Genomic DNA, 72,089 nt, shown 5'->3' with positions numbered 1-72,089 from the left:
TTCTCTTTCGTCCTTTATAATCGAAAGCTCGATAATAGGCATTGACAAATCTTTTATTATCTATGTACAAAGTAAATCTTCCAATATTATTCAAATTCTTTTCGGTTTGTTGGTTTCTTTCCCACTCTGTTTCTCGTGTATTAAAGGAAGCGATAATGCTGTCAACGAGTCTGCTAGTTCTGGTCTCACCTACCGTATCAATCGTTTTACATACTACAACGTTCGTAGCGAGCTGACGTTCACTCCGATCGCAGCTGACAATGGGGGCGTACTTCAGTGTCATCTCATCGGCAGCGAACGGTCCCAAACCTTGGAAGTTCAGCGTAAGTAGTTTACCAGGTACTTCAATATCTGCAGGGCCGGTGGAGCGTTTTGAAAAGTGTGTGTGTGTGGGGGGGGGGGGGGGGGGGGGGCACTTCCGGGTTTCATGAGCTAACAAGCAAAAAAAAAGCAAAAAAAAAAAATGTCTTCAGCGCAAAAACATGAACTACCTTTACCGCGCTCACACTTCAAAATCTCTATTTTTTTTTTTTTTTTTTAGTTCCACTTACGTACTTCCGGGTTAAAAATGTGTGTGTGTGTGTGTGTGTGTGTGTGTGTATCGGGGGGGGGGGGGGGCAAAGTGATGACAGCTCATGTATTCCTTTGTATGGGTACAGAAAGTGGGGGGGGGGGGGGCGAGCCCACCCCCCCCCCCCCCCCCGTTCCGCTGGCTACGATCTGATCTAATAGGATCTGCGTGCAAGTAATGATGTCATGCTCGTATGTACGGTCCTCTCCGAGTATTGTTGAAAGCTATGCTGGTTGTCAGGCATACGATGATTATGACACGACGTAACTTCCCCGAGATGATAATGCAATTACTAAGAATGTCCTTGATCCCACAGAAATGTTAAATAACAATGCAGCCCCCCCCCCAAAAAAAAAAAAAAAAATAATAATAATAATAAAAATAAATAAATAATAGTAACAAATAGAAAATAAATAAAAAGAAGAAAAAGAAATATCCATGGTTATCTTTAAATGAATAAACGAAAGAATTTTGATGTTAGAAATGAGCTTGCTGCAAATTAGTGCAGGACACACAAGACGCCAAAATAATAAGATATTGGTTGTTCGTTAGGTGATATTCATGGACGCTTTATCGTTTTTTGTCCCCGCCGAACGAGTTCGAGCAGGGGACTATGAAACGGGCTCCGTACGTGTGTGTGTCCGTCCGTCCGTCCGTCCGTGTGTCCGTCCGTCCGTCCGTGTGTCCGTCCGTGTGTGCGTCCGTGTGTGATCAAAATGTTCAATATGCTACTCCGCCATTTCTAACCCGATTTTGATTCTTTTGCTTTATATGATAGCACTACATGGGAGCTTTGAAACTTCTATACAGAATTTCAGTTGTGACCTTTGACCTTGACCTTTGACCTATATTGTACATTTTGCTTCAAAATGCTACTCCTTCGCCATTTCTAACCCGATTTTGATTCCGTTTGCTTTATATGGTGGCACTAGATGAGGGCTTCAAAACTTCTACACAGAATTTTGACCTTTGACTTCTTTGACCTTTGACCTTGATTTTTGACCTATATTGTACATTGCCTACAAAATGCTACTCCTTCGCCATTTCTAACCCGATTTTGATTCCGTTTGCTTAATGTGATGGCACTAGGTGAGGGCTTCAAAACTTCTACACAGAATTTTGACCTTTGACTTCTTTGACCTTTGACCTTAATTTTTGACCTATATTGTACATTTTGCTACAAAATGCTACTCCTTCGCCATTTCTAACCCGATTTCAATTCCGTTTGCTTTAAGTGATGGCACTAGGTGAGGGCTTCAAAATTGCTACACAGAATTTTGACCTTTGACTTCTTTGACCTTTGACCTTGATTTTTTACCTGTATTGTACATTTTGCTACCAAATGCTACTCCTTCGCCATTTCTAACCCGATTTCGATTCCGTTTGCTTTATGTGATGGCACTAGGTGAGGGCTTCAAAACTTCTACACAGAATTTTGACCTTTGACTTCTTTGACCTTTGACCTTGATTTTTTTACCTATGTTGTACATTGGCTACCAAATGCTACTCCTTCGCCATTTCTAACCCGATTTCGATTCCGTTTGCTTTATGTGATGGCACTAGGTGAGGGCTTCAAAACTTCTACACAGAATTTTGACCTTTGACTTCTTTGACCTTTGACCTTGATTTTTTACCTGTATTGTACATTTTGCTACCAAATGCTACTCCTTCGCCATTTCTAACCCAATTTCGATTCCGTTTGCTTTATGTGATGGCACTAGGTGAGGGCTTCAAAACTTCTACACAGAATTTTGACCTTTGACTTCTTTGACCTTTGACCTTGATTTTTTTACCTATATTGTACATTGGCTACCAAATGCTACTCCTTCGCCATTTCTAACCCGATTTCGATTCCGTTTGCTTTATGTGATGGCACTAGGTGAGGGCTTCAAAACTTCAACATAGAATTTTGACCTTTGACTTCTTTGACCTTTGACCTTCATCTTTTTACCTATATTGTACATTTTGCTACTAAATGCTACTTCCGGCGGGGACATATATTACGCACCGCGTAATTTCTACTTTTCCTTGTTTTTTTTTTTGGGGGGGGGGGAATGATTTTTCGTTTCTATGATGAACAGATTTTATATACGTGCTTTAGAAGCTATATCAATACTTGCCAGTGACAATAAAAAGATAACTTAAGGATTAACTTAAAAAATATCATTGATTCCTACTTTTTGATTGTGCAATGTATTGTATTCTTTCAACATCGTTGAATGAAAAATGTATATAATTATGAGGATGAATTCTATCATCCGTCTACCTTTAACTCTCGTCGTCTCGACAGACCCTCCAGCAGACAATATCATCTTGATCAAGATCGCTGACAATGATGACGGACAAGAAACTAATGGCCTCAGGATCACATGTCACGTCGACCCATGTGACCAACCATTTCCACCAGTGGGAATATACGAGATTGCAGTGAATGACGTCATCGAGTCAGCTTCAAGCTCCCCTTCCTTGATCCTTGAGTCCATTCCGAGTGAATGCGTTGAAATATCCTGCACCGGTATCAACGACATCGGAAGGACGAACGCTACAAAGGTTTACTGTCCCAGAAGCAACGGTAAGACAATAAAACGTTCCATAATATCATAATTTTTAAATCCCAAAGCTTTTGTGATCAGTACAAGGAAAAATCAATTCACTTTATATACGTTTTTCTCTCCAAATACAATTGACATGAAGCCATTTTTTGTTTTAATGTAAGGATTGACAATATACCAAACTCGTTAGTACTATACATTTATTGCTGGTAATTGCACGTTGATCCACTAGTATTATATACTGTAGTCTATACATTACTTGTGTCCATTCATGCAATTGCTATGATTAAAGAAATCCAGGCAAGTATCGGTCTTATCACTATAAGATTTTTATATTAATATCTTTTTTAATATCCCGAACTAGTCTGTTTTCAATTGGCAGTAGCAAATTTGTTCACGTGAACACAAGGGCTATGGTTGTAGAGTAGGTTGTTGTACTTGCTTTTGTTTTTTTATTAAAGGAAGGTTTAAGTTTTAAGATTCAAATGTTTCCCGGGAGTGCAATGTTAAGGTGTTAATTACATGTTTTTGGATAAACAATGAAAATTTTGTAAACATAATGATTCTATGTGCATCGTCAACCAAACTCGTCAGTGTCTGGCCCGTTAATAGAATACAATGAGGATAATTCTCCTTCAACCGTTCAATGGACTTCGTTCACCTTTGACCCCTCAAATTCTTGATGGGGGATCTTCATTTTGTTCATCAAGGATGTTCATGAGTTGGGGAGAATGCGAAGTACCTGAAAATTAAAGACACAGTCAAAAAAAAAAAAAAACAAGAACAAAACAAACAGATTATGTACAACTATACAGTATGTGTTGTGTTTTTTTTCTTTTAATTCTTAGGTCACGCGCCTCCAGCGAGTGACATACTCTCCATCGAGACCCAGGAGATCAATGGGGAAGGAAGCCAGGTCATTCTCGTTATCACGTGTCACGTTAGTCCCGAGGACCAGCCCTCCCCACACCTTCACACATACACCATCGCAGTCGACAACACCACACTCTCCTCGTCCAGCATCACCTCGGCTCTCTTCAGACCACACCCACACAACAGGTGCATCAATATCACGTGCTCGGGGACGAACGGGATTGGTTGGACCTTCACCAGTCTCGAGTACTGTTCGACTTTCGGCTCGGAGAGAGGTTAATCTACTTTTGTTGTTATATGATTTCATTCGCCTCTGGACTTTTATAGAGCACGCGTAAAAAAAAAAAAAAAAAAATAAATAAATAAATAAATAAAAAATGTTTTAAAAAATGTGGATGATAGCTCCAATTTTGTCTTATGTTTGACTCTAACCTTCATCCATACATGCTAGATGATATATTTTTTTTTCAATATTCCTATCATATTCAAATTTATAGCTAAAGAATTTAATCAAACTAATTCAATTTACTTTCGCGACTTTGTGTCATTTTTTCACTCTTGTTTTGAATATCGTTATGATAATTATGTTCTTGAAATGACAATGTACGACGTAGATAAAGTATATGAAAAGACGTGTGTACAGAATGGTCTGGGTCTTGTCCGTTTATCCTCGATTATCCCGTTAATTGTGCTCTGTCAAAACATTACGGTCATTATTTTGGTTTGGCCATACAGGTCCCATTGCTTGTCTACATCGCGGAGCTCTTCAGAAGTCGTCGACCACGTACACCTTGCTCTTCACAGCGTTGTTCATGTCGATGATGACCTATGCGATCGTGGTGATGAAAAGAAGAAAAATTATCGTCCTCTGAAGAGGTACTAGACTTCATTTTCTTCCTTTTCTACTTCATTTTCTTCCTCTCATTTTTTCCTTACCGGTACTTTTTCTTTCTCTTTTTCTATCCTGCCTCCTACACCCCCTTGAAGTGCTCAAAAATCTTTTTACCCTTTTACCTCTTTGTCTCTATAATCCTTTTCCCGCTCTTTTTATGCCTATTCAATTCATTCTTATTCATCGTTGGCATCTTCGTCTACTTCTCCTTTGGATTGTTGGTATTTATCTGTGTTTAAGTTCCCTTATTGCCAGTCTTAAGATGCATGGAAGTAATTGCAAAGGAGAGCTAAGGGTGACAGGTTTTATAATTTGAAAGCTTTATTTAATACTGACTGGACGCGTGAATGACAGAAATACGTCTCCATCTTGTACTCATCCTCCGTGATCGGTTTCTATCAAAGTGTGGAGTAGCAACACTATTTTGAGACAATGGTCTTGGAACAGATTCTCTCGTAACAATAACCAAGAATAACTGAGCTTTCTATTTCAATGCGATTTTTCAAAGCGTTTTGTGCGGTTTGCTGATGTAGTAATGATCACATGCGAACACAAAAACCTAATTTTTATAATCTCTTGAGGCTTTACCTGTATATCTGAACACTTTAAATGATAGAGGCATTTTCCTATATTCAGATGTGTCTGTTTAATGTCCTAACCTTCAAATTGTTTCTGTCCTTGTGTACTTTTCTTATAGAGGAGAGCATAAACTGGAATCGTGGTCTCATATTCATGTTTGCCATTTCGTTCGACAAAGAAAATCCCCCTATTGACGGATATGACAGTAGAGGAGTGTAGTTCGTAGAGTCTTAAAGTCATGTTTCAGTCGAGATCCTAAGCTATTTAAACACTTAAAAACGGACGGAATACGTATAGCCATAATGTACAAAGAGGTGGAACTCATGCAGCGAATTTGACTATCGTGTCCTACAGTTACATAATGGTATACTTTGTTTAAAATGGACGTGATCTGTAATCAAAATAAATTCACTGATCTCTCTTTTTTTTTTTCAAATTAATCGCAACTCAAGTTTGGGTTACCGCACGGAGAAGAAAAAAATTCATATCAACTTGCGAGATTTAAAAGCAGTAAGGTTAAAGGGGAAGGCTAGTAACTGATCAGTGGGAATCAGTGGAAATGCTGGGAGATGATTGTTCCAATCCTTATAGGATTCATTCAAGAGTTCATTGTATATCTATTGTTGGGTGAAAATGATTTGCTTCAGAACGGTCTCATATTCAAGTAACGTGCAGCTTAATGCCCCGTCACTGACCAGGGACGCTAACCTGGAAGCATTAAACTGCACATTACTTGAATATGAGACCATTCTGAAGCAAATCATTTTCACACAATAGATATACAATGAACTCTTGAATGAATCCCATAAGGATTGGAACAATCATCTCCAAGCATTTCCACTGATTCCCACTGATCAGTTACTAGCCTTCCCCTTTAATGATGATAAACAGATGATGAACAGCAAATCAAAATAATTATCTCGCATGTTTGTAATTACGTAAGTAATGTCGATTGCATAGAGACTGATATAGGTAAGAAAAAAAAAGTTTGGTTTGTGAGTGAGGATCTGGCATCTTCTTATTTTTATGTTTTGTTTTGTTTTGTTTTGTTGTTTTTTCTTTTCTTTTCTGAAAGACAGTTAAAGGAAGAGACGTTTAATCGCCGAGAACAATTTCTTGAAACCCTCACAAGTATGGTTTACTGGTTTTAAAATAGGACATTACTTTGCTTCTGTATCCAAAGAATTGGATTAAAGGATGATCAGTTTAGACTTGAGTGCTGAAAGGATTGCATGATTACAATTAAGCCTTAATGCGATAGTATACATAGGATTGTCATTGTAAACGCATTTTACGCAGTAAACACTTCTTTTGAAGATTGAACAATCACATTTCTGTAACACTTGTCTCGTTTCATGATTTGAAGTGTGTATCAAAGTTGTTTAAATTCTCAATTTGTCGAACAAAGAGAAGAAAAGTGTAGAATAGAAATCGCGGTGTCGAATTTTATACAATTTATGAACAGTTGATTTGTATATAGAATGATATTGATAAAGGCGCCTTTAAGTTGACTTTTAAACTAAAAGAATAGAGCAATGGTTTGAAGGAGAAAAACGAAGGTGGGCGAGTGACGGACGTGACATCGAGACGCTTGTGTGTTTGTATGTATGCGTGTATAATGTTAGCATGTATGATTGTGTGCTCATGTGTAGATGAAAACCGTGTAATTTCGTGTATAATAAAACGAATGCTTACACCATGGAGCTACAGTGGTAGCTCCATGCTTACACTATTCATGTGTAAGGCAAACCTTTGCAGATTCTACGATGTGAGTGTTCTGATGGTGTTCAGGACTTTGTTTGATTTGACGTCAGAAATTTAATGAATGGTTTGAGAGAGGAATAGAGAGATCAAGCTAGATGTATGGATGAATGGATGTATGATTATAACTCCTTTCTCATGAATCACATGTAAGACTTTACGTGTGTGTGTGTACCATTTATAAGTGTGCGTAGCTATGTATGGATGTATGTTTGTATGTATTGTATATCCTTACCAATGAAATTCATGTAAATCTGTACGTACATGACGAACCAATGCACGCATAGGCCCCTATAGCTATGTATGGATGTATGCTTTTATCAAATTCATGTTAGAGTGTACGTACTGTACAACGTTGTATGTATGTATCATCTATCATCAGTGTGCGTAGCTGTGTAGGTATCATTGATGCATACATTATTATGAGAGTGTGAAGAAGGATTCATTCACGTATCCAAGACGTATTCACAAACGGATTATGAAGTTGATATATCATTTATACACATGCGTATACAGTACTATAATAAAACATGGGTTAGATATTGCGCGGATAGTCTCACATAGAGTAGTTTGTGTTCACAAAGATCTACGTGAAATGGATGACCCTGACCTTAATACAAGAATGTCCATCTTCTCCACATTGCTCTATCGAGGACTCTTTGAATTCTTTTCTCTTATTACCTCTTGTCTGAAATCAAAAGTTAAACCTTACCATTCAAGAAAGTCTTTGTTTGCATAATCATTATACACTATACATTAACCATTATCATTACATCCCGTTAAATACTTGACTTTTCATTCCCAGACAAGAATATCTACTTCAGCCAGTGTGTTTATAATCAAAAGCAGATGATCTATTATAACGTTCCAAATTTACGAATTTATAAACCATGCGCCGTAACGTCCTAGCCAATTTTCCGAAAACAAATCTAATCTAGGGCCCCGTTATTAAACCAACCTTGATTTGTGGTACTTTGTTTTGTGGGTGGGGGGGGGGGGGGGTGCCCATCTTTTTTCATGTTTTACACTGACCTATGTGAAATAACATGCAATACTGAGAGCGAGTAGTAGTACCACCTTATCTGCCATAGCATAGCTTTGTTATCAGCCATAATGGACTATGTTTGAGTAGGCGGCTTTTACACAATACGTAGATTGTTGCTGTCAACGATTACAATGTTTAAATCTCTTGATGCTTTATTAATCACTATAGTATCGACGAGATGTTGATTTTAAGCAAAAGATAGAAAGAATACAGAAGGATGCAGACATAAAAAGAACAAGTCGAAATACCGAAGCATGACTGGCTGTCGTGAAGACAGTTTAGTTTATCGAATTCTTCAGTCATCACAAATTCTAATGTAACAGTAGGTTAGTGATGAAAGTACCAATGAATAACTATAGTAAATGACAATTGACGTTTCTGCATTAGACTTCATAGTGCACTGTTATTTTTCTTTCTTTTTTTTCTGTGCCCAACTGAAAACAAACAAACAAACAAATAAAACAAACAAACATAGAGACAAACGATTCTGATCTGGGAGATAGAAATCCTGCAGTATTTGCTCAACATTTTTGGCGACGACAGGATGGGGGCGCCCTTTAATGCGCTGGCACAGTGCCGTATATTAAGAGAGTCTGGCCAACTCATAAATTGGACGCCATGTCGTTACCCAGCGTACAGTGCGCTTATGGTTTTAGCGTGTGCGCTTGGAGGGTTAAGTGTGTACGCGCAGGCGACCCAAAGGCACGGTGTTGCTTGACTTTTCTTTCTCTTGCCCAGAGAGGGAGAGAGAGAGAGAGAGAGGGGGGGGGGGAGGGGGGGGGGGAGAGAAAGGGGGTAGGTTGAGGGAGGGACATTCTTTCATTCCATCCATGTTGAACAAAGCCAACAATCAATCATTTTACACATTCAAATAGACACAAGCACACAGGTATACCGTATAAATAATAGGGAAGCTGTCTAAAGGACATGATTCCTGAATATAAAAAATGATGAATTATTGCTGTGAAAATAAAAGAAGAATTCACAGTAAGTCGTATCGTAAACTTTCACTAGACTGTATGCTATGTATATTGTATTTAGCAAGTTGTCCAGGGAACAAGAATATATTAAGAAACATGATGTATTATATAAATTTACAATTCTAGCTGTGCAGAGGATAGACGAATTCCACAGTTATTACTGTTTCCCACGTAAATACATTGTAATCATCAATTACCATAGTCCCATATCCTTTGTATGAAACTGACATGAAGGCCGATTAGTATGTAATTCAAAAGGAATACACCTATGTACAATGTACAACATGAAAAAGTGACGTCACCGATATTAAGGTATATGTAAAATGATCTAAAATTGTTTAAAAATAATATCTAAAAAAGACATGTTGAACGAAAGCACAAGTACTTTACCTGGATAACATAATATGAGGGATATCCTCAGTGACATCTGTACCAAATAATAAAAAAAAAAAACCACACAAATAAAGATGTCCTAATGGCGACCGGTATTCCTCCGCCATATTACATTGTTCTCTTAGCAGGTGTAGAGTACGTCTTGACAATGTTACACGACAGTTTCACATAATTGGCAGAAAAAATGGCAAATTTGTCACAAAATTTAATGCGTCGAATGTTTACTTTCCTTGAAATAGGTATGAATGGATGTCTTTTATTGTTTAAGAGAGCAAGTATTAAGGAATTTGAGCATTTTTACTTTTGCTTACTTCTTCTCACTACTTTTTACTTACTACTATTTTCATGGCAATACTTTCAACGGTTATTTTAAAAGTATATAGAAAATTCTGTCATTTTAGTATTTTCACCTACCTTTGACCATCATGGCCAAAATCTTTCCCTATCACGCGTCATTGTGTAGTAATGATGGCATGCAAATACGTGTACCATATTTGGTTTTAAGTTTGTGAATTGGGTAATTTCCAAGGTATTTAGGAACTGCATGGGTAATAATATTTCAACAATAGAGAGTAGAATTTTAACATTACATTTTACCTGACATTGATCCTTGACCCTTACCCCCCTCCCATACCCCCCCCCCCCCCCCAAAGAAAAATAAATAAAATAAAATCACGAGAAAATCACGGTCCTATAAGCCCTATAAGCTAAAAACAAAACTTCGTCCACTCACACAAGCATACATGTCAAGTTTCATTACCTCAAACGGTGTCCACAATATTGATTGCGATATGAAGGACAGACGGAAGGACGGACGGACGACCAAAACAAATGCCTCAGGCGACACTTTCGTATGTTATGGCGGAGACATACAAATGTGAATCAAAACTTGGATAGTCTGAAAGACACCGCGAGGAATCCAAAGAAAACAAATCAGATATATTTTTCCCGTCGCACTCTGATTTCCCGCTTTTTCCTTTATTTTGGATCTGTCGGAAAGCGGTGCATCATTACACTAAGAGCCAGGTCGGTTCGCGCAACGCCATGCTGCGCAGGAAGGCATGACTAATCTTCAGTTTATGGCAATAAGATATCAAAATATCTTCGTGTTGTACCTTCTATATACTTAAATAAAGTTGACAACATTACGGCAATGACATATCCCCACTGCACCATGACTGATATTCAGGGGAAGTCCCCAAGGCAAGCAATATTAGCGCGTAGCTGCGCGTAATGAACAATGGGCACTGCGTATGAGCTCTGCTCACGCCCGCGTGATTGACTTTGGTAACAACATGGCGCCTGTAGGTCACGGGACCAGCTTTTGACCAATCACAGGCTTCAAAACACCTAAGCCGAAAACCGAGTTGGCCAGACTCTCTTAATATACGGCACTGCGCTGGCAGACACCTTCGCCACTTTGATGATTGCATAAAACTCCTTGTTTAGTTTTATATTGTATTGTTTTTGTTTTTGCTTTTAGTTTTTTTCTTCAGATTCGTCATAGAGTCTTGGGGCAGTGCAAAAGAAGATCCCATCTCTTGAATTACAGGCTCAGGTTAAATTTTGAGTAATATTGATCAAGAGGAAATGATTACGGGGAAGTATTTCCAGCCATACCAACAATCGCTCGTCATAAACAACGTGACAGAGAGCCGAGTTGTCTCTGTCATATAAAGCTTTTTTTTTTTCCTTTTTTTTTTTCTGACAAGAGCCAACGAGTTATAGCACCCTCTTGAGAGGCTGTCCTTTGTGAACAATCTTATAGGCGTAGGTCAAAACCAGCCAAATCGTCGGATCCCCTGTGTAGGCCCTGTACAGCGGGCAGCACCGAACCGATAGGCTGATAAACCTCTGATATCTGATATTGAGGTCTGTTGAAAGCTTGTCAAATGTGGTGCATCGTGTACAGTGTGAACGCACCAGACTCACTATTGAATACATCCATAAATGTTAAATTTCCTTTCCATGCAAGTTATAATTTTCATCAAAATGTGTGTTTGTGTGTGTGTGTGTGTGTGTGGGTGTGTGTGTGTTGTTGTTGTTTTTGTTGTTGTTGTTGTTGTTGTTGTTGTTAATTTATTACCCCTAATGTATCCAATTTTGTATTATGAGCTGATACTTTGATGATTCCGGAAACAATCAAATTACGACTGAAGATTTAGTTTCAAAAGTAAAATACTTTATACACTGTATATGATTAAGCGCGTACACACTTGGTATCTTCTTTCTCTCTCTCTCTCTCTCTCTCTCCCTCTCTTTCTTGCTTTCTTTCTCTCTAAGGAATCATTTCAATGACGCCGGTGAGTTTTTTTTTCTGAAGTCTTGTGGAAGAATTCTTTATAAATTTCCCAAATCATTTGCAGACTTCGAAGTCTTCATTTTCTCTCTCTCTCTTCTTCTTTTTTTTTTTTGATAATTGAAGAGCTCATTTGCAAAAGGGGTTAGATCCATTTTTGATGAAAATTGAGTTATTAGCATCACTGCACAGAATTCCAGTTGAGTTAGCTACAGTGAAAATTTCAACTGCAGACAACCATTTGAATAGAAATTATTGCAAAATTAGATGTAGATTTTCCATATACTTTTGTACAAATTCTCACAAAGAAACCTTTCTTTTTTCTAAGTACTAAGTACTAAAAGTGGATCTAACCCCTTTTGCATATACACTCTTCAATTATTGCTACTTTTCGTGATATCAGGCTCCTATCATCAGCAAGGGGTCAAAAATAAATGTCGATATTCATTTTGCTGTTCAACTTAAAGAGCAATTAAACAGGAATTGTCCAAACAAACTTGTTTGGCTACTCAACAAGAACCACGTACCCACAACGAGTGAGATGAGCTCCAGTGACAAACGCCCTCAACGACTTGTTCTTCAGCCAAATCATGTCTGAGGAGGCAGACGGAAGTCACCCTACAATGCATGCAGTCTAATAGGTTTAAGGTCTTACAGAACTTTCACTGGTGGTATTGGTAAATTAATACCATTAGTGGTAGTATAAAGATTTGGTAAAATAATCTGAGGGACACATAAGACGAAATATTTATATTGACAGGTCGTGCTATTTGAATAGGTACATTGTGTTTCCATGCTTGTTATAGTTGAGACAATGGTAGATAATATTATTTTTACATTGATAGCGTTGATCATGTTGATAACAGCATAAACATCGTGTAGCAAAAGCGTTACTTGCGATTGAGTTGTCATTAGTAGTGTGGTGTATGTGTAGTACAGTGGTCGAAGGAATGAAAGGACAATAACGTGTGTGAAAATTCTTTAATGTCATAAACGAATGAAAAATGAAGAAATATAATTATTGTGTATGAATAAAGCTGAGACGTATTAAGGTTTATTCCCCCTCAAAAAAAAAAAAAAAAAAAGGGAGCTTTAGTTTTTCGCGACGGGGATGTTCGGGGGGAAACCAGTCTGAGGATGCGAAGAATCGCGTATCAAAGTCGATCTATTTATAGCTCGCGCGCCTGAGTTTTCACTATACGGGGGGGGGGGGGGGGTGGGGGGGTGGGGGGGGGGAGGTGCTGTTGTCCTACCGTGATAGCAATAATACCATTTTCTCTCAATGTCACTGACATAAGGTGTGTAGTTATAAGTTTGATTACTGTTGGTTAATGCACGTACGCACTTGGTACCCCCCCCCCCTCTCTCTCTCTCTCTCTTTCTCTTTCTTTGTAAGGATTTATTTCAACGACGCCGGTCATTTTTTTTTTCTAAATAAGAAGAATTCTGTGTAAATTTCCAAAATCACTTGCAGACTTCGAAATCTAAATCATTTTATTTTGATAATTGCTACCTTTCATGATATCAGGCTCCTATCATCAGCAAGGGGTCAAAAATGATTGTCGATATTCATCTTGCTGTTTAACTCAAAGAGCAATTAAACAGTGAATTGTCTAAACTTGTTTGGCTACTCTTTAAGAACCACGTACCCACAACGAGTGAGATGAGCGCCAGTGACAAACGCCCTCAACGACTTGTTCTTCAGCAAAATGGTTTCTGAGGAGGCAGACGGAAGTCAACCTACAATGCATGCAGTCTATAGGTTCAAGGTCTTACAGAACTTTCACTGGTGGTATTCACCGCCGGAGGAGCGTTTCCAATAGTGGGAGTGGGGGGGGGGGGGGGGGACACTTCCTGGTTTCATGAGCCAACAAGTAAAAGTAGTGACACCTTATGTATTCCTTGGTATGTTGTCCGGTTCCGCCGGCCCTGTATTAGTAATAATTCATTAGTGGTAGTAGTACATTGTATAATGGATTTGGTAAAAGAATCCAAGGTACTCGTTAAAGAAGAAATGTATTCATACGACGTGCTAATGTATGTATGTATCTAATATAATGCATGCAGATATCCATGTTTGCATTAAAAAAATGCCAACAGAAAGTATTTCCTATAGTTGACCATTAACTGAAAACTAACTCTGAATCTGAATAATAAATAACATAGTGTTTCCGTGTAAGTTGAGACAGTGGTAGATAATACATTGTATATCATTACATCAATAGCGTTTATAACAGCATAAACATCTTCTAGCGTTTATAGTCTTAAGTGGTAGAGTTATCAATAGTCATGTGGTGCAAGTGTAGTGGTCGAAGGAGTCTAAGTACAATAACGTGTGTGAAAATTCTTGAATGTCACACAATAGCGAAGGAAAGGTGAAGAAAATATGTCATATTGTAGACTTATATAGAGATAAGACATAATAAGGGTTATTCCCGACAATGTTCTCTAAAATAGCAACAAATATGATAAGAGGAAAAATGCTTAGCTTGACCTTGATGTAGAAGGAAAGAAAACAATTATCTCTGAAGTTGAGGGTTATTGTTTAATTCAGTCGATCGTCTTGGAGAAGGTGATACATAATAATTATGATCGACTGTGTTTAAAGCCGGGATGGTTGTTGTCTTACCGAGGCAGCGATAATAATATCATCTCGTTTTTAGTCTTACTGACACGAAGTGTGCAATTAAAAATATAAATAGAATTCCAACGTTAACGTCTGTCTTGAACAAAGGACAGGCACATAAATTAATTGCGTGAAGATATTAACTTTGTCGAATTAAAACCTCATGGAATCTAATGCAGGTTTTCAAATATTCCATCTTAAGGTGTTAAGATAATTCTGTAAACACAAACACTGATGCCATATACACCTACCTTCAAGTTTAAAAAAAAAAACCGAAAATTTTTTGTTTACTAAAGTTTTAATTTGCAAGATTTGTAGCATCCTGTTGACAGTTTTGGAGGAGGGTGAGTCAAAAGTTTGATACACACCTCACTATGACGTTGAATAACATTCTAATGGATTTTTTGAAGGGTCATTAAGGCTGCGCAGTTTTTATTTCTCTCTCTCTCTCTCTCTCTCTCTCTCTCTCTCTTGATATATATATATATATATATATATATATATATATTTAACGTGTTATTGAACATTTTACAAAGGACGATGATTATCATGAGTATTTTAAACATGCATGGAGTCATTGTGAAGATGTAATAAATTGGTTTAGTGGTCGATGCTGTTTAAGGACAAAGTAAACGTAACTTCAAAGAATAAACGTAACTTCAAAGAAACATGTTTTCGTTGAGAGAGTTAAGACTGCTGTCATCTTCGGCAACGTTAATCTCTTTGTTTGTTTGCTTGCTTGTTTCACATAATGATAGTACATCACACCGCTTGGAAACCTGGTTAAAGTTCACTTCATGACTAAATGGGCCTATTATCTCGACCGATGTCAAAGGAAGCAATTTTATTCAAAATGACAAAATGACATATCATTATCTTCGAAACCTCTTCATTCTTTTTTTTAACATTAAAATATCGTTTCTTAGTGTTAAAATGTGCCTTCAGAGGGCATGACACGTAAATCAATGTGAAGAAATCTACCTTGTTGCCTTACAATGCTTTGAGATTATATAGGATGTAATGTTTCATACGATTTCATTTTCAGGTGTCAATTCGGATATATTGATTACCTTAAACTTCACCAGTAAAATTAAACAAATACTGTTATCAAGTCACTACACAAAGTAGAAATTTTGTTTGCCTATTTTTTTATCAGCAAAATTTTCTAGAGTCTTATTGGCCGGTTTCAATGAGAGTGACTTAACACACTGATTAACATGGCATTGTAACAGTGATTTAGATTGTAACGACGAATTGAAAGTTCTTAATAAAAATTGTTTTGTTTCTACATGTTCTACTCGCAATTATTACAGGCTTCTAACTGCGCAGTGCGTGTGTGTGTGTGTGTGTGAGTGTATTGACAAACGCACCATACAAAGTATTGTATATGAGTGTATGATTGCTATGACTCACTGTGAAATTCAAAACACATAATGTACGCACATATTCCTTGGGTGTGCCATTCTATTCATAAAGTACCTCGAGATGTTGATAGAGGAAGTACAGCGAGACTATTTTCATTGAGGACATGTAGGATTACAAAAATCAACAAAGTTGCGATAGTCTGCCAGGCAGTGAAAACAAGAACAACGGGAAGTGAGAATCTGAATATAGCGATATGACCTGATGATGATTATCGAATGACAGAGGCTTACGTTCAGTATACTGATGCCAGACAAACCAGTACTGATAGGTCCCCTAATCAGCGTCATATTTCAAATCTTCTTCGATGTAGTGTAGTCTTAATGATGTCTGAATTGTGATATTAATCGTCCATTCTCGTAATGATTTAATCTCAATTCTCGTATAACGACCAACAAAATAATATTCCTTTTTTTTTTTCTTCTGGACATCACTGATCTTTTTTCCATTTGTTTGTAATATCTTATTTTGCTACATAAAGAATGTATGCTGCTTCTGATTAAAAATCTCATATCAACTTTCTTTATACGTTTATATGTGAAAGCGGTCTATGCAAACACCTGTTGCACTTCCCTCGAATAGAATAAGTCACATTTGTTGAATTTATCTCGGGATGATTTTATTATAGTACCTCTATCAAATAGAATTCATGTCAAATTCATTAAATGGTCGTATCAAGCTTACATTTTTGCTTGTCTTATACAAGTTATCAACACTGAACACCTTCAAATTATTTTGATAAAAAATTATGAGAACTACATTAGTCGATATGACAGATTATGTCACATATACATTATACTAAAAATAGTTACGGTGATTATGCCACCATTGCCAAATTACTTGAAACTATTTATTACTCTTCGAACGACAAAGGAGATAATTATAAAGCTAGCAGAATACGCATTAAATGTTAGTAATCTCTGTGAGCAGCAAGATTGATGAACGGAATTAAAAAAGAGGTAGTTATTTTGTTCCCATATTTTATGAACGCAAAGCATATGGTTCATACTTGACATTTGTGTGGTCAAAACACAAAATGAGAAAAAAACATATATCTCATCAGGAGAGGTATAAGGTGAAGAAGCATTAAACACAGAACTCTATAGTAAAATCAAAGGGATCAAGCATAGTGTGTATTATGGACATCGTGTGAGATTGAATAGCGACAGAACATGCAGATAACTCATTTTGTTGCGCGGAAGAATTTCCCTTTGAAATCATGTGAGTTGTCAAGTTAACATACACATATACCTATACCCGTGACTCAATAAAAACAAGGAAGTTTGGAGGCCAAATGGTAAATTAGTATTGAAACCAGCTTTCAATCAAAGGACATAGACAAGCATCTCCGGAAGTGTGAATACAAATTTCTTCTGATGATTTTCATATAGTGACATTGTGAGTAGCAACACGTTTACAAGACTTAGAATGTTGAATTTCATTTTCTCTGGTTTCTTAACTTATGCTATAAACGTTGAGTACAGTGAGGTTGTGTGTCCTGAAAACATTTTGTTATGCTATTTATGAGATTATTCACAATTTTACTAATATTCTATGTAAGTATGCTTTTCTCAATACGGTGTATCGTGGTATGGTGGAAGCTCACAGGTCTATTAAATTTTGTCTTCTTCTACTTTATCCAGCAGGATTCTCATGTTATCCAGGAATCTCATCAAAATGATTGACAGCCGAGTGTTCGTTCAGGTCGGGATTCTTCTCTTGAATATTCGCCACAGTGGTAAGGAGTACCACCGTTTTAATCGTGTCATTATTTTATATGATGACATCATTCATTTTCGGTACATTGATATAAATCTTTATAAACAACGAAGAGACAGGTGGGGGCTTTCGATGCAAAGTGGATGTAATGATTCAAGACTGAGCGTGAAAATATTTTCACAACTTTTGTTGTGTACTTAAGCTACTCTGGAGCCATCATCTGTCATTTCCTGCATATGCATTTGCGTGTGTGTAAGTGTGTCCATTTCGCTATAATCAGATCTCAGAATCGAATCCCCTAATTGTTTCTGTTGTTGTTTCCTTCTTCTTCTTTTTTCCAGTTGCAATGACAATGAACCTCGAGGTACCCTCGCCTCTCCGGGGTGGCCGTGAAGTCACGGCAGTGTGCTCCGGATGTAGCATCCACGGCTCGGCTGCTCTGACCTGGTTTTTGAACGGCATCCAAATCACAGAAGGCTTCACCACCACCAGCGAAGTCAGCCGAATTGATGATTTGTGCACCTTTTCTTAATAGAAAGGTCACATAAACTTATACCCTCAGTCATTTAGCTTTTCTGCAAGAAAGTGCGTGAGAAACGGTCATCGAATCGTTTTGGGCCATTATAAAGATGATAGTTATACTCGGTGCCAAGAAATAGCTCCAAAACCATGTTGAAATGAGCAGACGTTTTCGTCTTTTCTTAGAAACAGATAACAAAAGATATTCTGCCGAGTCAAAAACCAAGCAATAAATTGCCGACTGAAATGGCCCAGTGAGCTTGGTTTGCCAAATTGTAAAGTTTCTTATATCATAGTAGAGTGTTGATAAACAATTTGCAGCTTTAAAACTCACCGGAGACTTTTCTCGTTCTCTCTTCATTCTTGAATAAACACTTACAACGTGTCTCTTAAGGAATAGCTCATTCTTTAAAAGTTGTCGGTAGTTAATTGCTAATCAATATATAAAATGCTTCTAAAAGTATATGAAAATATAAATGACGCTGTAGATCTATGAACATATTGTTTATGTCCACTTCTCATCAATCTGTCCACACATAACACTAAAAAAGGGTTCGCTACCTTATGAGCAGCTTGATCGGATGTGACCTTTCACCGACAATCAAGTCAGGACACCAAAACCAGCCGTTTTTTCATCGTTACGAACACTATTTTGTTGACTTAACTCAGCAGCCTGTCCCTCAACGTATCACAATGCAGAACTGCAGTCCACTTTTTCGAACTTCAACAGAGTATCATCATAAGTTTGATTCTTTGGAGGCACGGTGGTAAATATTTCCAAGAGAGACAAATGGCAGACTTGGAGGCTTTCATAACGGACCCTCTAACTTCACTAGACTGACCGCTAAAAATAGTCAAATCAAATTAACATACAAAAGAACCTATGACAGGTATGTCCTTAATGCAAATAACTATCGAAAACTGACTGTGCCTTAAAAGACACACCAAATCGAATATAAAATGAAAATTACTCTTGAAAAAAGACATAAGGTTTCTGCCCTGTCGTTGTAAGGGTTATAATTAAAATTCTTGTCCCTGTGCAAACGCATCGTCTCTATACGTCAAAATTGATTTGTACACCGACACACACAGACACACACTCGCATAATCCTAGACTAGAAGGAAAAATGTGTGTAATATCTATATCATGGATTTTCTATGGAAACTATTTAGAAGGCAATAACAGTTTGAACACGTAGAAACATGCTTATGAAAAGACATTCAACACAGATGACAAAACGTAATAAAGTAATGCAGTTTGAGATCAGATGTCAACTTTTACCAACTGTGATGCAAGTCGGGAAGGGTAGAATTTTAACACAGGTTAAAGTAAGCACTCTGTGAAAGCTATAGAGCACCGTGTTTGATTCTTTATCGATCTTATCCGGGTTGTAAGAATTCCTGAGGGTGTGAAATTGTCTGTCAATTACTAACTTTGTATAGCCAAAGGCAGTACGTGCTGTGAGACGAATGAACTCTAGAGCATAACGACCACTCTGTGCTAGAAACTGCGGTGACAAATGTGGAAATACGTGTCCCGGATATGCGGGTGAGTACATGCGGCTTAAGTACTATATTAATTGGATGTGTTCCAAAATACAAACGAGGCCAGTACACTTGCGAACATAGTCTATTAGACGACGCATATAGAATATATACATGACCTGGAAAAGTTGTTAAAGGTTATTAATTCGTGTTCTAGAAGGGTATTTTATTTTGGTTGCCACCTTCACAATCTTTGCCATTTTTTTTTCTTAGCCTATAATTAGCATAATCACTGTCATCAGCATTATGTGCAATATAATTGCTAATTTTGATACAGGAAGCGTGAAAACAGAGATAACACGACTTTTCAAGATTTTTTTCCAGCCTTAGGAATCTATCTATAACACCTGTTTACAATTCCAAATGTTGCAAGTGTCTAGAATAGCATAATTAGCATAATGAGCTAATTTGCATAAATATGTACAATAGTAGATTGCACTAGATTCACATTTTAGTATATATATTTTTTTCTTCTTCCTTTTTTTTTTTTTCTTCTTCTTCTTCTTCTTCTTCTTTGTCACATAGGCATACTCCGCTTTTCTTATTTGGCACCATTACATCATCTGGTCTTATCTTTTATCCGTTCTCCGTTTCTTTTTCACAAACACTGATTACTCGGGGCTTACAGCCAAACAAGCTAGCTTTCATGTAGGTCCCGTCATACTTCTCTTTGATCAACCCCATTTCGATTTCGATTTTGACCAGTTATCATTACATGTAATTACTGTGTTATCACCATGTATATTGTTTGTTTTCTGCACATTGTTTACAAGGTAAAAGAACTTGTTTGATTTCTGTTGTAATGCTTATAAATGAGAAGTATGAAAATAAATGAATTGAATTGAATGAATAGATGACACACACACACACACAAAATGTATTTGACCCGGAAAGTTGTAAATTACAGTGTGTGTGGTCTTTTTTTTTTTTTTTTTTTTTTTTTGCTTCATGTCTCACATTGTAGATGGGCATTAAATCATATCAAACTTTGTTGTCACCTTGGCAACCTATAGGGCAATTACAGTAAAACGCTTAAATATAGCATATTCACCTAATTAGCGCAATAATATTATGTAGGCATATATCCTGGCAATCTCAATGCAGGAAGCCTGAAAACAAAAAGAAAGTACTTTTTTTTCATTAGGTTTCTACGACAAGGTGTCCATTCAATAACATCTTATCGGGAAAATAATTGTTAGGGATCGGAAAAGATCCTTATTTTTCAAGCAAAATGTTTACGAAGCTTGGTACACACTTCGGTGTTGTCAGGGGCGTAGGCGGGGGGGGGGGGGATGGGTGTGTGTGCATCCCCCATGCAGCTCACAAGGTTGGGGATGACATGTATAATCATTCCCCCTCCCCCTTCCCCACACCTTTCGGGTATTTTTTTTTTTTTTTTATCATTGGTAACTGGCATTCTTTTTTCGTTTATTATGATTACCACTCTTCTTCTACTTCTTCTCATTACTATTATTATTATTATTATTATTATTATTATCTCTATCTTCACAAGATATCTCTTGGAGATTAATATCACGTCAAGTTCCATCCTGGAACCTTAGACTTCCAGTACTTTTCTCAGGATTCGTGCCGTCCCCAGCAATGCTGCTTTTTGGATCGTTTGCACTCGATCTGGCACACCAACATCGTCCAAGTGCCGTCGCAGCTGCTTTGGCGTTGTTCCGAGTGCTCCAACGACAATAGGGATCACCTTCGTTCTCATATTCCACAGGCGGCGAAGCTCTCTGGCAAGGTCTTGGTACTTCTCTATCTTTTCCTTCTCCTTCTCGGCTACTCTGCTGTCTCCCGGTACCGCGACATCGACGATTGTGCACATCTGTCGAGCCCTTTCTACGACGATGATATCCGGACGCCTGTGCTGGATGACATTGTCAGTTTGAACATCGAAATCCCACAGGATTTTAACTTGATCATTTTCAGAAACTTTCTGTGGTTCGTGCATATACCATTTGCTCTCACATGGTATTTCATGTTTTCTGCAAAGCTCCCAGTGAAGGACTTGTGCCAGTTTGTCATGTCGTCTTTTGTACTCCTTTTGCGCCAATTTACTACAGCCACATACGATATGTTGCACTGTCTCGTCTCTTTCTCGGCATATCCTGCATGTGGCATCCACATCTCTCTTCTGTATCTTGGCTTTCAGAGCATTTGTTGACAGTGCTTGCTCTTGGGCAGCGATGATCAGTCCTTCTGTCTCCTTCTTCAGTTCTCCTTTCTTCAGCCATAACCATGTGTCATTACTGCTGATGTTCTCCGTCTCTCTGCAAAACTGCCCGTGCAGCTGCTTTTCTCTCCACTTTATTATTATTATTATTATTATTATTATTATTATTATTATTATTATTATTATCATTATTTTATTATTATTATCATAATCTTCGTCATTGTCACCTTATTTCCATATTTTTGATCACTAAAAAAGATTTTCTTCTGCCTCTGATGGGACGGTGTGACTAAATGTTTATCAAGAGACGTATTATTATTATACAACTTGGTAAATGGGGTAAATACGTAATTCTTTACTGCTATTGTTATCATTATAATTTGTATCATAATTTGTAGTCTCGAGTATACTCTGCCAAGTGTCTATGGAAAATCCGCGTTGTAGCAAAATCAGCCCGTCCACAATGGATTTGTTGTCTTGTAATCTTGGAACTATATAGCACACATACAGTATAAGAGAGCGCCTTTGTCATTGAAGGGCGCGTCAGCGCTTGCGATTTTAACAGCACTGTATGATTTTAATACTCAACCGTTCTGTTACCGTATCACTCAATATTTATTTCGCTCACTCTTTTGATTGTAAACTTTCTCAAAATTCCACCAGAAGAGTGAACCAGATCGTTGAATTTCAATTCTAAAAAATCAAAAACTACCACGTGAAGGAAGAAGAACTCTATCCCACACCTTCCCCCGCTAGTTCCACCGCCATAAACTATTAGTATAGACAGTGAAAAGAATCACACACGAAAATATCACGATTTATACAATTAGACCTACATGTCTGAATGTCCTCAGCAGTTTAGAGTATGCTGCAGATCGTTAAATTTCAGTTCGCTTGAAATCATCGGACACAATGATGCGACGTGTTGGTTGGTTAAAGTGGACTTATCGGCTTTTCCAACTAAACGGGAATGGAATGTATCAGTTTTTACAACCAAACACTGATTATATAGACAGAAATTACTCGTGATATATTACGTTTTGTTACAAAATTATTTTTCTATTCAGATCGGTCCCACATGCAATTACGTCAATCACAGTTATACATCGATTTTCATTTTTTTTTTTTTAAATGGACTTATCTGTTTTTGCTAACAAGCTCTTTATATTGATATTCAGTTCACGGATTACGTTGCTACCCTGACAACGTTTTGTTTGATCTCACGTTGGTTTACTTTGTTCACTTTTACTTTTTTCTTCTCCCTTATCTCTTATCACGATGAGCCTTTCCCCGCCAATTAACACATGAAGGACCAAGGTCCTCTGTTGTTAGCAATGATGAAGTACTGTCTTCTACCTATATACCTCTATTATACCCACAGTTTGCTGACATAGTTATAGGCCAATTATTTGTTGAAAGTAATGAATAGGGGCATTGAGGGGACATAATTGTAATGTTTTGATCATTGGTTAGAGGTATTTTTATCATGTTGCAACGGCGTAGCCAGGATTTCATGTTGGGGGGGGGGCGGTTAGTCTGCGAGGGAGCGAAGCGACCGAGCCCGAGCGAGAGGAGCGAGCGAGAGGGGGGGGGGGGGGGGAGGGGAGGGTGTGGGAGGGGGGACACCCCCCTCCCACGGTGAGAACTTTCTGCATTTTGATGTTGTAAATGGTGCAATTTGATGCATGTTTTTGCGCGTTTTATCGACAGTCCCACTTGTTTAAGGTAGCAGTATGTTTTGATGTAGATTATTATTGAACAATTTGCCTATAAAATGGTATAATTTAAATACACTTCTTGTATTAATTCTTTTCACTGAATATCATGAACGAGACTGAACCCGAACGAGCGGAGCGAGCGAGGGGGAGGGGAGGGTGTGGGAGGGGGTGTCCCCCCCTCCCACGGTGAGAACTTTTTGCATTTCGATGTTGCAAATGGTGCAATTTTATGCATGTTTTTGCGTGTTTTAACGAGTTGAAACAGTCCCACTTGTTTGAAGGTAGGGGATACCTTTTACAGACCTCCCAAAATGCAGCAAAACATTAAATATGAACCTCAGGGGACTTGTTTAGGCCACTGCTGAGAAATTTGGAAGTCAACAGTTATCTACAATTTGAATAATGCACAAAACTCAACTACTCAGTAGTTCTGTGTGTCAGCCACAGTTAAGCCTTTTTGTTGCAGTCTTCTGTATTTTTTTTTTAATCTGTAAACACAAATATAAAAGTATAAGAGCTGATGTAATAACATAATATAGAGTGTGTGGCAAGAATGTATATAGAAATGTTTGTAAGTTTTGATGAACTTTCTTCACAAAATATACATGATGGACACACATGCAGTGCATGGGTCTGCAAAGGTAGCCTAGTAATGCACTGGAATTTACGGTGAGCCCCGAAAAAAAATTCAATTCAAAATCTAACGGTCAAATGTATTAAATGTTACCTTCCACTTTCAATACTTTATGGGAGTTTCTAAAATGATACTGTCTTCAACATACCACTGTATTTATACAACTCTTCATTTAAGGCATGCAAATGGGATTCCTACCTTTAAGGTTGCAGTATATTTTGATGTAGATTATCATTGAAGAATTTGCCTACAATGTGGTATAATTTAAAGACACTTCTTGTATTAATTCTTTTCACTAAATATCATGAACGAGACTGAACACGAGCGAGCGGAGCGAGGGGGGAGGGGAGGGTGTGGGAGGGGGGTGTCCCCCCTCCCACGGTAAGAACTTTTTGTATTTTGATGTTGTAAATGGTGCAATTTGATGCATGTTTTTGCGCGTTTTATCGACGTGAAACAGTTGCACTTGTTTAAGGTAGCAGTATATTTTGATGTAGATTATTATTGAACAATTTGTCTATAAAATGGTATTTAAATAATCTTCTTGTATTAATTCTTACACTGAATATCATGAACGCTGTCTGTTCAGCAATCAAACAGAAAAAGCATGCACACGAGGGTGTATAGGGGCATATCCCTTCCCACACGAAAGTGATTTTTGCGTTTTCAGACCTGAAATTCAGCGATCTGGTGCAAATTTTTGGTGCAATACTTTTTCATCGAAGTGTTAAAATCACGGAATTTAGCTCTTATTCCGAATGTGCATCATCTGTGTGTATGTACAAAGTCTAGTGAGGTAGAGCTTAGGGGAAGGGGGATTCCCCCTCCCGCTCGCGAAGCTTTTGCGTTTTTAGAATAATAAAGCGATCTGGGGCACACTCTTTGTGGAAAATTCGGAAATTGTCATTCCCAAAAATGTACCAAGTCTATAGTGGGTAACAAGCAATGAATGGGTGGCAAGATACCTCTCCCATATTCAAGGGAGCCTTTTTTTTTTCAGTTTTAAGCTTTTAGAACTGAAATTCAACAATCTGGCACACACTTTTGTTGGAATATCTGGAAATTTGTCAATCAGAAGAGAAGTGTCTGTGGAAGGAGATTCTGTATAATTTTCTGATTGCAGTTTAACGTTTTGCTGCGCACATTTTGTGTCATATTTGGAAAACTGTTTATGTTCAAAGTGTAGCCACAGTCTACTTCTATGCATGGCGGGGGGGGGGGGAGGGGCGGGCGAGCAGAGAGAAGGCGAGGGCGAGTGTTATCTCCATCTTTTCCTTACTGTGGAGCTTTTGCCTTTTTAAGGTTGAAAATGAGATATCTCGTATACGCATATTTGATGGAATATTTGGGAAATCACCAAGCCCTAATAGAAAAAAAAAAAAAAAAAACTGATTGGGTGGGGGGGGGGAGACTGAGGGAGGAAAGGGTCTATTAAAAGGTGAAATTCCCCTTGTACATGAGGGAACTTTGAGTTTTCGGAATATAAGTGATAAGTCTTGTGCACTCAGAATTATTCTTTTTTTTTTTTATCTAAAAAGTGTAATAAGCTAGGGAAAGAGGCACAGAGGGGGAGGGTTGTCATGTTGGGCGATGCTTTGAAATACAGGAGACATATTTATGTGATTTTCCTGTTACATCTTTTATTATCTAATTCTTTGTCACCCATGCATGCATCCAAACAAGCAAAAAAAGTCGCCAAACATAGATTATAGTTAAGGGTAGATTCTGAAAGAGCAGACTCTGAGCTTCAAACTGATGCATATAACTAATGTATACAACTGCTCCTTTCCGACCTAGATGTCTAGATAATGGACAGAAAGTACATACTTTGGAAAAGTCTTTACTGAGAAAAGAATCTTTGAAGTTTATGTTCTATTAGTGCTTAATCTCACTATTTTGGAAGAGGTGCAATTAATGAGATTAAACAAAAAACAGGATCTAAAACTTTGATAACTACAATAAAGGAATTATCAGATTAATCTGAAATTTTCCACACTGGTTAATCACATTCTATTCATGGATGCATATACTACAACTTTAAATACAGTAGCACTATCCTTTCAAAAGTTATCAGAGTTGCAAGTGAAGAGTGAGTAAAGGGTTTTCATGAAATGAAAAAGGGTCTCGACATGTCTAAGTCGTAACGGTCTACACCATTCTAAAAATATATATTGTGTTCTGTAAAAACAGCTGAAAACAGTTTCACATTCGTTTTAAAAACTCAAACTTTAAAACAATTGCGAAGAAGAATTTCTCTTTCTGAAAATATTGAAGGAGATCGACTATAAGTTCACCCATATCACTTTTCTTTTTTGAGTCCACACGCAAAATCAGGGTGCGGCGATTTTTTTTTATTTATTTTTTTTTTTTGGGGGGGGGGGGTTGTGATGAACGGTCACATTATGATCATAATTGAACAATTTGTGTATTATAGTCTGCATAATGGAACTTCTCGTTTGACCCATCGACAACCTCAGTCTGAAAAGAACGCCATAACTCGGTATACCTCATTTGTCTGTGCAACAGGGAATAAACCCTATCACAAGCATTTTTACGTTTTATGGGACTTTGCACTCACTAACTGTTAAAATTTGTAACGCAAGTGATATACCTGGTTTATTTATCTTTTTTTTTTTTTTTTTTTTTTGCAAATGAACTTGTTAATGCTACCATACTCGTATCTATAGGCCTATGCTCTATAGGACAATCATCTTTGTATAATTTACAATTTCATTTATTATTTCATTTAATTTACAATTTCATTTACAATTACAATTTCATTTACAATTGAGATTATGTCCCGCAAAACCTGACTGAACTAGCTGAAAAAAAGCATCTGAAATTATCGTTGTATTTCACATATCCACACTGCTTGGTCTTAGGCTACGATTCTATTAGAATGAGTTTGGTTCCCGAGTTCACGCAATTCAAGGGTATGTCGTTTTACTCGATGTTGAAAGATTTGATGTGATTTGCGTCAATCCTTTTGGCGAGTCACTTGATAGTATAGACCGGAAATTATTTTTTGTTACTCATTGATGCACTGAAAATATGCATGTTTATATGAATGTGGTTAATCATATTGTGCATGTTTAATAAGATTACTCAATCTTTTAGCCACATAAGATTAGTTGTTATTGTTTTCTTTTGTGGTTACCCACGCGTATTCCGGCCATGTAAAACTGAGTGATCCTGAGTAATTTAATCCCCAATATGCCGTTTGGCCGTCATTCCCAACCACTCCCAACTCGCCCCTTAATCTGTCCCATATTGTTTTGTCTTACACCTTAACCTGTCTTATATTTTTTTTTTTGTTTCTTACACTTTATGTACAATATGTATGAAATTCATGGGCTCCTTAACCCAGTGGAGAGAGGAGCTTCGCCGTATGTATTGAGAATAGAGGGTATGATGTAGGTCCACTGACATAAGAAGGAGTAGGTAGGTAAATCCCTCCTTTTTTTAAAGATATCATCACTCCCTCTTCCCTGATTCCCTGTTATACATACCATTCTAGTTGCCAATACGTAAAATGAAAATAATCAGTGAATTTTTAAATTGGCAACACTTGTGTCGGGTATAGAAACATCCCACGCTATTCATAAGAATCACTTATTTTTCGTGAAATTCTGTTTCTTTACCGAAATATTCACATGTCCATGCATGAACTCTGGTTTCCAAAATCGCTCACATCACCGCTCATTTCGATAGTTTCGCAGATCTAATGAGGTAGCCATGGCCGATTCCTCCTCCTTCTTTACATGGTATTGTTTGGGGTTTTTCCTTTTACTGAAAGTTAAATATTCAGCGTATTTCACTGTTTGATCTAAAATCGTTTACATTGAAATATATGATAGTATATGTGTGTTATATCCTTCCCTTTACATTTTGTAACCGTATAATAATTGGAGGCGACCCTATGGTAGAATGGGAATAATCCTGTACCAACGTCTCCTACATGTATATCATTGAGTCGGTCTTGGCATATTCACTTTTGTAAACATTTTAAGTTCCAGCTGAAGGGACGTTCTCTGACCCACCACTACATGCCTCACAAACAGGGTCCCCTTTCAGCGCATAACATAGTACGTTTTCATTGACGACCAAAAATACCATTTTTTTTTTTTTTTTACTATTGAAGCTAGATCAAAGTATTTTATACATGCCTCTGTCATGCCTCTGTCATGCCTCTGTCACCGAGGTTTCCATGATTACCGGTGGCCTGCATGAGGTTGCCCCGAATGCAGAATTCTGTTTATTGTTATAATGTGTTGTTGTACTTCGGGTTGACTGGGTGACTTGTTGCGGAGGGGGGGGGGGTGATCCATGGGTTCATTGACTTGACGTCGATGCTAGACCAGCGTGTACTTACATTGATTTCTCATTGCAATTTTGAATTAGGTTTCAAACTTTATTCCTAAAATCTCTAAAGATTCTCTCCCTTCCTCTCTCTCTCTCTCCTCTCTCTCTCTCTATCTCTCTCTCTCTCTTTACCAACCGCGGGTTTTGCCGGTATTCAGTGGTAAAATTTACGTGAAACTTTGCTGTTCATGTCACTCTCATTACCGAAATCATGATATTGTACTCAGTTCAGTTATAAAGTTTACGTTTATTTTCTAAAGTTAATGTCAGAACCGATAAATTCAGAGCTGGTCTATTGCTGTTTTGATTTTATGTTGCTTTGCGTATATAAGGTAGATAGTTACGGTCGATTATTACTCTTCAATACTTTTTTCTTTCTTGTGTTTTTGTATGTCTGTGCTCTGCAGTCCTGCAGATCATGTCAGTAATTTTGGTTCAGTCACTCGTCTATAACAGCACATCACGCACCGATGCACCTCATCGTATACATCCCGTGTATACGATGTGCACTGCATTTCCCGTTGCACTTTATAGGCCGCTATTACGTAATGTCACTCATTGTAAATGGATTCTGATTTTGGAATAGAAGACCAACAGCTAGTCAACCAAACAAGCCAGTACTTCACCATCAATGAATTTAACAGTCATTTTTTTTTTCAATAAGGCAAATCAGATTTATGCTAATTCCAGTTTAATTCACCTTAATTCAAGAAGCTTAACTAAAAATTTTGATACGTTTGAACTATTTTTAAGTTCCCTCAATGATTTTCCATTTTCCGTTATAGGAGTCACCGAAACATGGTTGCACACCAATTCCCCGGACCTATTTGGCATTGAAAATTTTAATTTTATTCGTAATGACAGAAAGCATGGCATAGGAGGTGGGGTTGCCATGTACGTTAATAATCAAATTAAAGTCAAAATTCAAACTGATTTGTATATTCAGGGAGCAGAAAGTTTATTTATTGAAATCTTAAATGATAATGAGAAAAATATTATATTTGGTACCATTTACCGTCCTCCACAAAATGACGTTCAATCTTTTTTTGACAACTTCGACCAATGTCCTAACGAAATTCTTGGAGAAAGAAAATCTATTTTTTTGAAGGGAGATTACAATATAGATTTATTACAACCCACCCATTTCCATGACATATTACTTTCCAACTCACTGCACCCCCACATCAATAAACCTACCAGAATAAATAACACCACCCATAGTAAAACATTATTAGATAATATACTGTCTAATGTTATAACTGAAACCTGTATGAACGGTATTCTTTATTCAGGATCTGATCATTTACCGATTTTTATGATTAATGATAAATCTGTAACAACTCCAATACGCCGCCAACCCAAACAATATTTGAAAATGTATCGAAATGAAACGCCACAAAATATTGATTCATTGAATCAAGATTTATTCGAAGAACAATGGAATGACGTCTTTGAACTCCAAGATGTTAATTCTTCCTACGAAATTTTCTTACAAAAAACTATTAGATTATTTTTTTATAAACATATTCCTTTAACTCCCAAAACAAATGGAAGAAAAAGAGCTCGGCAACCGTGGATTACCCAAGGTCTTATACATTCCATTCTTACTCGAAACCGTCTTAATAAAATATCTCTGAGGAAACCTACTCTTGAAAACGTGAAAAGGTATAAAATATATGAAATAAATTAACTACCTTGATTCGAGTTTCACGTAAATCAAATATTTCAAATAAACTCGAATCTAATAAGGATGATAAAAGTGCTCTTTGGCGGATTGTTAATGAAATACTCAAAAAGAAACCTACAGAATGTCCTGATAGCATCACTCATAATGATAATGTTATTACCAATCCTGACCAAATTGCAAATATTTTTAATAATTTCTTTGTCAATGTTGGTCCTTCTTTAGCAGCATCTATTCCCATAAATGATATCAACAATCATAAAGATTACTTACCTGAAAGTAATCAAAATTCTTTGTTTTTTACTCCAATTAATGAATCGGAAATTATTGATATTGTTCGATCTCTGAAATGTAGTAAATCCTGTGGGCCTGATAACTTAAGGGTGAATTTCTTGAAAAATATAATTTACCCCTTAGCAGCCCCTCTCACCCATATATTCAATTTATCCCTACTTAACGGTAAGTTTCCAGACTCGCCAAAATCGCCAAAGTTATCCCCATTTATAAAAGAGAAGATCCATCAATGGTGAAAAATTATAGACCCATCTCATTGTTACCTGCAATATCGAAAATTTTAGAAAAAGTAGTTTATAAGCGTCTCTCCTCGTTCATGATTGAAAATGAAATATTAAATGTGAATCAGTTTGGTTTTAGGAAAGGATTTTCTACCGATTATGCTATAATCAAATCTGTTGATAATATTATTGATGCGCTTATTAAAAAGGAGCACATAACGTGGAGTCTTTCTGGATCTTAGTAAAGCATTCGACACTATTGATCATGACATTTTACTTGAAAAATTACATAATTATGGCGTGAGAGGGATTACTTTGTCGTGGTTTAGAAGTTATTTAAATCATCGAAAACAATATGTTGCATTTAAATCCAGCCACTCATCATATTTCAACGTGTCATGTGGTGTCCCTCAGGGATCTATCCTCGGGCCCCTACTTTTTTTGATTTATATTAATGATATTATCAATTCCTCTCCTCGTTTAAACTTCATCTTATTTGCAGATGACACCAACGTTTTCTATTCCCACAAGGATATTGTAACACTGGTTGATACATTAAATATGGAATTAAGTAACATTTCGAAATGGTTAAGAAGTAATAAGCTTTCACTGAATGTTGATAAAACATGTTTTATACGTTTTCATACGCTTCAATCCCAACCCACCCTTCCTCAAAGTATTTCTATTGATGATATAAACATTGCTGAGAAACATTCAACTAAGTTCCTAGGAGTGACCCTAGATAGCAATCTAACTTGGAATACTCATGTCCAGAATATTATAACAGCAATATCCAAAGCAACTGGTGTTTTAAGGAGAATAAAATATTTAATTAATGATCAAACTTTAATGATGTTATACAACACCTTATTTCTACCATGTACTGCAATATTGTATGGGGCAATTGTAGCAAAACCAAATTGAACACAATTTTTCTTCTCCAGAAAAAGGCTCTTCGTATATGCACACATTCAAATTTTTTGGCTCACACTGATCCCACACATATCGCCTAAAAACTCTTAAGGCCCATGATATACATTTATATCTAACTGCCATATTTATGTATAAACACATTCGAAATTTATTACCATTTTTCCATAATGCCCTAGTAACCAATGACCATATTCACCCATACCCTACCCGTCGTTCCCATGATTTTCATTTAAGTAATCCAAAGCTTTTACTTGCTCAAAAGTCGATTAGACATCACGGTCCGGATACATGGAACACTCTTCCTGAGGAGTTGAAACAGTGTGCCTCCTTGTTTTCATTCAAAGCAAACTTAAAGAAGCATATTTTACTGCAGTATACTTCAAATACGAGTTAAGCATGAATAATTATATGACTCATGTTGGTCTCCCGATAGCAGCATCATATGTCGTTCACTCTTCCAGCAAACCAATTTTATTATTCTAAATTCCAGCCTATCTGCCCCTGTGCACTTTCAAGCACCTGCACGCACACTCACCACCATCACACATCAGAGTTTATTTTCCCTTCCTATCTTTGTATTGTTACGAATTCAATACGTCCCTACCTTTTCCTCGGGCCGGCCATCTTTTCAAGCAATGCTTACAATGGCGGCCCTCTGCATTATCGCTTCTTAAATGTAATATTGTTATTGTAATCCCTGCTGCATAGACATGCATACTGTAATACTATATCATTAATTTCCTTTTATATCGTTGTTTATGCAAGTCAAACGACTCTGTATCAAATACACTTTGTTGTTTCCCATGTTCATGATTATGTAATTTATGTATATATTGATTTGCAGAAAATAAAGTATCTATCAAACAAACAAGTATGTAATATTTATGTATTATGTAAAATAAATGTTCCATTAATGTAATGCGTGTATTATGTATTTTAAATTGGTAGCATATAGGCGTATTTGTCTTTTTTCCATAATATTTCAACTATCAAGTCTTCCCATTGTGGTTATCAACAACATCATGAAACCCTGAATTTGAGAACGACCCAAGCCATAATGTGGTCATATAATTATCATCTTCGAAAACCATGCACTTGTTACGTGTAATGATAAACTTGTAATAATCATGCAAGATTTGCAGAATTTAATTCTGTATACTTTTTTTATTTGTATTACAGTCAACATTGTGTATTTGGATGATATTCACAGTACATTTTGAAAAATAAATAAGAATATTAGTATGTGACTTGTTTGTTTTTTTTTTCCCCTCGAATGTGATGGAGTGTGATGGACTTGGGACTTGATACTACATTGTAGTATTATGATTGTATGAAGGTTTGTAAGATAATGTGGGGAGGGGGTTACTAGTCCTAGGCTGCATGTATCGCATGCTAGTATGCTCGCTATTCAAATACACACTGTAGCTAGCTAGCTAGTCTAGGTAGCTAGTTAGCAGCTGCAAGCATGCAAAGAGTATTAATAATAAGAATGATTCTTATTATTAATACTCTTTGCAGATTATCTGATGGTCAACTCTCCCGCTTTTACACGGCCGCTGATGAAACGCAAGTGGCTGCCGCCCTCTAGCGGTGAGCGGGGATAATCGAACCTGGGTCGGAGGCACTGAAATCCATAGTCTACTTCCAGTGATCAGACTAGACGTCTGACATGCAGGATTTTGTACACCTATAGGAATTTTTAAATTATAGGCCTTTTCAGCGCTCTTACTTTCAAATTATTACTTCTTTATGTAAATGAAAGTATACATTTCTGGAGTGAAAACTAGTCAAAGAATCCACTGTTATATCATATTTTCTCTAAAACTATGAGGGTATTTTTTCTCCTTAAGAAAATGGCAAGACTTTTTGTCAACTTTACATGTTCGCTGAAATGTTTGATTTTTGTAGTAAGCATGGCTATATAACCTCACTTGAAAATCATGCTACAATTCTTATAAGGCTTATCATATTTTGTTTTTAAGCAATTAAAAATAAAGGTTTGAGTTGACAGAAAAGGGTTTAAAACATATTTTTACGGGTACCTCTTGTAGGTTAAAATTTCGAATTTAGTTACAAAAGTTTTTTAGACACAATACACGTTTTTCTTTTAAAAGAAAAATATTTATATTAAGGAACAAAATAAACAGACCTTTAGCAGCTAATAATATCACAGCTTATCATCATGACTATAATTTTATACTTGTAATTCGATCATTTCCCGGATCATTCAGGGTACACAAGCACAACAGTGACTGCTATTCAACACTGCATTTACAGAACAGAGAGATGGGTTAGATAATTAATAAACTGGAATTCTGCTTATTTGGATTTTCATGATTGAAACAACAACAATAAAATCATGGCAATACACAATATTAATTCAGAGTTATACATTCTTAGGTTCTTTATTCAACAGAATACTTAACAAGTAGAGTGAATTATTTGACTACTATATAAGAACCGGCGTAGGAAGGGGGGGGGGATGAAGGCAGTCGCCCCCCCCCCCTCCCAAAGATTTTTACCGGGGATTTGGAAGGCGGGGGGGGGGGTGAAAAATAATTGTGTGTATAGGGCCCCGCTACTGTAAGCATGTGCATGACTAAGCCGCTCCTTTCAACCTCTGATTAAGATTATAATTTTCACTCAAAGTGTGCAGCAGATCGTTAAATTTCAATTCTAAATAGCAAAATCTCTCCTGCGTGGGAGGGGGTATCCCCCTCTCACATCCTCCGCCGCTACACTTCGGCCCTTTTCCTGGCACATTTTGATTGACAGATTCAAAAATGTTTCATTTAAGTTTGCATCAGATCCATGACTTCAATTCTATCAAATATATAAGTTCCCTAATCCTCGTTTAATTTACCATTCCCCCTCTCGATCGCTGTAGGTTATCCATTGATTTAGACTCTGTATGAGCACTTTGGGGATTGACAATCATTTTCCGAATAATTCCAAAAAAAAGAAGTGCGCATCATTCTATAATTCTATAATTTTTGAAGATTTTGAAGTACGGTCTCTGTCATAAAGTATACAAAATACCTTTTAAATGACATATCGGTCATTACATAATAAGGTTAATTTTTAAAGTTGTGGTCAAAAGAAGCAAATTTTTTCTTATCATTCTCTTTATTTTTCTCGACCATTAATCGCAAATATCTCCATTTGGTAAATATGGACTTATCGGTTTTTGCAAACAAACTCTTCATTTCTTTTTCTTACTTTTTATAGAAAAAAAAATCCAACATTTCACCAAAAGTGTACTCCAGATCGCTGAATTTCAGGTCTAAAAATCCAAAATCTTCTAAGCGTGGGAGGCCCCTCTCCTACACCCTCGTACAGATATTTCAATTCTAAGTTCCCCTCCCCCAATCGTGAAAACGGATCGACTCCCATGTCCCTTCCATTCCCTTCGCCCTCTCGGTCACTCCGCTCTCTCGCGCAGATTTTTTTTTTTTTTTTATGTTTTTGGTCCACTCCCATCAATTGTATAAACTGAACGATGCCCCTGGTAATGATTACTTTAATTGACTTAAATGAAGAAAATTTAGAAACGCAGAAGTTATCAGAAAATTATTACATACAAAGAAATGAATATCCATATTACATGTACTATTTCATTGATTCAATTTTCGCATTTTCCAGGGCGAGGCTATGTTTTAAAAAGTGAGGGTGTCAAAATCGTTTTTCAAAACGAAAACAAAAGAAAAGCGAAACAGCAACAAAAAGGTGTTGATATTTTTGACGTGCAATTTTCGGCCGAAAGTCGGCTGATAACCCTCCCATCTTATATTTCATGCCAAAAAAAAAAAAAAAAGAAATGTCGGGGATGCAAACATTCAATCCCTTTGTCCTCTGAAAAAAAAACGGGGGCAGCTCCCCACCAAGCTCCCCAAGCCCCCCCCCCCAACTATTGCGCCAGTCCGGTTATGGGCTTGTAATCGTGATTGTATGTGATGGTGACTATCATAAATCATTCCCCCCCCCCCCACTCTATGGTCACACTTTGAACATTGAGAGTTTTCCAAATGCGACAAAATGTGTGCACCAGAACGTTTAACTGCAACTAGTCTTCCTCGTGTTGATAGGAGGTGGAATAAGGCTTATCCCCTCCCACATCCTCCTCCTTTGTCTCCTTCCACATAGGCCTACTTGCTACACTTCTCTGATTGACAATTCAAGATATTCCAGCAAAAGTGTGCGCCAGATCGTTGAATTTCAGTTCAAATGAAAAAGCTCCCCCGAATATGGGAGACATATCTTGCCACCTATACCCATTGCTTGGTCCCCTCCATGGCAATTTCCGAATTTTTGACACACAAAGAAAGTGTGCCCAGATCACTTTATTTCAATTCTTAAAACGCAAAATCTCCGTCGGATGTGGGAGGGGGCACCCCTTCCCACACCCTCCCCCATCTATATAGACCTTAACATACACAGTGATGATGCACACGCGGAATAAGAGCCAAATTTCGTGATTTAGCTTTCAACACTTCCTTGTAAAAAGCCTTGTCTACTTGCATCATTTATTTATTTTTTTTTGGGGGGGGGGAAATTTTGTAAGTATTTCATCAAAGGTTTATAATTTGCACCAGATCGCTGAATTTCAGGTCTGAAAATGCAAAATCATCTTCCTTTTGGAGGAGATATACCCCTCTCTTACACCCTCGTTTTCATGTGTGTGTTTGTTTGTTGTTGTTGTTGTTTTTTTTTTTTGGTTCGCTGAACATGATATTCATGTAAATACAGGAAATTTACTGAAATGATAGCATTTGGGGGCCAAATTGTTCAATAATAGGCCTAACTTTTATCAAAATACTGCTACCTTATACTTAAACCAGTGGGACCGTCTTAAGTTGATAAAACACGCAAAAATGCATCAAATTGCACCGTTTACAACATCAAAGTGTAAAAAGTTCTCACTGTGTGTGTGTGTGGGGGGGGGGGTGGGGGGGGGGTGGGGGAGACAACCTCCTCCAATAACCCCCTCCCCTACCCTGGCTACGTCGATGCAATACTATAGGCCTAAGTATTAGTATTAATTATTGTGTATAAGAGTATGGGAACCTACATACAACCCAACTTGGATAATTGTAAATCGAAATAATGATGAACCTGTTGGTGGTTTGGTGTAGCTATTGATGCACCAATTCCTATATTTACTCATGATTCTCTAGATCTACAGAAAATTCCTTCTTTCTTGTCTTCAATAGCCTGTCTTTGGTCTCATATATCGCGAAAGTGCATGCTCTGGTACCTGCACAGTTCACATGGCCTGAAAACTTCACCCGCTGAAGTCTATCCCCGCTGAACGCTAGTTGGCGCACTCCTCCCAGCGTTTCACTTTTCGACAGAGAGTTGGCCATCTTGAATATGGAGTGTACGATGATCTTTGATGAGAGAGCTAGAGAAGCTCTAGCCAGATAGAAGCTGCTGCTAAGCCTTGATCCCAGATCCTAGCAGGATGGTGAGTCGAGCCTATTGTAAAGTGATATTTAAAGCTGTATGTCGGGGTATTATAATGGCAATTAAAATATTATGATTACCAGTGCATGTTCATTGTATAATGTTTGAGGGCGATAGTGCTTAGCAATGTTTATACTCAGGATAGAATTTTAGCTGTCAGTTGCCGGCTCCTGCTGCAGCTACAGTGGGATTGTATGTTATGCTGTGGGTGGATATGGGCATTTCACTAGTATTCATCCGCAGTCGACTAGTCACGCGTTGTGTGTGTATGTTGCATAGTTTTGTGCGCGTAGTGTATGTATGTCGGCTGAAAGACGCTTGGGCGAAAGAAATTCGGTGGGATAATGAAGACCAAAGTTGATGGCAGGTTTAGAGAAATTGTAAGGTTACGTGAACTTTTAAGCTATTGGGATTGAAGGATGATTAAAACGCTCTCGTGATTATAATGGCATAGCCGTGAGAAAATAAACGTGTAACGTTACATCTAATAAGGGGGATAAAGTTGATGTGTAAGGGTTAGAGTATCTAGTTATTGCTTGGTAAGGGGTTGCAAGTTACAGCCGGATAATTACACCGTACACTTAACAATTAGTTCTCCAGTATGTTGTTTACAGCCTCAGCATGTGCAAGTTACAAAACACTACGTTCAGTTGATTTCATTGTGTCTTGATCAAAGCGAAGTGAAACAAAAACGAAACTTATGTTGCTTTACTGGAAGGGAAGTCTTTTGACTATCATTTTAGACAGTAACATTACCTTTGTAGGATTTATTATTGGGTTTATCGTGGGCGTAAAGGAAACTTTTAATTGTAATGTAGATCTACCACATACCGGTAAGTTCTCACAATCATTCATACGACATTAGGTCTGTAACAAGTTAGTTTTATAGAGAAGAGAACAATTAAGAGATTACTATTTCAATTTGTATTTAAATTTAAATGTCTAACTGTACGTTATTCATTCTCATTTCAGGACGGTGTCAGAATGTTAATGTTAACATCATGGAGTTTTGACGTGTTGCCGTACTTTCAAGAAGACCTCTCTGTTTGTTCGTGTCAGAGGCGTCGTTTGTGATCTATGAGATGTCACTGCTAAACATCGACCTGAAGACACACTCACAACACCAAACCTCAGATTATTGTGTGTGAATATGAATGAATATGATAAGCCTGCATTGGATTGCTGTAAAATTATATAGGGTCTAAGTTCTGTGTGTGTGAATGGTTTTGTTCAGTTTCGAGTGTTGTGTTCATTTTTGTAGTTATTTACAAATAGTTGTGTGTATCAACCATGTCATGCAATGACTTATTTAACTCATAGTATAATTCAACCGTTTGGTTCCCAATCATGTGATTTTGACATTACCATTTATCTATCTATTTATCTTTTTATCTCATGTTATTACAGTGAGGCTGGTTGGTGGATCAACCCAAAATGAAGGCCGAGTTGAGATATCGTGTAACGGGCAGTGGGGCACGGTGTGTGACTATGACTGGGATATGAGAGAGGCGCACGTGGTGTGCAGAGATCTCGGCTACTCATCTAATCGGCCTCAGCTCGTTATTGGTCATCGCACTTTGGGCAGGGATCTGGACCAATCTGGGTTAGCACGGCTTTCTGTAATGGAACGGAAAACTCTCTGGTTTATTGCCTTCGTAACCCATGGGGATGTCATGGGTCATACTGTACTCACAGTCAAGACGCCGGAGTGAGGTGTGAAGGAGACCGTAAGTTTGATTCATTTATTCACGCATTTCATAATGTAGGCTACTGAGTAACTCAGGCCAAGTTACAGAAATGAAAATAATAATATAAAAATCTAAGATGAAAAAAAAAAGATTTAAAATTGAATTAAAGAAGTCTCTCGCTCGAGTTTTGCTTCTTTCTTCATCTCTCTCCCTCTCTCCCTCTCTCTCTCTCTCTTTATCTTAAGCCAATTCATACAGTGTTGTATGTACAAGCTTGTACGTCTAAATCAATGCACAATCTAGCGGGAGGCACAGTGATTGTGTAGTGTGGTTTGCATCGCCACATAAATTTCAAACATGCACAAACTCTCCCTAAATATTTTACAAACGAAAGTCCCTACAACTGAGTCTACAAAGTCTGGTAAAAGTTGAATATTTGCTGTTAATTTTTTCACTTTTAGACTCATTTAGAAATGACTGTACTGCTCTGCCGTGTACGTGTACACTACCGTACCGCGGCCAATTGTTCGAGTGCAGCGCAGAGTTCCGATTCAAACCATCGAATTATTTCGAAATGGGTAAAAGTGTCTTAACAGTAAATATTCAACTTTTACCAGACTTTGACGAGATTCAGACAATCTGTTTTAGGTTGTGAAATATTTAGGGCGAGTTTGTAAATGTATATCATAATACGAGGCGATACGAAACTACAACCTGTCCTAGTTTATAATACTACAAGTAAAAGAATGATCGCCCGGCCCAGCGCGATGTCGGGCACGAGTCCTAGGGTATAGTAGGACCTATACTATTCTGAAAATCTTCTCTTTTTTTCCATAATTCTAAGTCAGACAGTTCAGAAGTGCCTATGAAAGACAGAATTGGTATTCTGAAATTGTTCCCTGGAAAAAATTAGGACATCCTTATTCCCGCCCACTGCATTTTCTAATATTAAAGCAAATAAAATTACAAATTTTGTTTGGTATTATGCAAAATTAACCAGCGCGATAACATCCTTACGAAATTATGACGTCTGGTTAAAAACACATGTTGGTTGTTTGTATTCACCCGTGATACAGTTTTGAAAATGTACTACTTACAAAGAAAGAAATATTAAGAGAGAATCGCAGAAATTGTGGAGTGTTTTTTTTTTTTTTTTTTTTTTTTTTAACAAAAATAAATTAGTCAGTGTATTATACATAAGCTACACGCGTATGGTACATTAACGGTATGTGGCCGGTGTCACAGGCGATCCGTTCCGGCCAGTCGATAAGTTCCGCCGGAACTTATCGGCGGACTTTGGCCAGTATATCAGATCCCCCAGATCCAATCGGCGGGATTTTTGCCTCACCGCCGATAAGATCCCGCACCGCCGATTCGATCCGGGTCTCTACCGTACATTGTATACAAAGTGGTAATTGGGAAACACCCCTTCAGTAAAATGTACTCTTCCAGTCTCCCTCTACAGCCAATGAACTTCTCCAAATCTCTCTGACCAGCCAACCGAACAAAGTTGCCAATTTGAAACCCGGACTATAAAGCGATTCCTTTTTTTTTCTCCTCCCTTATCTCTCTCGTCGTCGTCATGGTGGCCATGGTGCTAGTCACAGAACTCTGCTCTGTAGAGTTGAGCACGATGTGACGTTGGTCATGCCAACCTCTCTCTGATTTGAATCATTTTGAACAGAATAACTGAATGAGTTACTGTAATTGGGATGTTCGGCATGCTTCATGTTAACTACTGTAATACAAGGAGCTTCATATTAAACATACTATGAGCTCAAATAGTCCACCTTCATTTTAATGTCTATTTTCAGGGCACAGAGTCTAATCATTTTAGTGCGATATAACGACCAATATAATCGCAAACGTCATACATGCATGTTCGTTTGGTTCATTATTTTTTCAGTTGTAACAACTAAGAATGACTGGATGAATTTTGTTTTTGTGTGTTCAGTTGTCTTTATCATATCTAATTGTGTCCGTGTGTATGTGCATATGAATGTGTGTGTGTGTGTGTGTTTTTCTCTTTGGGGGAGGCGGTCTATCTATACACAGAAATTACTTCAAACAGGCAAGGTATTCTAAAGAGATACAGTATAGTTTTAGTTGAGATGGGCGATTGAAAATTTAACGTTTTGCAAGATAATTAGAAAGCACATTTGAAATAGAGAGCATACGATTGTAAGAGAAATTGAAAGTACATTATACAAAATTGGTTTGGGCTGAAAAAAAAAATACATGTGTAGTGGGCAGATAAGGTGGGTCCATCCTTTAATTAGGATCTCTTTGTTTATGCAGTGCGCATAAAAAAAAAAAAAAAAAACGCAACAAGATTTGATTTCAAATTTGTGAAGATTGTGTTAACTTTACACCAAAGTGAGTAGCAACATCTTAAAACCATACATGATACTCCTCTTCAAAATGATATTTATGCATACACGGTCATGGATGGCTAAGTAATCATTCTTTTTAGACAATGGGTAAATTGGACTTGGGACGAAGTTTAGACACTGCAAGAATCAATGCACCTTATCAGAAATTAACTTAACAAATGGAATAATGAAATTAATTATCACAACTTACAATTGTTTTTTTTTTCGGATATCTCTTTTTAACATTACATCCCATGCCCCTCAACATGGCCACCATTCCTTCCCACACAGATATTAGCTCTTTTCTACATCTCACGCACAGCTCTGCGAATCATTGTGGCTTGATGGCGTATAGAGCTTCAAATTCATCATTGATTCTTTGTCTCAGAGTTGCAATGTCAGGTTGAGGGATAATGAACACTTTGCTCTTGAGATAACCCCCAAGAAAAAAAAAAATCGCAAGAAGTCAGATCCAGAGATTCTGGTGGCCAATCCACATCATGATACAAGGCGATCACCCGATTTCCAAATACCTCAGCCAATCTTGATACATTTCTTACTGCAACTAGTCGATGGGCTGGTGCGCCATCCTGTGCCCACCATAGGCGTCTGAACACACCCCTTTGTTGCACAGGAAAATTTTCCATTAATTCAGGAATCACATGTTCATTTAAAATTTAAGAACCATTTTCGTTGCGGTTGTTTTCAAAGAAAAAGGGCCCTAGGTGTGTCTCACCAGTCTGAACATTCCAAAAAAAAAAAAAAAGAAAAAGAAAAAAAAAGGTGAATTGAAAAGGATTTATGCTGGTCTCACTAACTGACATATTGTCCAAAAAGAATGATTACTCAGCCATCCATGACCGTGTAAGAATAAATAAGATGTTCAGTTCAAATATCATATTTCCATTTTCTCAATGATGAGATGACAAGATTATTGACAATAAAACAAGAATCATGTCTTTTGATTGAAGAAGAAGAAAAACAAATTCTTGACACAAATGTAGGCCTACATGGTCATATCAGAAGATGTCACAAATAAGTATCAGAAATATGATAAGGCCTACATAAAAAGCTTTAACGCTTGTAAAACTGTAGGTTCCCAAATTCATAGACATATACTTACACGGAGAACGGATATGTTTGCCTTGACCAACTAAAATTATATCAGTACAAAAATCGATAAAGAATAAAGTAATGAACCACATAGATATCGTACAAACCAGACTGTACGGATCTCGCGGTGTTTGAAAAGGAATGCTATATATTAAAAAATGCATCGGTACCATTAAATAACTTTGATAACTAATTGAAGCTGCGGACAAGGACAAAAGACTGGGAGTATAAAAAAAAAGTTGCTAAACACTTGGAAGTGTATATGCACTAAGTAATAACTGTTTTGATTTGCGTTTGAAGGTGAATAAAGACAAAGAAGAAGTAATATCTTGAGGGAGGTCATTCCAATATCTGGGTCCAGTAAATATAATTGTTTTCTTTGCAAAAATAGTGCGAGTAAGGGGAAGGTGATAGGCGTCACTCTGGCAAGTGGAGTAACAGTGGATAGAGCGATTCCTTTTGAACATGTGGATAAAAACAGATGGTAATTCATTGGTTGTTAGTTTATACATGAAAATTCCGAGATTGTAATGAAATAGGTCTGGAATTTTCAGAATTCTGTTTTGATGAAAAAAAAAAAGTTGGTATGAGCAAAATATCCGTGTGGTTTAAGATTCTTATTGCACGCTTTTGAATACGGAGAAGGGAATCTAATATTAGCCGGGTTCACACGTACATCAATTAGCGGAATACAAATCTCGAGATTTGCATCGCGATCGTCATCCCGCTAATTTGTACGTGTGAACCCGGCTATAGTGTGAATTGCATTTCCCCACACCATTGGAAATGGAAAAATTGGATGTCATTGATGGAAAGAGGAGATGGCTTTATGATGTTGCTACTTACTTTGGAGTAAAGTAAACACCATCTTCACAAATTCGAAATTAAATCTTGTTGCTTTTTTTGTACGCACTGTAGCTACATATATCTCAGCAATTTGAAGCTAATTTGTGTAAAATGAACTCTGAATTCTAAAAGAATTGAATGCTGTTTAGTATTGCAGGTTTCTCATTATTTGTTTGTTCTGAACACCATCTTATAGTCAATACTGTACCATCCGTTCAATCTTGTTGAATGTCTTCCCTTTTCATGATAGGGACTGCGGCCCAAAAAATATCTTCTGTTAACAGGGGATGGCTATTAACTGATCATTGGGAATCAGTGGGAATGCTGGGTCGGGGATGATTGTTCCAATCCTTGGGGGATTCAATTAAGAGTACATTTTTTGTTCTGTGAAAATTATTTGCTTCATAATGGTCTCATATTCAAGTAATGTGCAGTCTAATGTTTCCGGGTTAGCATGCCTGTACAGTGACGGGGAATTAAACAACACATTACTTGAATGTGAGACCGTTCTGAAGCAAATGATTTTCATACAACAATAAATATATTAATGTACTCTTTAATGAATCCCACTAGAATTGGAACAATCATCCCCGAGCATTCCCACTGATTCCCACTGATCAGTTACTAGCCCTTCCCTTGAAAGAAATTAGAGTGCATGCAAAATATGGGGTATCACAAACTTTTTCTGACTTCTAGTGATACCCTGAACTTGAATATCCAAACAGTGCACCTATGTCCGAAATCTGGTGTTCCACAAAAACAAAAGTTACATTTTCTCTTCGTAAACATTAAGTTTCATTTATATATGTACATACATTTTTAATGGAAATACATATTACATGCACATGTAAAAGGTGTGAAGCCAATAGTGGCAATGGGATAGACAGAAATTGAAAGAGATGAGAAAATGAAAAACAGCTATAGTAAACTACGTGTAACATGAATTGACAAGAAACAGACAGAAATATGGCTTAATGTATCCTAAAATGGAATCTTACAAAGTAAAAAAGGTAAAAGCGGTATAGGCTAACAAAAAGAGAGAGAAAAAAAGATAGAATTAAAAATAAATATATGTGACGTAAATTCCATTCTATTAATGAGATATGATTGAGAATGTGTTTTCATATAATGACGTCATAGTGACGTCACGGTCGACTGATCACTATGATTTTACTAGATCTGTCGTCTTTGGGACACGATACATACATGGTATAAGTTTGAACTTGATAGGCATAGCACTTTCTCAAATACGACATTTTAGCATGGGGCAGCGCTCATCACATTTTATTAGATGAATTATTGTTATTGCAAAAAAGTAGGCCCTACTTCGTATTATCTGTGGGGTTTCACCACTCAGATTCATTATTCATCAAAAATATAAGATTTAAAATATTAAAGATTTGTTTCTTTTTCAACTGGGTCAATTTATGTTCATCTACAACACAATTGTTCTCCCCAATAGTTTTAGTTCAATGTTTCCACGAAATCAATGGTTTCATGATCATCCTATACACCTAGGCGGTCTGAGTTTCATCTACCCCTTTTGAGAACCTTTAGCTCAGAAAAAATATATATACACCGGCTTTAAATTTTGAAATTCCTTGAGTTCTGAAAAAAAAAAAATCTTCATCATTATACTCTTTAAGCGTTATTTATTTTTTTTTTTAATTCCGGCTGAGATATTTATTTTTCATTATCTATATAGTTTACAGCAAATAAAGATTCATCATCGGTAACACCCTATAACGCAATGAAAAATCACATTATAAAGTAATGAAATTAGGCATTTTATTTCCATAATTTTTCCACAGCTGCATGCAGTCACCAGCTGCTGTCCGAAATACATCCTCAATCATCAGGCAATAATTATTGAGCAAACTGAGGCTGGATAGAACACTGATGGTTCTTTTCTATACAATTCCTTTATCCAATCTATTGTCATGTATAACTTGATTTGTTTTTATGGCAATCTTACACAAAAGGACAAGGCTATAGAATCGATAGACCGCAAAAGTGGCAAAATATCATTGGGTTGGAATTGCCAGTGGTACAGGATTTACACGGGAAAAGAACGATGGTCAAGGTAAACAAGATAATGACCGATTTAACACACCGTCTGTGCGGTTACTATTGCCTGAACAGATCAGGTATCAGACTCTGTCCTCCTCGCACAAAGCGTACCTGTTTTAGAAGTGCTTTTGTCCCGGATTCCATTCACACGTATAATGCCAGAGTTATTAGATAAAATGTAATGATTAGTTTTTGTTGTATTTATTATTATCATTACTATTATTATACTCCCGCATATCAAAGAGTATAAGAAGGTATATAGGAATTGTGTGTGGTTGGTCGGGCGGTCGGGCGGTTCGTCGCAAAGTAAACGTCGCTAACTTTTCTACAGCTCTGAATTAATTCTGATGAAATCTGTGGTATATGGTGATATTGAGTGATTATCTTTATACTGTTGAAGTAATTGAGTTCAAATTTGGTGATGATGAAAGTGAGGTGTATGTTTGTAGGATATAATGTTTCTCGTGTGTGTTTGATAGAGAAAACATTGTTATGGTAATTTTATCTTTTTTAATTTCTTTGTGTGTTTTTATTCCCACAGTATTTGAGTTATGTAATTTTAAATTTTTATGCAATGATTTACACGTGTACATGCAAGACACATTTGGTATTATTTTGATAAGGCGCTGCCGTGGTAATTATTATATACACTGTATGTATATATATATATATATATATATATATATATATATATTTATATACATATATGATTATATATATATATATATATGTATATATATATATACATATGATTATATATATATATATATGTATATATATATGATTATATATATAATTATATATATATATATATATATATATATATAGGAATTTTTTGGAGTGAATTATACAAATATATTGGGATATGTAGGTGATATAATTGTTTGGTGTATAAGGATGATGTATGAAAGGATAATATCAAATATATTTATGGGTGGAATAATTATATGAAAGTGATAGAACAGCTGTATATTAATAGTTTTTGTATACATGTAGTTGTAAATGTCGGGTTAATGTATTATGTTATTATGGTGCATACGTTACTGTATGTTAATGTGAGTGAGTTTCATTTTGTACTCTATGACATGTCTGATTGTGGTGTACCTGTGATGTATTGAATGTTAATTTTGTTGCGATATCCAATGTATAAAGAATTTCAGAGCGGACAATTTGAGTAAACAATCTCCTCTTCCGTTTATTCCGTTCAGCGTGTAGGCATTCTCTCTCTCTCTTTCTCTCCTTCTTCCTTTAATTTTGTTTTTGCTCTAATCCTTTCATTCGTATATTCCCCTCAAGTTTAGTCATGTCACGTTGTTGTGTCTCTGTTGTTTGTTTCATTTTGTCTTACTTTTTTGCATTATGCATGATTACGTACTTGTAATTATAATAAGTATTTTTGAAGATATTTTAGAGTGGTCTAAAATCTACAAGCAATGCTTTTTAGTGGACCTCTTAGTTCTCATTTTCACCCTGCAAACATAACTTTCTAATTCCAGGATGTGTGCATATCTTTACCAGTTTGTTAATTACCACTGAATGTCATACTTTGTAATGTATATTTGCTTATGATTACATTTTTGATTTACTTTGTGTTATGTTTTGTTGAAAGAAAAATGAGAATAAAATAAATTTGTTTGCAGACTATTAGACCAACATTCTTTTTTGTTTTGAAGTAAAGCTGAACAATAATTTTCTTATCAGAACAAAGCTCACCGAAAAAAGAAAAATGTTTATCCTTGCTGTACCCTATATCAGCAAAACCTCACTCTCTCTTCCTTCCCACTACAAGCAGTCTCTTATAAATGTAGGACCTATAACTGTAGTACAACTGTATTATCATGCTCTTTCGTTGAACTGTTCTTTGAAGTTTTGTCTATAAATAAAGGCTAATCGCACACTGTCTGTGCAGCGGCTCCAGATGATCGACTCGTACGTATTTGTGCATGCTCTTTAGCTAATACATTGTAGGCCCTACAGTAATTCATTTCTTCGCGCCACTAGTACGAGGCTATAATATGATTCATTTAAAGGGAAATTATCAGAACGTAAAAATAGGTTTGTCCTTGATATCATTTAAAAGATGAAGAAATAGCTTTCTTAGATTTTTGGGTTTAATATAGACATCCACAATAAACAGATATTATTTTGTTTTTAATGAGGCCTACTCGCACAACCCGGATAGGATCGGCGGTTGCGGAACGTTTCTGCGTACTGCCTATTGTGCGGTATATTCGTTCCGCGGAACTAATCGACTGGATTCGGCCAGTATATCGGTTCCCCCGGAACCCGGAACGAATCGACTGTGACACCGGCAGCTGGCGCGCCGGCTGGATACATCCAGTTAGCTACACGATCGACCAGCGGGCCGGCGCCCGAGGGCAGCGTGGCGGCCAGCGCTACCATCTACGCCTGTTTGCTGTGCGTATGAACAGTAACAAGCGAACGCTATTGAACCTACGCGGATAATTCTTTCAGAGAATATGTACACACATCAATACTTAGTTTAGGCATACATTCATGTATAGCTATCAAGTAATGTATATAAAAAAAAAGAAGGATCTGTACATTTAAGATTTAGAGAACACATTGGCAAAGAGTTGTTTGCCTTGCATTTATCAAAGCTCAGTTCATGCATTTTGAGCAGCCTGAGAATAGTTATAAAAAAAAACCAAACTCCATAAAACATGTTGGCCAACACATTAACACCATTTAAACACAAATTCACGGAATGGGACCTGCCGGTCTACACAACCGAATACCTAACTACATGTATTTGTTTTGTCAGTAGAAAAAGAAAAAGAAAAAACTTTCGTGGCAAACAATCATATGACAAGAACATTTGAACAAAAAAATGAATGAATAACCAAAATGAATTGAATAATAAACAGGAACACTTTTAAACGATGATTCACCTGTACAGTTTATTCATATGAACGTAGTTAATAGTTTTTATATTTGAAATAACCAGAGAGCAAAACTGAATAATACGTTAACTTGTTATTCGGCGAAATCAAAGGTCTGGCATGGTGTTTTGCCTTTATTTATTCGCTGTTCCTTTAATTAGTATATTAACGGAATTTAGGACAGGGTAAAGGCTCTCCTAATAGCTTTTCTTAAATCATTTCCAATTAAGTGCATTCTAGAATCGTCGGTGTTACCACGAACCGACGCTATTTCGTTTTTGAGCGAAAATGCAATTCTGAGAAAATCGCGTTTAAAGATCTCACAAGTTTTAGACAACGTTTTCAATGACTTTTCCTGTCTTGTGTGTGAAAACTTTGACAGGGTGATGAGAGTGGAAGTTGTTCTTCCTATCCATAGTGTAATTTTAGTGTGAATTCAAAAGAATTACGATATTTCTGTCTTCAAACTCACTGCGTCGGTTCGTAAATCCATCGTTTCTTGCGCGCACCATAGGTTATGTACTTAAGCGCGGGTCTCACGAACCGACGTAAGTTGTATTACGCCGGTTCGTGAGACCCGCGCTGGAGGGCCTGCACAATAGGTAACGTGCAATACGCGTGTATTTACGAACCGTCGCTATTTCATTTTCGTATGTGTTTACATACAAATACTATTAGGGCTATACCTGCTTATCAACAATAACCTTATTAATTGAAATTAATTGTCATGTAATGATTATTGTGATGATTATAATACATTAGGTGATAATTAAGATGATAATATAAGCCAGTTTCTCTTAATTGTTCTAAAAAGCGTGTTGTCCTTGTTTTCATCTTCATTTAGCATTGTTATTAGAGCTGTCGTTGATCGCTCCAAAGATTTCTTTACCCTCCCCCCTCCTTTTTTGTGTGGATATATTATTCAACACTTTTGCATGTGGACATTTATCATTTGGTAATTAATATGTACTCGGTATACTGTGTTTCATATTTTTTTTTACTTTTTACTGTTTTATTTTTTTACTTTTTTAACTTACTTTCTTTATTTTTCACATAATTTTTAATTCAAATTCAGTTCACTTCTTTCATAATAATTATGAATGTTTGTTCTAAGATGAAGGATACCGCTAAATATAGGGGAAAAGATGTGCCAGTCAGTAATGATTACTTGCATTTACTCATCTTTCATACTCATGCACTCTGTTATTTCTTTCTCTGAAATAATCTATCAATTTCTTTATTTCTTATTATTCCACATTATTTGTGACTTTTACTTTGTCACAATTTTTATCGGTGTCATTATTGTCATTTGGCTTGCATGCGAATTCACTCATAATTCCTCATTTTCCATCTTTCTCTTTCCTGCTCAACAGATTCTTTGATAGCTGCACTTGATCATATAAAAACATAAAACTCATCCTGCATGTACTCTTCGAAACTGATAAACTCCTAAAAATACATAAATATCAAAATTATCAGAATTTCAAGCTTCATTTTAAATATATAACAATGGTCATGTTTTATTATGCCTTTTGCAGCAATATATTGAAGAGGTACATTATGTAATCGAAGAAACATAGGTTCTCAATAAAGTATCAAATTTGTATTCAGAGATGAGTAATGACAATGGGAAGGATAACAATTGTGGAAGAGCTCCATAAATCAATAAATATCTAATGGCAAATGGAGATGGAATCAATATTAAAGAATATGCGTAATTCAAGTTCATTATTACATCAGTTCTTGTGTGTTCACAAAAAGAGAAACACAGTTCGAACACGCGCACCAAATCTTACAATTTACATTTACACCTATAGAGTGCGGACGGAACATATTCAAAAGAAAGAATAACATCCTCAAATTAATATATCAAGCATGATTATGTATATGAACATAAAAAGATGTTGCTGCATATGCATGAAGCTTGTGAGTGCTGCAACACACATTATGCTCAGATGGAAACTTGATGTATATCATACAAAAGAGAAGAGGTACTGCATGTACATGTAGTTACACTATTCACAGGACAGTAGAGAAAAAGCGAGAGAGAGAAGGAAATGGGTGTCGAAAATAGGTCGATGTAAGGAGTGCCAAGCCAATTAAGTCTCTAATAGTTATACATATATGAAAAGGAAACAAATTAATCACAACATAAATGATCGTGCTCATATTAACCAATAATTAGCATCTAAAAATGTGTGTAGAAAGCCCATAATATCAGCCTTTCGCCCCGTAGGCTTGTTACATATGAGAAAAGAGACATTTTGGCCGACCCCCCCCCCCCCCTCCGAATCCTTAATCCACCAGTACTATAAACACATGTGCTAGCAAATTCACAAGAGGGGTGGGGAAATTCGGCCAAAATTGTGTGTGGTTAAGATAATTAAAAAGAAAGGTCATCGGCAAAACTACGGGGTGGATGCAGACGAATTTTCATGTGATGACTAAAAAAAAAAAAAATGCAGCCAAAGGGGGGGGGGGGAAGGACGGTGGAGAGGGGCCAAGGCTAATTTGACTCCCCTCCCCCCCCCCCCAAAAAAAAAAAAAAAAAAAAAACACGCCACTGTTTTACAGCACCTTTAAAGGACTCTTAATTTTCTTTTGTAAAAAACAAACGTCTCAAAGTAAAGAATTCCATATTGTAGGCGAAATGTAGACCGATACAGTGTATGAAGTGTACATCCCAAGCTATTAAAGAAAAAAAAAAAAAACAGATTATGAATATTATTTAAAGTAAGAATTTCAGTGCGTTTAATCATCTTTAGTCGAGTTGCAAATGACATGTGCATATTTAATAAGAGCAGTTAACTTCGAAGCGCCCCCAAGCCCTTCTATATTTAATCATTCATGTCTAAAGGTAGTGCTAGGGCATCCCGGTGGTCTAGTGGTTATGGCGCAGGTCTAGTAATCCGGAGGTCGTGGGTTCGAATCCCGCTTGGCCTGCCTGTGATTTTTTTTTTTTTTTTCACAGCAGCCCACAAACTGCACACTGCAGTTGCATGTGTTACTACGGATGGAGACAAATGAATAATCTATTATTTCAATATACAATGTTTGACATCCTTTTTGTAATCACTTTCTTTAATTGTACATTTAGAGACATAATGAATTATTATTAAAAGAAATCATATTTCTGTATTTTGTGAGTTTGCATGGGAGCATACACGTATCATAATTTACAATTTTAGTTAAATAAAGAACATCTCATAACAGAACTGTCTAGTGATGGTTGAATGATTATGTCAATTTGTTATAAGTCCTATCAGTTATATGGAGTGCATTTCCCATGTTTATAAGAATCATACGTAACACATTCAAAGTGGGTTGAAGACAACAAAATAATACATAAAAGAATAAAGGAGAATAGAATGAATTACAGTTTGAGGTGAGTTTGGCATGTCATTAACTGGATTAATATTATCATCTAGCAGAGATGCATATTTGATTATTTGTTGCATTAATTTCATAAAAATACATACATGTATAACATGTCTCAATCAACATTCAGAATGTTTGCAAAATGTAGATGAACATGTATCATGAACATGGTTGAAGATGAAGCTGGAACTTTTTGTTAATGGGTCTAAGCTACCATTTGTGACTCTCATAAATCTGTTTTCTGTGAAAATTCGTACAGCGAGCGAAAAGTTTCTGATATACACATTTTGACAGTGTGACACATTTGGTTATGCCCCCGACAATTTAGATTGACTCTCGCAATTATCACCGTTTACGAAAAATAAATCAGTGAAGGGCATGTTAATCCTCAGTCGATAACTATTACAACTATGCAATGATTATTCAACCATCTAACTTCATCTGCATCATCATTACAGCATCGTCTGAATATTGCCAATGTGCACTTAGAAATTTATCAAGATGTATCACAAGGTTATGATTACCACACAAAACCTTCAAGATTTATTATCATGAAATACATACCAATGAACACTTAAAGAAAATCTAACATTCCATATCCACATGAAGCTTGCCTTGATATAAATGTCTCTCAGTAGTGTTATTAAAGTGTAGCAAAATTGTAATTACGACATCACAGAATGGAATGCATGTTTTCACCTTCAATCTTAGAATCTTCTTTCATGTTTCCACTTTACAATCACATTTTAATGTAGATATACCGTCCTTATGTTGTCGCCCTTCATCCCAAGTTCTCCCTTCTATCCTATCTGTAGATTGTCTTCTTTCCTAAGCCATTGTATTCACATTCCTTGATGATAAGCACGATGCTGTACTTTTTTTCTTCTCTGAAACAGTCCAGCTCTTCGCTACTGCATGGCACCAGTCATGTGAAAGAAAAGACAGAAATTAAGAACTTTCGATTAAAATCAAACATCATGATACAAGATACAACTTTCATTTTGAAAAAAAGAAATCAGCCAACTAAGCTGTAGTTGAAATCATTTTGCTCTATTTATATTAAACATAAAACAAAATGGTATACAGGATCAAAGAATGTCAAAAAATACTGCTGTTCGTCTTTGATGCGTATTCAAATTGTCTCGCCTTTTACATATTTTAATGATGCAAGATCTTATGTCTAGCACTTAGTAAGTCTCATGTAGAAATTAAATTATCATTCACATGAATAAATCTACATGTCCTTGTAAATAAGGCATTGCTTTGAAAAAGCTGAATATTACTAACTGCATTTGGGAAACAGTCTACGACAATCAAACTTCTTTATTATCAGAGACTTTAACATCTTGATTAGACCTAGACTCTAATTACCATTGTATTCACATCCGTTGATGATGTACACGACCCTGTACTTTTTCTTTTCTTTTCTGAGACAGTCCAGTTCTTCGCTACTACATGGCACCAGTCATCTGAAAGAAAAGAAAGAAATTAAGAACTTTTGATTAAAATCAAACATCATGGTACAAGATACAACTTTAATTTTGAGAAGAAAAAAAATCAGCCAACAAAACTGAAATTGAAATTATTTTGCTCTATTTATATTAAACATAAAACAAAATGGTAGGCCTATGCAGGATCAAAGAATGTCAAAGTATACTGCTGTTCGTCTTTGATCCATATTCAAATTGTCTCGTCATTTACACATTTTAATGATGCAAGATCTTATGTCTAGCACTTAGTAAGTCTCATGTAGAAATTGAATTATCATTCACATGAATATAAATCTACATGTACTTGTAAACAAGGCATTGCATTGAAGTAGCTGAATATTACTACCTGCATTTGGGAAACAGTCTACGACAATCAAACCTGTTTCTTATCAGAGACTGTATCATCTTAATTAGACCTAGACTCTACATTATCATTCAGCTTTTAAAGGTATTAACCATTCACCTATAAAACAGTGGCATTGTCATGTGCATCATATTTCTTTGATACTGCACATATTTTCATGAAGTCTGTGCAAGAATGCAAATGAAACACGTCTGCTGTTTGGTATTTATCCAAAAAAAAAAATCACTAACCCGGAAGTCCTTGGCCTTAGGAATAACACGTGGCGAGTTAGCAGGAATTGACATTAAAATAGAATAAGAATAGATCTACTAAATAGGCCTTTGCCTCATGAATGTCTGGTCTAATTATAGACTAAGTGAAGTCTAGACCTTTCACTTTTAAGTTACACAGATTTCATATTACTTAGATCTAGACTACATCTAAATCTAGACATCTAATACTATTAGATCTTGGCAACTTTTGTCTTTGTGACACGAAATTAACACATCACGGATGATATTTCGGCGATGTCCAACAGGATGACAGTACCACTATTACTAAATCAGTAAGTTGACATAGATAACTAACATCAACTTGTTAAAGTACGTTAGAGATGGCACCATATACAATAACCGGTGACACTGACACTGACAGATCTAGCGACTACGTTTAGACTAACGTTAAAGAGTGAGACTCGCCATCTCAGTAAGTCGGCCAAAGACAAAGTCAATACAGGGCTAAGTCAGTGTTACTGTTATGTTAGGCCTAACAAACGTTAACGGTTACTCGGTAAGGTTAGGTTTACCAGGACTCAAGAGTCCTGGTTAAATCAGTCGAGGGACATTTCTTAGGAAGTCCTTCGATTCCAAGAATAAAAAGAGTGAAAGAACAAAGGGAAAAAAGGAAAGAAGAAAGGACAAAAGATTATGTTTGGCTGCTGTGGAAATCGACAGCGCCACTGTATCACTATCAATCAAGCGTAAATACATAAACGCCATTTGGTTGGGCCACATTCACAAGTTTTAGGGGAAAAAAGCCCCACCGCTGTGCTTAGGTACTCCACTCGAACTAAAACGTTAGACATACACTACACACAGTACGGTACTAGGGCTGAATTCACAAGTATACTTTAACACTGCACTGTACAGGAAAGCCACCTAACCTGTAGAGTACTCGTAGTGTTTAGGTAGTATCACTAGACCACATACTGTCATAGATGACATCTACACCAACGCTGCACACTGGCACTGGTCCGACGGTCCCTGACCAGGAAAAATCACTGTTGGACACTGACCAGTAACTTTTTCAGGAATGGACCAGTAAAGATTGGGGGAAAAATGGGTGGACTCTACCTACTATTACCACTAGTCTAGATGTAGATCTAGAGCTAGACTACCGGTATGGCTCTGAACTGTGTTAATTTGACTTGGTCTTAGACTTCAGCTGATCTTAGTTTTAGTAACTGGTATTACAAGTCTTAACTTAGACTTAATAGTTAGACTTGAAAGTAAAAGTCTAACATGTCTAACTTTATTCTTTACTCTTCCTTTGAGTGTTACTGTTAGACTTTTTATTTATTTTTTTGTTTAGTACCGGTACGCCTACTTTGTCAATCTCAACATTTTCAACTCAAAAGTCAAGGCTTCAGTGTCTTCGAGACTTTGAAATCTTGCAATCTGCATGTCTTGCACACAGACGTTACGACTACAGTACTCAGTAGTCTCAGAAGTAACGACATAAGTTGAAAAGAAACAATAAATAATATGATTTGGGATCTAATTTGAAATTGGATGGCGTTTACAGACTAGGCTTCATAAGCATCACGCGATTGAATACATGGGACTACACACTACCGCAATTAATGGTTATGGTAGTCCAACTGAAACTGTTATTTTGAGCATGATTTTAATAGGATTATAGCTTACCATTCACTTCACTCGTGGACAGTGGGCTGGCTTAGGCCGTCATTCATCTTTCAGAAGGTTTGGTTCTCACTCTGAGATCTGGATTAGGGCCAAAACCTAATTCTAGGCCAGTAATTAAGTTGAACAAAGCTCAAAGTAATGCAACTGCGACGGTTCGTAAAACCCGCATTGCTCTTCACCGTAGCAATTCGGGTTTCACGAACCGGCGTATCTTTCGTGCGTCGGTTCGTGAAACTCCTTTTTCTCAATTTCTCGATATTTCGAGTACCGTCGTTTTTTTCTTTCTTTGATAAAATTAAGAATAATTAATTTTGTGATCTAAAATTTTGGGATTTGGTAGAGTTTTGAAAGCACTTTCATTTGGTACCAATATCTCGATTTTGAAAATTTTGACCAAAATCGAAATAGCGTCAGTTCGTGAAAACGCCGACGGAATATAACAATTTCCTCCAAGGTCAGAAATTATTTTCTTCCCAGATATCATACTCATTAGAATATTTTCCCATTTCTTCTTATCTGTAGGCAAATTTGATAGGAAATAAAAGTTATGAAAAAGGTTAGGAATAAAGTAATACAGATTTCCAGAATACGGTGTACTTTCTTTTTGAAAAATTCCTGATTTTAGAATAGGGAGAAAGTCTTACCAAGAATGTTTTCAGAATACGACTACCAGTACATAACATTTTGAAACAAAGCTACCCTGGCTCATACAAGTGTGTTAAGACAACTTGTTCTTTCACGACGTACGTGGTGATGCTTTCTCAACGGCATGAACCTCAGAAATTCGACCTGTTTTGCTTGAAGCATGTGTCATTGTAAAATTTGTTCAGCACAAAAAGAACAATAAAACAACCAACTAAACTATCCGGCGAGAATTAATGCGAACATATTGAATGCGTAGCTGTCATACACGCGCACTTGCTGTAAACCTAAACGTGTGGCGGGTAGCTGCGCTGTTCTATTATTCCGACCGGAAGCTATTTCCACCGAAAACCGTCCTAAAAATCAACAGGATTGAGAAATGTTTGGTTTTGCAAATGCGGAAAATGATTTCACGCCATGCTTCCCTTCCTCTTTCTCTTTCGTCCTTAATCGAAAGCTCGATAATAGGCATTGACAAATCTTCTGACGATTATCGATGTACAAAGTAAATCTTCCAATGTTATTCAAATTCTTTTCGGTTTGTTGGTTTCTTTCCCACTCTGTTTCTCATGTATTAGAAGGAAGCGATAATGCTGTCAACGAGTCTGCTAGTTCTGGTCTCGCCTACCGTATCAATCGTTTTACATATTACAATGTTCGTAGCGAGCTGACGTTCACTCCGACCGCAGCTGACAATAGGGGCGTACTTCAGTGTCATCTCATCGGCAGTGAACGGTCTCGAACCTTGGAAGTTCAGCGTAAGTAATTTAATTCAATATCTGATCTACTAGGATCTGCGCGCAAGTCCACATGATATCATGTTTGTTCGGTTCTTTCGGAGTATTGTTGAAAGCTACGCAGGTTTGCCAGGCATGCGATGATTATGACATTACATAACTTTCCTGAGAAGATAATATGCATATGATGCAATTATTAAGAATGTCCTTGATCCCAGAAATGTTAAGTAGCAAGCCCCCTCCCCCCCCCAAAAAAAAAAAAAAAATCTTTATGATGTAAAATTAAAGAATGTTGGTGTTCAGAACGAACTTGCTGCAATTTAGTGCAGGACACACGAGGCGCCAAAATTATATTACCTGTTCGTTAGGCAACATGCATGGAAGCTTTGTCGATTTTGGGGAAATGATTGTTCGTGGCTATGGCTGCGTTTATCAACTTTCCCCTGTTTAAACGGCTTTCGAAAGCCCTTTCGATAGCCCTTTCCAAAGCCCTTTCCATAGCCCTTTCCAAAGCCCTTTCCAAAGCCCTGTACTATTAATGTGCCGCTTGTTTTCTAAGAAGGGACGGCGAAAAGCAATTACATGTACCATCTTAAAGACATTATCTTCCTTTGAGAGTCACGAGTCATGATGCAATGCCACATGAATCAATTGTCTTCCTATCTGAGGCAGCTCCAGTTTAGCACATACTTCAAATATTTCTGAGTGGCGGCGTGAGACTTTGGCTGCGTTTTAATCAACTTTCCCCTGTTTAAACGGCTTTCAAAAGCTCTTTCCAAAGCCCTTTAGAAACGACTTCCAAAATAGTAGCGTTTATCAACTCTCTTCGCGAACACGATAACTGGAATGTCACTGCACAGCTGCATTGCGCAATTCGACCCGAGGAGAAGAGGTCACATAAGGCGCGCATCGTTCGTAACTGCAGGACAATACTACAAAGCCGTTTCAAAACACCTTTGCGTTTATCAACTTCAAAAGGCTTTTACAAACACGTTTCTGAAAACCTGTTTAGGAAACCTGTTTGGAAAGCCACAAATTTGAGGCTTTCGAAAAGGCTTTCCGAAAGGGCTTTCAAAACAGCTTTGCGTTTATCAACTCGTAAAAATTCCTTGAAAGCTGTTTGGAAAACCTGTTTCTGCCGAGAAAAGGAGAGTTGATAAACGCACCCTTTCGAAAAGGATTTCCGAAAGGGCTTTCAAAACAGCTTTGCGTTTATCAGCTCGTAATATTTCCTTGAAAGCTGTTTGGAAAACCTGTTTCTGCCGAGAAAAGGAGAGTTGATAAACGCACCCTTTCGAAAAGGCTTTCCGAAAGGGCTTTCAAAACAGCTTTGCGTTTATCAGCTCGTAAAAATTCCTTGAAAGCTGTTTGAAAACCTGTTTTTGCCGAGAAAAGGAGTTGATAAACGCACCCTATAATGAGCAGATTTTACGTACATATGTACATGCTTTAAAAGCTATATCAATACTTGCCGATGACAATTTAATGGATAATTTCGGGATTAACTTTAAAAAGCAGATAACATTGGATCATACTTTTTGATTATGCAATGTACTGAATTCTATCAACATCGTTGAATGAAAACGTATAATATATATATATATATATATGAGGATGAGTTTTATCATCCGTGAACCTCTAACTCTCGTCGTCTCGACAGACCGTCCAGCAGACAATATCATCTTGATCAAGATCGTTGACAACGAGGACGGACAAGAAATTAATGGCCTCAGGATCACATGTGACGTCGACCCACGTGACCAACCATTTCCACCAGTGGGAATATACGAGATTGCAGTGAATGACGTCATCGAGTCAGCTTCGAGCTCCCCTTCCTTGATCCTTGAGTCCATTCCGAGTGAATGCGTTGAAATCTCCTGCACCGGTATCAACGACATCGGAAGGACGAACGCTACAAAGATTTACTGTCCAAGAAGCAACGGTAAGACAATAAAACGTTCCATGATATCGTAATTTTTAAATCCCAAAGCTTTTGTGATTAGTACAAGGAAAAATCAATTTCACTTCATATCATACGTTTTTCTCTCCAAATACAATTGACATGAAGCCATTTTTTTTTTAATGTAAGCATTGACAATATACCAGGGCCATTCTCACATAAAGTGTTCAATTTCAGTCAGAGTAAAACCCAAAAATCAACCACGAAATATTCGTGCAAAACTTGTCTTTATGTAAACAACAAAACTTGCTGGATAAGAAACAAAACACAGTAAATTCCCAAAGGAACGCATTTACAATGTAACAATGGCATAAAGTTGGGCATACATTTCTCTATATAACTCTATGACAGATACGTTACCGATAGGACAAAGCATGGTATAAAACACGTTTAGATCAATATAACGGACTATTTGAAACCGAACTTCACCCAAGAATGGCGTCTGATCCTGTACAACAACACGAATTGCCTTTTTAAAGTAAGGATAAAGACAAACTCATTATATACTTCGTCTTTTCGCTGCATTGATAAGGAGTTCACGCAAAAATTTGTATATATTACCTAACTTTTTTTTTCACTTGATTTCAGTTAGACATGCAAAGAACAAAAATGCCAATATATTTGATTAAATTGGTTTAAACTATACATGGATGGCCAACACGACCAACACTGACCATCTTCCAAAGGCTTTATTGTACACTTTTGGAACAACAATCTCGCAAATGACCACATGTCCATGGTAACGTATCTGTTTCTGCATCTTTTTCGTAACTGTTATTGATATTGATACCTCTTTTAATGAATGTGCTCTATCTATTTTTGAATTGAGCTCAGAGCAGGAAGAGTAACACTTTCTGTCTTCAATTACTATCAAATTTGACGGTATATATCAAAATTCAAAGGTATTGTGAGTATCTGTATATCAGAACTGTACATTTATCCAATAATCTAATTGTTAATTTTCCGTGAATTCATTTTCCGTGAATTCGAAACCATGTGTTGTGAAGAACTCAAATTGTAAAAGCACACAAATAGATTTAAAACAATGTTACATTTTGCATGGTTACAAACTTTGGTAAATGACTGAATCACCAAAGGAAGTTTTTTGATAATCTTATCATGGTAACGTATCTGTTGCAATAGTAACTTGTCGTATATCGGTGTAAATCACATCAGAAAGATTTTTTCATGTTTTGTATTACTTATGCTCATTGTAAAAGAGTAAAAAGACTGACTATGCGAATCAGTGAATTCACATGCTTCTTCATTAACATATTATTTTCACGGTAAAAGTCATGGTAACGTATCTGACAAAAAAATAATTATCCATTTTCTGCCTAGCAAATAAATCATGTAACCTTCTCTGGCACCTGGCAGAATCGAAACATCATTGTAAGTGTATCTTGTGTAATTCCTGTGTGTAATAAATGATAAAATGCAGTATTTGTGTGGCTGTCGTCATTATTATGTAAGGTGACACATTTTAGTAGCCTGTTCTGATCACATACCATAGAAAATCCCTTTTTGATACGCATTCAATATCAACATTAGAGGAGATCTATCTCCATAAGAAGGATGCATGATAGTATAATGCATATTCGTCGGCTACATTTCAACAGTGCCCGCATGAAAATTCAAATGATATTCAAGCATGCAGTCTAAGTATTTTCAAGTAATGTCCTAACATACGCTTAAGATATAATTTTTATGATAAAGTTATGTAATTAACACGTATTTACAATAGCATTTTACACGATTTGCCATATATGTAAAATCATAGTATAATTCCACATCCATAATTACAGATGTTGACCCATCAAGGTCGAAAACTTAATTTGAGTTTTAAGGAGAGAATTTTCATATTACAACTTTAAATTTGCAACATAGAATTCTCTATTTTACAGAAGATTCCTTTAAAATGCGATATTTGAATGTTTTTTATGCAAAGTCAAATATTTCAAAGGTCATGCTGCTGGAAATTAAAGGTGCCAATTTGGATGAGAAAAAGTGAGATTTCAATTTTCAAATGGTTGTCAATTTATTTGAGCAAATTGGAAATGACTTCCATGTACTGCAGTGCAGCACGTACTTGATGGGTTAAAGAAAATGTGAAATAATGCCTTATTGTTCGACGTACTGTATATAGCGCTTTTTCTCTTTGCCCTGTAATGACAGCACATATATTCTATATATTATATATATCTGTATATGATTTTATATATATATTCATTTATCTATATATTCATTTATTGAGTTCTAATTTATACAAGTTTATTAATTTATTCGTGACGTATTATATTCTCTCTATCGTCATGCAGAAAACGGTTTTCTCTGTATAGTTGCAAATTTTGTAGTTTCTATTTATTAGATTATCAAATTGAATAAAATTTTGTTGTTATGGACCTTTGTTTCACTTCTGAACAAAAAATTAATTTAAGCAAAAATGAAAATATAATCATCATGATGTATACGCCTATACCTGTACTTTCGCGTGTGAATCCTGTTTGATGCCCGTCTTTTAAATTGAGCTGAGCTTGACAAATCTGCTACAGGTTTACGATATCTCGCCTGGCGATATCTTTCATTTTGTAGGAAGGATGGGTCATTTAATTTCTTCCTTTCCCTGTATAGGCCTTTTGTATTTGTGATGTTTGTGTTTTCCCCATTTTCTGAAGAAGAAATGAAACCAAGAAAATGATTATCAAAATATGTTCATCATAGTAGTGTAAAAAAAGAATTCAACTAGTCATAACCAGCCTATGTAAGATGAATACTGCCTACATTAAAGAATCTGGAATCAAAAACTTGATGAGATCTAACCTAAATATTAACAATGAGACTAAATAGGTGACAAGTAAACATAAATATACTGTACATTGTAAGGTATATAAGGGAAAGAGCGCAAAGTGGTAAGTGAAATATCTGAAAATGCAGGGCTCTACTGTAACAAGGAACCTGCATATAAAGAATATATGCAAATATATTATACACACGCACACACATGTATGTATGTATGTATGTATGTATATGAAGGACAGAGATGGGTGGATCAGTATTACAGTAAGTATTACTGTAAGTTCGGTGCGATGTCGACCAATAATGATGTATCATTAAAGATAGACCTAGTAATAATAATAATAAAAATAACAATAATAATACTAATAATAATAGTAATGATAATTATAAGTATCATTACGCCTCATTTCAAAGCAGTTAGGGAAGAAATAATTCCTCTACCGGCACAATAACTTATTAAAAAACCACCAGATCCTTACCGACAGGTACGTTACCGCACCTGTCAGATACGTTACCAGCTTTTTGTGGCACAACACACAATGTTAGATTCATGATCGAGTTACTGACAACTGAATAAATGTATAGCATAGGTGGTGCACTTGTACTAAATTAGCATTAAACATAAACTATTGATATCATAAACATGCCAAATGTACCGGTATTATCTAAAGATTATTTTGACAAACGCATTTACGAGATGTCTTGCGAAGAACGATGAAAATTTACTGTAAATGCTCCGTCGAAACGACTACCGAGCGCTCCACACAGGGTAGCCATGAAAAAAGTGACTGCAGCACATGATAAACGAGACGCTCTCTTTGCTAAATTTGCGTAATCATAATGAGCAGAAAATTACGCTCACAGAGCGTGCATATTTCAGTAACGTATCTGACGTAACGTATCTGACGTAACGTATCTGATTGCACGTTTTTTCAAAGCGCAATAACTGTTGAACATTTGCAAAGAATGGGTAATTATTTTTCATGATGATGCATAATCTCAAAAGGTCTTAATCAATGTACAATTAAACAATATTACATCAAACACTTTTGTGGGAAGTCGTGATTTATAGGTAACGTATCTGTTGCGAAAAAAATGTGGAAAATGCGTTTTCGGAGATAATGGTCTGATTTTGAAAACCGAAATTTAGAAACAGAAAATCAAACTTAACTGTTTTTGATAAAGTATATCCTTCTGATATTAAACATGTATTGTCGTATCTCACGTCTGCTGTTTTCACTAATTTATCAATTAAAATATTTTGGTAACGTATCTGACATGAATTTTGGCGACACACCTTCAGTGAGCTCTGGAGGGAAATAACGTGGAAGATTTCAAATTTTGGCTTGTTGATGCATAAATATATTAGACGTTCATTATATTTACCAATATCATGTTGGGTTCAAGCTCATTTTATATAATTTTTTAGCATAATATAAAAAGTACATGATTGCGGCGACATTGGGTTTTGGGATACTTCTCCAACTTTACTAGTGGATATTTCAAAATTTACGCAAGTGACAACAATATTTTTTTTTTTTACTTTTCTCCTCAAACCCTCAAGTGTTACATAGACAATTTTGGCAATTCAAACCAGGCCTTTAGCAATGGAAATAATCGTGGGAACGTTGGCGACACATATTTTCAGTTTTTGAACGCTTTAGCAGAGAATGGCCCACCAAACTCGTTAGTACTAGCTTTATTGCTGGTAATTGCACGTTGATCCACAAGTATTATATAGTCTGTACATTACTTGTGTCCATTCATGCAAGTGCTAATGACTATGATTAAAGAAATCCAGGCAAGTAGGCTTATGGGTCTTATCACTATAATATTTTTATATTAATATCTTTCTTCATACCCCGAACTAGTCTGTTTTCAATTGATAGTAGCAAATTTGTTCACGTGAACACAAGGGCCATGGTTGTCGAGTAGGTTGTTGTACTTGATTTTTATACAAGGAAGATTTAGATTTTAAGATTCAAATGTTTCCCGGGAGTGTTAAGGTGTTGATTACATGTTTTTGGACAAACAATGCAAATTTTGTAAACATAATAATTCGATGAGCATCGTCAACCAAACTCGTCAGTGTCTGACCCGTTAAGGGAATACAATGAGGATTCCCTTTCAACCGTTCAATGGACTTTGTTCACCTTTGACCCCTTGATTTTGTTCATCAAGGATGTTCATGATTTGGGGAGAATGCGAAGTACCTGACAAATAAGAACACAGTATAAAAAAAAAAATCAATAACAAAACAAACAGATTATGTATATGTGTGTGTTTTTGTAATTCTTAGGTCACGCGCCTCCAGCGAGTGACATCCTCTCCATCGAGACCCAGGAGATCAATGGAGAAGGAAACCAGGTCATTCTCGTTATCACGTGTCACATTAGTCCCGAGGACCAGCCCGCCCCACACCTTCACTATTACACCATCGCAGTCGACAACACCACGCTCTCCTCGTCCAGCATCGCCTCGGCTCTCTTCAGACCACGCCCACACAACAAGTGCATCAATGTCACGTGCTCGGGGACGAACGGGATTTTTTGGACCTACACCAGTCTCGAGTATTGCTTGGAGAGAGGTTAATCTACTTTTGATGTAATGATTTCATTCGCCTCTGGACTTTGATAGAGCAAGCGTAAAAATGTGTAATGTGAAACACTACATAATGTGGATGATAGCTCCAATTTTGTCTAATATTTAACTCTCACCTTCATCCCTACATGCTAGATGATATATTTCTTCAATATTCCTATCATATTCAAATTTATACCTCAAAAATTTAATCAAACTAATTCAATTTACTTTCGAGACTTTGTGTCATTTTTCACTCTTGTTTTGAATATGGTTATATGTTCTTGAAATGACAATGTACGACGTAGATAAAGTGTAAGAAAAGACGTGTGTGCAAAATGGTCTGGGCCTTGTCCGTTTACCTTCGATTATCCCATTAATTGTGCTCTGTCAAAACATTACGGTCATTATTTTGGTTTGGCCATACAGGTCCCATTGCTTGTCTACATCGCGGAGCTCTTCAGAAGTCGTCGACCACGTACGCCTTGCTCTTCACAGCGTTGTTCATGTCGGTGATGACCTATGTAATCGTGGTGATGAAAAGGAGAAAAATTATCATCCTCTGAAGAGGTACTACAGACTTCCTTTTCTTCCTTTTCTACTACATTTTCTTCCTCTCATTTCTTTTTCCTTACCGGTACTTTTTCTTTCTCTTTTTCTATCCTGCCTCCTACACCCCCTTGAAGTGCTTCAAAATATTTTTTACTCTTTTACCTCTTTACCTATATCTTCTTCTTCCCACTCTTTTCTTGCCTATTCAGTTCATTCTTATTTCTCGTTGGCATCTTCCTCTTCCTCTCCTTCGGATCTTTGATATTTAGCTTTGTTGAAGTTTCCTTATTGCCAGTCTTAAGATGGATGGAAGTAATAGCAAAGGAGAGCTAAGGGTGACAGGTTTTATAATTTGAAAGCTTTATTCAATACTGACTCGACGCGTGAATGAGAGAAATACGTCTCCATCTTGTACTCGTCCTCCGTGACCGGTTTCTATCAAAGTGTAGAGTAGCAACACTATTTTGAGACAACGGCCTTGGAAACGATTCCCTCGTAACAATAACCAAGAATAACTGAGCTTTCTATTTCAATGCGATTTTTCAAAGCGTTTTGTGCGGTTTGCTGATGTAGTAATGATCACATGCAAACATAAAAACCTAATTTGTATAGCCTCTTGAGGCTTTACCTGTATATCTGAACGCTTTAAATGATAGAGGCATTTTCCTATATTCAGATGTGTCCGTCTAATGTCCTAACCTTCAAATTGTTTCTGTCCTTATCTTGTGTATTTTTCTTATAGATGGAGAGCATAAACTGGAGTCGTGGTCTCATATTCATGTTTGCCATTTCGTTCGACAAAGAAAATTCCCCACTGACGGATGTGACAGGAGTGTAGTTCATAAAGTCTTAGATCCATATTTCAGTCGAGATCGATCCTACACTATCCAGGGAGGACCACAACCGGCGCACGTCCCCCCCCCCCTTTATTTTTTGTTGAAACAAAAGAAATAAAAAGAAAAAAATGGGGGGAGGGGTGCCTGCGCCCCCTTTATTTTTGTAAGCACGTCCCCTCTTTACGAAATTCCTGGATCCGCCCCTGAATTACATAATGGTATACTTTGTTTATTAAACCCTAACTGCACTGGGGGGGGGCCTGGGAAGCCCCCCCCCCCCCTCCATACTTTTGGCGATTGCATCGCGACCGTTGGGAATTTCGGATTCTCGCTTCATGACTTTTTCCCCTGAAGTCTTGCGCACATTTTGGTACCACTCGATTGTCCATATCGGACCTACCTAGGGGCCAATTAGTATGCGCATGTCATTAAAACGGCTAATTGCTGCATATATTTGTGTACAGTTACATACTGTCAATAGACCATGGCTTGCATTACTTTATAAATTTTGCTCAGGAATTGGTTTTCCACTTGGTTCATGCTTCTATATTGTTCTGAAATAAATTGGGCAAAGTTTAGAAACAATGATATACATAAGGAATATCAAACAATAGAAAACATAAGAAATAAAAACAATACCAAACATAACAAAAAGTTTTTTTTTTCTCGTTTTTTTTTTCTCTCTCTGAGGGGGAAATTGAGTTTTTATCCACATAAATGATTCAAATAACTCTTATCCTTCCACATGATTTACTGGCCACTCTTAGAAAACAATAAAATACATAACAAATGTAAACAGTAAAAACAAAAGAAATAAAAACATTGGAAAAACAAAAGAATTACAGTGATATTTTCACTTTTTGAGACAAAAAACATGATTCTGTAAAGTTAATTTCAATTATGGCAAATAACTTTTAAATTTTTCTCACATTTCTATACTTTTTGTATTCATTGATTTTTCTTATATTTTGCACGCAAAATCACATATAAGCTAATTTTTATTTTAAAAATCATAAATTTACATAAATTTGCATAAATTATACTTCAAGTTTACAATATCAGGGACATTAGAATACAGTTGAAAAGTATGGTAGTGCCCATTGGGTCCTGTAAAAGGATAATTTTACTTCCAGTTTCATTTTAGTACGTCATACATTTCAAAAGTATGCAAAAATTCATAAGTATTAAATTTGCATATTAATAGTTTATGCAAATCTGCTGTAATTATAAAAATAGATAAGAATTGATTTATTTCACATTTGGGAAACATTATTCTTCATTATTACACAGTTTTCATGTAATTTTGTACCTGTTTAGGCTGAAATTATGAAAATATCCCCCAAATGCATAAAATATGCATTATGAATAATTAATTAGCTAATTATGCCAAAAATTGCATAATTGATTAAAATAAATTACACCATCAGATTCAGCACGCGAAGATCTATCAGCATGAAAATTTCAAGTTCATCATGCAAGTTCATCGGCCATTGCGTTTCCGAGATCAATGGGGGGGGGGCCCTCCCAGCCCCCCCCCCCCCCCAGCATTTTCATGGAGCCAAATAGCCCAGTACAGTAAGGGTTAAAATGGGCATGATCTGTAATCAAAATAAATTTACTGGTCTCTTTTATTCATTTTTTTTTTCAAATTAATCGTAACTCAAGTTTGGGTTCCCGCACGGAGAAAAAAAAAAAATCACACTTTCACATCAACATGCGAGATTTAAGAGCAGTAAGGTTGATGATGATGAACAGAATTGATGATGAACAGAAAACCAAAATATTTCTCATATTTGTAATAACGTAAGTGATGTCGACTGTATATGAACTGATATAGGTAAAAAAAAAGAAAAAAAGAAAAAAAAAGAAGAAGTTATGTTTCTGAGTATTGGATCTTGCATCTTCCTATTTTTGTTGTTGTTGTTGTTGTTGTTGTTGTCAGACCTTGTTCTTAGTGCTGAAAGACAGTTGAAGGAAGAGACGTTTAGTCCCCGACATAAGGACAATTACTTGAAACCCTCACAAGTATGGTTTACTGGTTTCAAAACCCGGCATTACTTTGCTTCTTTTTCCAATTTATTGGATCAAAGCATGATCAGTTTAGACTTGAGTGATGAAAGGATTGCATGATTACAATTAAGCCTTAATGCGGTAGTATATAGGATTGTCATTGTAAACGCATTTTACGCAGTAAAGACTTCTTTTGAAGATTGAACAATCACATTTCTATCAAACTTGTCTCGTTTCTCTATTTGAAGTGTGTATTAAAGTTGTTTAAATTCTCAATTTGTCCGACAGAGAGAAGAGAAGGGCAGAATAGAAATCACGGTGACGAATTTTATACGATTTATAAACAGTTTATTCAAGTGTATAGGGAAGGATATCGACAAAGGCTCCTGTAATTTAACTTTTAAACTAAAAGAGTAGAGCAATGGTTTGAAGGCGAAAAACGAAGATAGGCGAGTGACGGACGTGACATCGAGACGCTTGTGTTTGTATGTATGTATGCGTGACGGACGTGACATCGAGACGCTTGTGTTTGTATGTATGTACATGTATGTATGCGTGTATATTATGTACGTATGTATGATTGTGTGCACATGTGTAGGTGAAAACCGTGTAATTTCGTGTATAATTGTGAAGTAAGAGACGGATGCTAATACTATTCATGTGTAAGGCAAACTGTTGCAGGTCTTAAGATGTGAGTGTATTGATGGTGTTCAGAACTTTGTTTAATTTGACGACAGAGAATGAATGAATGGTTTGAGAGGGGAATAAAGAGATCAAGCTAGATGTATACATGGATGAATGGATGTATGATTGCAACTCCTTTCTCATGAAATTCATGTAAGACTTTACGTGTGTATGTACCATTTATAAGTGTGCGTAGCTGTGTATGGATGTATGTTTGTATGTATTGTATATCCTTACCAATGAAATTCATGTAAGTCTGTACGTACATGACGAACCAATGCGCGTATAGGCCCGTATAGCTATGTATGGATGTATGCTTTTATCAAATTCATGTTAGAGTGTACGTACTGTACAACGTTGTATGTATGTGTCATGTATCATCAGTGTGCGTAGCTATGTAGGTATCATTGATGCATACATTATTATGAGAGTGTGAAGACGGATTCATTCACGTATCCAAGACGTATTCACAAACGGATTGAAGTTGGTATATCATTTACTGTATACACAAGCGTATACAGTACTATAGTAAAACATGGGTTAGATATTGCGCGGATAGTCTCACATAGAGTAGTTTGTGTTCACAAAGATCTACGTGAAATTGATGACCCTGACCTTAATACAAAGAATGTCAATCTTCTCCACATTGCTCTATCGAGGACTCTTTGAATTCTTTTCTCTTATTACCTCTTGTCTAAAATCAAAAGTTAAACCTTACCATTCAAGAAAGTCTTTGTTTGCATAATCATTATACACTATACATTAACCATTATCATTACATCCCGTTAAATACTTGACTTTTCATTCCCAGACAAGAATATCTACTTCAGCCAGTGTGTTTATAATCAAAAGCAGATGATCTATTATAACGTTCCAAATTTACGAATTTATAAACCATGCGCCGTAACGTCCTAGCCAATTTTCCGAAAACAAATCTAATCTAGGGCCCCGTTATTAAACCAACCTTGATTTGTGGTACTTTGTTTTGTGGGTGGGGGGGGGGTGCCCATCTTTTTTCATGTTTTACACTGACCTATGTGAAATAACATGCAATACTGAGAGCGAGTAGTAGTACCACCTTATCTGCCATAGCATAGCTTTGTTATTAGCCATAATGGACTATGTTTGAGTAGGCGGCTTTTACACAATACGTAGATTGTTGCTGTCAACGATTACAATGTTTAAATCTCTTGATGCTTTATTAATCACTATAGTATCGACGAGATGTTGATTTTAAGCAAAAGATAGAAAGAATACAGAAGGATGCAGACATAAAAAGAACAAGTCGAAATAACGAAGCATGATTGGCTGTCGTGTAGACAGTAAAGTTTATCTAATTATTCAGTCATCACAAATTCTAATGTAACAGTAGGTTAGTGATGAAAGTACCAATGAATAACTATAGTAAATGACAATTGACGTTTCTGCATTAGACTTCATAGTGCACTGTTATTTTTCTTTCTTTTTTTCTGTGCCCAACTGAAAACAAACAAACAAACAAATAAAACAAACAAACATAGAGACAAACGATTCTGATCTGGGAGATAGAAATCCTGCAGTATTTGCTCAACATTTTTGGCGACGACAGGATGGAGGCGCCCTTTAATGCGCTGGCAGACACCTTCGCCACTTTGATGATTGCATAAAACTCCTTGTTTAGTTTTATATTGTATTGTTTTTATTTTTGCTTTTAGTTTTTTTCTTCAGATTCGTCATAGAGTCTTGGGGCAGTGCAAAAGAAGATCCCATCTCTTGAATTACAGGCTCAGGTTAAATTTTGAGTAATATTGATCAAGAGGAAATGATTACGGGGAAGTATTTCCAGCCATACCAACAATCGCTCGTCATAAACAACGTGACAGAGAGCCGAGTTGTCTCTGTCATATAAAGCTTTTTTTTTTTCCTTTTTTTTTTCTGACAAGAGCCAACGAGTTATAGCACCCTCTTGAGAGGCTGTCCTTTGTGAACAATCTTATAGGCGTAGGTCAAAACCAGCCAAATCGTCGGATCCCCTGTGTAGGCCCTGTATAGCGGGCAGCACCGAACCGATAGGCTGATAAACCTCTGATATCTGATATTGAGGTCTGTTGAAAGCTTGTCAAATGTGGTGCATCGTGTACAGTGTGAACGCACCAGACTCACCATTGAATACATCCATATATGTCTAATTTCCTTTCCATGCAAGTTATAATTTTCATCAAAATGTGTATTTGTGGGTGTGTGTGTGTGTGTGGGTGTGTGTGTGTGTGTTGTTGTTGTTGTTGTTGTTGTTGTTGTTGTTGTTGTTGTTGTTAATTTATTACCCCTAATGTATCCAATTTTGTATTATGAGCTGATACTTTGATGATTCCGGAAACAATCAAATTACGACTGAAGATTTAGTTTCAAAAGTAAAATACTTTATACACTGTATATGATTAAGCGCGTACACACTTGGTATCTTCTTTCTCTCTCTCTCTCTCTCTCTCCCTCTCTTTCTTGCTTTCTTTCTCTCTAAGGAATCATTTCAATGACGCCGGTGAGTTTTTTTTTCTGAAGTCTTGTGGAAGAATTCTTTATAAATTTCCCAAATCATTTGCAGACTTCGAAGTCTTCATTTTCTCTCTCTCTCTTCTTCTTCTTTTTTTTTTGATAATTGAAGAGCTCATTTGCAAAAGGGGTTAGATCCATTTTTGATGAAAATTGAGTTATTAGCATCACTGCACAGAATTCCAGTTGAGTTAGCTACAGTGAAAATTTCAACTGCAGACAACCATTTGAATAGAAATTATTGCAAAATTAGATGTAGATTTTCCATACACTTCTGTACAAATTCTCACAAAGAAACCTTTCTTTTTTCTAAGTACTAAGTACTAAAAGTGGATCTAACCCCTTTTGCATATAAACTCTTCAATTATTGCTACTTTTCGTGATATCAGGCTCCTATCATCAGCAAGGAGTCAAAAATAAATGTCGATATTCATTTTGCTGTTCAACTTAAAGAGCAATTAAACAGGAATTGTCCAAACTAACTTGTTTGGCTACTCAACAAGAACCACGTACCCACAACGAGTGAGATGAGCTCCAGTGACAAACGCCCTCAACGACTTGTTCTTCAGCAAAATCATGTCTGAGGAGGCAGACGGAAGTCACCCTACAATGCATGCAGTCTAATAGGTTTAAGGTCTTACAGAACTTTCACTGGTGGTATTGGTAAAATACCATTAGTGGTAGTATAAAGATTTGGTAAAATAATCTGAGGGACACATAAGACGAAATATTTATATTGACAGGTCGTGCTATTTGAATAGGTACATTGTGTTTCCATGCTTGTTATAGTTGAGACAATGGTAGATAATATTATTTTTACATTGATAGCGTTGATCATGTTGATAACAGCATAAACATCGTGTAGCAAAAGCGTTACTTGCGATTGAGTTGTCATTAGTAGTGTGGTGTATGTGTAGTACAGTGGTCGAAGGAATGTAAGGACAATAACGTGTGTGAAAATTCTTTAATGTCATAAACGAATGAAAAATGAAGAAATATAATTATTGTGTATGAATAAAGCTGAGACGTATTAAGGTTTATTCCCCCTCAAAAAAAAAAAAAGAAAAAAAAAAAGGGGGAGCTTTAGTTTTTCGCGACGGGGATGTTCGGGGGGAAACCAGTCTGAGGATGCGAAGAATCGCGTATCAAAGTCGATCTATTTATAGCTCGCGCGCCTGAGTTTTCACTATACGGGGGGGGGGGGGGGGTGGGGGGGAGGTGCTGTTGTCCTACCGTGATAGCAATAATACCATTTTCTCTCAATGTCACTGACATAAGGTGTGTAGTTATAAGTTTGATTACTGTTGGTTAATGCACGTACGCACTTGGTAACCCCCCCCCCCCCTCTCTCTCTCTCTCTCTCTC

General features: G+C 36.7%; 3 protein-coding genes across 4 annotated transcripts in view; 2 read left to right on the top strand and 1 right to left on the bottom strand.

Annotated features, from left to right (window-relative positions):
* LOC140226595 (uncharacterized) overlaps nt 1-6,019 on the top strand; it is a 10,474-nt gene extending 4,455 nt beyond the window's left edge. For both annotated transcript variants that reach the window (XM_072307049.1, XM_072307048.1), the window contains 4 exons: nt 147-323; nt 2,862-3,143; nt 3,972-4,271; nt 4,732-6,019. In XM_072307049.1, coding sequence (XP_072163150.1) covers nt 147-323; nt 2,862-3,143; nt 3,972-4,271; nt 4,732-4,868 — 896 coding nt within the window. In that variant the 3' untranslated portion in view covers nt 4,869-6,019. The remainder of the gene's footprint in view (nt 1-146; nt 324-2,861; nt 3,144-3,971; nt 4,272-4,731) is intronic.
* A 15,315-nt stretch (nt 6,020-21,334) lies between these two features.
* LOC140246905 (uncharacterized) lies at nt 21,335-37,170 on the bottom strand. Its single transcript, XM_072326229.1, has 2 exons — nt 37,062-37,170; nt 21,335-22,008 (listed from the first exon to the last, which is right to left on the bottom strand). The coding sequence occupies exons 1-2, from the start codon at nt 37,168-37,170 to the stop codon at nt 21,335-21,337; spliced, it is 783 nt and encodes a 260-aa protein (XP_072182330.1).
* Nucleotides 37,171-37,614: 444 nt separating this feature from the next.
* Nucleotides 37,615-65,535, top strand: LOC140246904 (uncharacterized). The gene is made up of 7 exons (XM_072326228.1): nt 37,615-37,650; nt 38,856-38,997; nt 56,622-56,798; nt 58,438-58,719; nt 63,833-64,120; nt 64,543-64,683; nt 65,408-65,535. Exons 1-6 carry the CDS (start codon nt 37,615-37,617, stop codon nt 64,677-64,679), a joined length of 1,062 nt encoding a protein of 353 aa, XP_072182329.1. The 3' UTR covers nt 64,680-64,683; nt 65,408-65,535.
* The last annotated feature ends 6,554 nt before the right edge of the window (nt 65,536-72,089 follow it).

This window comes from Diadema setosum, chromosome 3, assembly GCF_964275005.1.
Source record: "Diadema setosum chromosome 3, eeDiaSeto1, whole genome shotgun sequence".
Classification (NCBI taxonomy): Eukaryota; Metazoa; Echinodermata; class Echinoidea; order Diadematoida; family Diadematidae; genus Diadema; species Diadema setosum.
This window is presented reverse-complemented; position numbering and strand designations above follow the sequence as displayed.

Coding starts and splice junctions, on each gene's coding strand:
- LOC140246905 (XM_072326229.1), bottom strand. CDS start 37,170: ATGGCCAACTCTCTGTCGAAAAGTGAAACGCTGGGAGGAGTGCGCCAA. Junction 22,009..37,061: donor AGGCCATGTGAACTGTGCAG/GTACCAGAGCAT, acceptor GGCTGAAGAAAG/GAGAACTGAAGAAGGAGACA.
- LOC140246904 (XM_072326228.1), top strand. CDS start 37,615: ATGAAGACCAAAGTTGATGGCAGGTTTAGAGAAATT. Junction 38,998..56,621: donor AGTGAGGTGTGAAGGAGACC/GTAAGTTTGATT, acceptor ATGTATTAGAAG/GAAGCGATAATGCTGTCAAC. Junction 58,720..63,832: donor TTACTGTCCAAGAAGCAACG/GTAAGACAATAA, acceptor TGTAATTCTTAG/GTCACGCGCCTCCAGCGAGT.